This window comes from Phyllostomus hastatus, unplaced genomic scaffold (genome assembly GCF_019186645.2).
Source record: "Phyllostomus hastatus isolate PE091 unplaced genomic scaffold, TTU_PhHast_1.1 phas_contig_37, whole genome shotgun sequence".
In the NCBI taxonomy this organism is placed as follows: domain Eukaryota; kingdom Metazoa; phylum Chordata; class Mammalia; order Chiroptera; family Phyllostomidae; genus Phyllostomus; species Phyllostomus hastatus.
This window is the reverse complement of record NW_025333867.1, coordinates 8,411,828-8,483,916: the sequence shown is the minus strand read 5'-3', so window position 1 is coordinate 8,483,916 and position 72,089 is coordinate 8,411,828. Positions and strand designations below refer to the sequence as shown.

General features: G+C 40.9%; 1 protein-coding gene across 4 annotated transcripts; it reads right to left on the bottom strand.

The window, feature by feature from the left end:
* Positions 1-20,271: 20,271 nt before the first annotated feature.
* LOC123820809 (serpin B6-like) lies at positions 20,272-52,973 on the bottom strand. 4 transcript variants are annotated; one of them, XM_045841767.1, is made up of 8 exons: positions 52,670-52,973; positions 51,717-51,785; positions 40,021-40,195; positions 36,823-36,972; positions 27,053-27,170; positions 25,980-26,122; positions 21,031-21,186; positions 20,272-20,812 (listed from the first exon to the last, which is right to left on the bottom strand). In XM_045841767.1, the coding sequence occupies exons 3-8, from the start codon at positions 40,183-40,185 to the stop codon at positions 20,408-20,410; spliced, it is 1,137 nt and encodes a 378-aa protein (XP_045697723.1). In that variant the 5' UTR covers positions 40,186-40,195; positions 51,717-51,785; positions 52,670-52,973; the 3' UTR covers positions 20,272-20,407. The 4 variants fall into 4 exon arrangements, with proteins under 4 accessions (XP_045697723.1, XP_045697722.1, XP_045697724.1 ...); XM_045841766.1 differs by lacking the exon at positions 51,717-51,785 and having other exon boundaries at positions 52,670-52,971; XM_045841768.1 differs by lacking the exons at positions 51,717-51,785; positions 52,670-52,973 and adding an exon at positions 52,490-52,546.
* Positions 52,974-72,089: the final 19,116 nt, after the last annotated feature.

Sequence of the window (72,089 nt, the reverse complement as noted above, 5' to 3'; positions counted from 1 at the left end):
GAGTTCTGAAGTCTCTGCCCCTACCTTAGAGGGAGTGACCTCTCCACCACCTTATGCTATGGGTAACCTAAAGCCACCAGCTGAGGAAAAACCCAGCCCTGCAGGACATACTAGAAGTGGCGCTTCTTATCTCCCTACCACTCCTGCACTCCTACCCTTGAGGGAGGTAGCAGGCCCTGAAGGTGCTATAAGGGTACAAGTGCCATTCTCTATAACTGATTTACAACAATGTAAAGACAGGCTAGGGAGTTTTTCAGAGGACCCTTCACGTTTCACTAGTAATTTCCAGACTCTTACTCTAGCATTTAGTATGTCGTGGAGGGATTTGTACATAATTCTGACCACCTGCTGCTGTTCCCCAGACGAGAAACAGCGGATCTGGGAGGAGGCCCGTAAGTATGCAGATCAGCTGCATACCCAGAACCCTGGCACTAACCAGCCAGCTGCCCAAGCTGTCCGGGACCAGGAACCTAACTGGGGATACAATACTCAGGCAGGGATCCAGAGTAGGGATGCAATGATAGATTGCTTACTGGCAGGAATGAGAAACTGCATCAAGAAACCTGTGAATTATGAAAAGGTTAGGGAAATCTTTCAGGGCAAGGAAGAGAACCCAGCTCTCTTCAGAAACAGACTAGTAGAAGCCTTCCAAAAAATATACAAACTTGGACCCTTCATCCCCGGAGGGTCGAATCTTGATAGGACAGCATTTTATAATTCAATCTGCCCCTGATATTCGCAGGAAGCTTCAGAAATTACAAATGGGCCCGCAGACCCCCTTAGATCAGCTCATGGATACAGCCTTTTCAGTCTTTAACAATAGGGATTTGGAGGAAAGAAAACAGGGAAAGAAGGGAAGGGAGAAGCAAGCAGAGCTCCTTGCACTAGCCTTTAGTAGTGCCATTGGCGGAAACCAGCCCCATCAGGGGAGCTTGGGGAGGCCTCAAAAGAATCAGGGGCAAAAGGATCTGACCTATTATAAGTGCAAGCTCCCTGGACACTGGTCAAAGAACTGCACTCAGCCACCTCCGAGGCCCTGTCCTCTATGCAAGAACTTCAGTTCTGATCCCTGGCACTGGAAGGTAGACTGCCCCCGTTCCCATAGTGGAAAGGGGTCATCTCCCAAGGCCATGGCTACTCTTGAGGACTGAAGGTGCCCGGGGAACAGGTCGGCCCCAGGGAATACTCATATTCCCATCTCTACCGAGGAGCCCCGGGTAACTCTAGATGTGGCAGGTAAGAAAATTGACTTTCTTGTTGATACAGGGGCCACTTACTCTGTCCTTAACTCTTACTCTGGACCTCTTTCCTCCAAATCAGCTAAGGTAATGGGGGTCGAAGGAAATCCTAAGGCATATTTTTATACATTCCCTATCACTTGCCAATTTGAGAGTCGAATATTCAAACACTCCTTTTTAATTGTTCCTCAGTGCCCTATTCCTCTGTTAGGCCGGGACCTTTTAGCTCAGATGGGAACCATCTTGTTGTTCCCTGAAGTGCCATTTGAGTTAAGTAAGGTGATGATAATCAGTAGTGTTCGAAATCAGGAAGAAATCCCAAGTTCAGTTCTGGATGCAGTAAACCCACTAGTTTGGGAGTCAGGGATTCCTGGAAGAGCAAAGACTGCATTACCGGTTAAAAACCCAGTTAAAACCCAGGTCAGATTACCCTCACAGGAAGCAGTATCCTATTAAACAAGAAGCTTTGGAGGGGTTACAGCCCATCATAACTAAATTTATACAACATGGGCTCATAGTCCCTTGTCAGTCTCCTTGCAACACTCCCATCTTACCAGTGATGAAACCTACAGGAGAATACAGGCTAGTCCAGGACCTAAGGTTAGTCAATGAAGCAGTAGTCCCTTTACATCCAATAGTAGCTAACCCTTACACCTTGCTCTCACAGATACCAGATGATGCTCAGTGGTATTCAGTATTAGATCTAAAAGATGCCTTCTTCTGCATCCCTTTGCATCCTGACTCTCAGTATTTATTTGCTTTTGAGTGGACTAATCCAAAGACGATGATACATCAGCAATATACTTGGACTGTATTGCCACAAGGGTTTAGGGACAGTCCCCATCTCTTTGCTAGGGTATTGGAAAAGGATCTTAGAGATTTACAGCTACAAGGAGGGGCCATTTTACAATATGTAGATGACATACTAATCTGCAGCCCCTCCAAGGAGGCTTCTGATCAAAATACCATCCAGACTCTGAATTTCCTAGCTGAAAGAGGATATCGGGTATCAAAGAAAAAAGGCTCAGATTACCAAACAAAAAGTAAATTACTTAGGTTATATTTTGACTCCTGGATGTAGGCAATTATCACAGGAGAGAATTAAAGCGATTACTGAATTAACTCCACCTGCTACTAAACAGCAGCTTCGCTCCTTTTTAGGAATGGCAGGATTCTGTAGGATTTGGATCCCCAACTTTGGGCTAATCGCCAAACCTCTGTATGAAGCTACTAAGGGGCCAGACACTGAACCCATTATATGGGAAAAAGAATGTGATCAGGCTTTTAATAAAATCAAGCAGGCTCTAGTCGAAGCCCCAGCCTTAGGCATCCCCAACTTAAACAAGCCTTTCTCTCTATACATAGCAGAGAAGCAAGGGATAGCTTTAGGGGTCTTAGTCCAATGACTAGGGAATGAGCCTCAACCAGTTGCATATTTCTCAAAAAAACTGGACACTGTAGCAGCTGGGTGGCCTCCGTGTCTAAGAGCAGTTGCGGCCATAGCCATGCTAACCGAGGAAGCTAGTAAACTAACTCTCGGGCAGAAGTTAGAAGTCTTAACTCCACATCAGGTACAAGGGGTGTTAGAAATGAAAGGGCACCTCTGGCTAACAGGAAATAGACTGACCAAATATCAGGCCCTTCTTCTAGACAATCCTGAAGTAACTATAAAGACCTGTAACACCCTAAATCCAGCCTCCTTAATGCCTACAGAATCATCCCCAGATTTGATCCATTCCTGCTCAGACATTATTAGTATTAGTCTTACTCAATCGAGCAGGACTGACTGATTAGACCAGCCCTTAGAAAACCCTGATGATGAGTGGTTCACTGATGGGAGCAGCTTTGTACAGAATGGGCAGCGAAAAGCAGGATATGCAGTAGTTAGTTTATATAACACCATTGAGGCACAACCCCTTCCACCCTCAACCTCGGCCCAAAAGGCTGAAATTATAGCCCTTACCCAAGCTCTCATCCTAGAACAAGGAAGAAGGGTCAATATATATACAGACTCCAAATATGCCTTCCTTGTTCTGCATGCTCATGCTGCCATATGGAAAGAAAGAGGGCTCCTCACCGCTAAGAATTCCCCTATTAAACATGGACCAGAAATTTTAAATTTATTGGAAGCAGTTAGGCTCCCTAAGCAAGTGGCAGTTATGCATTGCAAAGGCCACCAAAAGGATATGTCCCATATCTCTCAGGGAAATAGGAGAGCAGACCAAGAAGCAAAGAAAGCAGCACTAGGGACTGATAGACAAATGGCTTTATTCCCCCCTGTAAATGTCTCAGATATCAAGCCCAACTATACATCTGAGGAAATATCTTGGGCTTTGGAGCAAGGAGGTGTCCATGAAGGACCCTGGATATATATTGGCCAGAGGCTCTTCCTTCCTCAAGCCTCCCAGTGGAAGTTCTTAAAGGCTTTGCATGACTCCTTCCACATTGGGAGGGATGCTACAATGACAATGGTTAACAAATTATTCATAGGTAGGGGAATAGCTACTACCATAAAGAATATTTGCCAGGCTTGTACTCTTTGTGCCTATAACAACCCTGGGCAAAAGCCATCCCTGCCCCCGCTGATAGAACCTATTCAGCGAAGAGGGACTTATCCTGGAGAGGACTGGCAGATTGATTTTACCAAAATGCCTCCTTGTAAAGGATACAAATACTTACTAGTCCTGGTAGATACCTTTACTGGATGGATTGAGGCCTTTCCGACAAGGACAGAGAAGGCCACAGAAGTAGTAAAGGCTCTCTTAAAGGAAATAATACCCAGGTTTGGTCTTCCACGATCCCTACAAAGTGATAATGGGCCATCCTTCACTTCTAAAATCACTCAAGCAGTTTCTGAAGCTTTAGGCATAAAATATTATCTTCATTCTGCTTGGAGACCACAGTCCTCTGGAAAGGTAGAACGAGCAAATCAAACTTTAAAAAGGACATTAGCAAAACTTTGTCAAGAGACTTCTGAAAACTGGGCTAAGTTACTGCCTATAGCCCTCATGAGAATTAGGGGGATCCCCTAAGGCCAATACTAAACTCAGTCCATTTGAAATGTTGTATGCCCGACCCTTTTTGACTCTAGATCTAATATTTGATACAGAAACCCATCAAGCAATTAAGTATATAATAAACTTAGGACAAGTGCAGAAAGCTTTACAGGAATATGGAAATAAAGTTTTACCAGCCCCAAAAGGGAATTTTCAAACTGCCATATCTCCGGGACACTGGGTACTCCTTAAAACCTGGAAGGAGGGATCACCAGCAGACCAACTCAACCCTAAATGGAAAGGGCCTTATCAGGTAGCCCTGAGTACCCCTATGGCTGTGAAACTCTTAGGGGTCAATAGTTGGGTTCATATTTCCAGGGTAAAACTAGCCCCCAGGAATCCCAATCTGATTCAGGACCAGCTGGAGACCCAAAGCCCAGACTATACCTGTGAGCCACTGGAGGACCTCAGGTTCCTGTTCAAAAGGAGGAAGCCCTAAAAAGATAATAACCAATAACATTGCACTAAGATCACCATTGTTCTGGATAGTTGCACTTTTTGAAAACTTCCTATTTGTACTGGTCCTCTGCTTCATATAAAGGCTTGCTTACTTCCTTCTGGGTGGAATCATATCTGGGTGGATTGTCTAAAATGAAAATGTCTTTGTTGTTTCTATTAACCATTCTCTACTCGCCTGCACCCTGTATAAGGGAATGGGATGAAAATTTTCTAGTGAATGCTTCTCGAACCTTAGCAGCAGGAGAAAACCTGGCCCTATGTTGGATATGTCATCCTAACCCGGAAACTACTTCCAGATATAATACTCATATAAGCCTACCCAATAGCTAATGAATCCTTAATCAGTATTTTGAATTCCTCTGCCAATTACACGCGTTCCTCTTTTTCTTTGAGTCAGATTGGAGCGAAATTCTCCTTTGTGTTTCCGTATGACCCCACTAGAATTAAAGCCATTTAATTACTCCAGCACCTCTCTTAAGTGCGACAGTACAATGGGATGTACCCCATGTTATAATAATACTCATACAAGGGCCATTGACCCATTTAAAGCCCTGGCTTCTCTTTCAAGTTCCAGCTTTCTAGAGAATCTTTCTGAGGAAGAAATTTTCAAACCTTTAAATTGGTCACATATAATATGCTACCTGAATTATGATTCTAACTGTATTCCTAATAGTACCCATTGTTGCTTTGACAAAACTCACAATGCAGATACAAATGATACCTCTAAATGTGTTACTTGGAAATTAAACCAATCTCTTCAAGGAGTATTAGCAAAATTTCTACCACCTCCTGCAGTGGGGAAAGATCAGGGAAATAACTTAGGCCCTTTTAAGGACTGCCTTTCCCCCTTGCCATATGTCCTCCTTAACAAATATAACTCCACTAATGCCACAGTTATTGCAGCACCCCCGGGGCTTGTCTGGCTATGTGGGACTCCCAATAACTGGCTAACGGATCATTCAGAACTTCAAGAAGCTATTGCTTATACTCATCTCAGCAACTCTAAACATGGGGGTGACTGTACCTTAGGGACCTTGGCACCCCAAGACCTTACCATTATAAATATAACCATGGGTCCTGGGAGTCCATCTCTCAGCAGAAAAAAACGAGCTTTTGGTCTAGTAGTGGCTGGAGCTGCTGCCACTATAGCCGCTGCTGCCCCCTGGGGAGGCTTTGCCTATCATGAGGCCACTCTAAGGGAACTCACTAAGATTATAGAAGAAATCTCCAAAGATACTGCTGGTACTCTAGCTGGACTCTCAAGATCAGTAGACTCATTGGCAAATGTAGTCATGGATAACCCGCCTTGCCCTTGACTATCTTCTAGCAGAACAAGGAAGGGTATGTGCTGTTATCAATAAAACCTGCTGCACCTATGTAAATAATCCTGAAATGATTGAAACTAACATAAGGAAAATTTATAAACAGGCAGAATGGCTACATAAGTATAATCAACAGGGCCAAGGGATTAAGGAAGCCCTAACCTCCTGGTTCCCTGACTTAACATAGTTATTACCCTTCTTAGGGCCCTTAATAACACTGCTGGTTTTACTACTTTTAGGACCTTGCTTATTTAATTTACTTGTTAAATTTGTTTCTTCTAGACTTAAGCAGTTCCAGGTCAAACTGATGACGCTCCAAGGTTTCCAACCAATCCCTGAGAATGATGTCGAAGCTGACCAACATACAGGATCTGCGGTGGCCTCAGGAATTCCTCTTCAACCTCTAGATAGAATAGGGCAAGAGTTCCATGGTTCTCAATAGGCAGGGTCTGCTGTCCAATCTAAGCCTGAAGCAGCTATGGAAGATGGATCTTCATCCTTCAACAACCCCAAAAAGATTTTTGAGAACCATGTCTCTCAGGGGGAAGTTGAGGCAGGAGATAGTCAGGAAGGAAGCTCCAGAGGCCCCGCAGGGCTGAGGTAGAAAACATCTATACATGACAAAGACCCCCTAAGACGGGTTGTTCCTGTTTTCTGGGATAACTCTGAATCATAGAATGCGCCTGCACGCTACCCCTGATTCATTATAATATCATTATAATGAAATAACATTGTGGGACTCCCTTCTCCAGTAGCCAATCAAGAAAGTCATGGGAAACCACACATGCGCAGTAGCTTTGAAATCCAACTCCTTGTACCTGCGCAGGAAAAGCCCGCCAAAGACTAGCAGGAGGGCTTCTGCCCCTATAAGAATAGAATCCCCCAGCCCACGTGCCCTTTTTTTTTCCTCTGCTCAGAGCTGGCCCACTCCCGTGTCCTGTGGCATGTACTATCACTTAATAAACCTCCCCTCTTTCTTTATGCTATAAACTTTGTGTGTTTGGTTCAATTCTTTGTCCTCGATCACTAAGAACCTGGTTACCTGTGCACACCTGTGCACACCTGTGACATAAGTTTAAAAGACCATCAAGTAATATTCAGGTCTTTGGAGGGAAGGTTCCATTTAGAAAAATATTTTAGGACAAAAGGACGTGTACTTTTATCCTGTTGCCCAGTTATATCATTGATTTTACATCTTTGGTTTTGGGGGGAAAGGAACTTGTACAAGATGTGTAGGATAAGTTATTTTGAAAGCTTGCATCAAATATAACATAGTTTTATGGACACTTAAATATTAACCATATACAGAAATGTGCTATTTGAGCAGTGTGCTATTGTAACAGGGTGCAGCCAAGAGAGGGCCCCCAAATAGGGATTTGGAATGGGGCCCAGAACTCAGGGTGTCCAGGAAATATTAAGATGTCTTCACCCCTTCCCCTTCAGGTGTGAGCTGGGGGAAGGGACAAATGGAGCAGGGCCATTGAGAGCTGTTTTGCATAGCAACAGCTTTGCAGCTAACCTCTGGTGTGGTCATTTAACATATCTATAACCTTTAGGTGGTTACACAGATATGTTAAATAGCTGTGGCCATGCTCTGAACCAGGGGAATGGAAGTAACTTCCCCCCAAGTCGTAACTGGGAGGCAGTTCCCCCAAGTTCCAGCACCCGCGTAGGAGCTTGGAAAAGATTGGCTCCATGATATGGGGCCATGCCTGCCCAGACTCACAATGGCAGCCCAGTAAAGCTGGAAGGATATGAGAGGGCTAGCAAGTGTAGCCGACTGTGGGAGGAGTTGGAAATGGGGCTGCAGAGGAAGAGTGGTGTGGAGATTTAAACCCAGACTCGGCAGCTGTTGTGAAGGGAGAGAACTACTCGGTCTTTAGCAGAGTGGGGACTCCCGCAACCCTGCAAGAGAGAATCACCATGCGGCTTTAGCGGAGAACCGCCACTCAGCTTTGGCAGAGTGGAGACCCCACTCCTAGAAGCCATTGTGCAGGTAGATCCATGCAGTCTTGGCTGAGTGGGGACTCCTGTGGCCCTGGGAGAGAGAACCTCACAGCTTTGCCAGGGTGGGGACCCCTGCAGCTTTAGAAGGGGGAACCACCACCCGGCTTTAGCAGAAATCCCCGCAACACAACTGATGGTGCCGGGAACCAAGGGAGGCCTACCATTCAAGACAGATTACTGGGAAGAACTGGGGGCTACCTGAGCCACGGACTTCTATTTCTTTTCCTGAGATACAGTACCCCAGACTGGGCAAAGGGGGGAAGGAAGAACTGTGTGTGTTTGTGGGTGTTTTAAGGGACTTTCGGATTTTGATGAACACATTAGGTCACTACTTTAAGTTTGTATAGCATTAAATAAACATTTTCTTTCCTTTTCACAAATCTCTGGCATTGAGAGGCATCTTTCCTCTGGCGGTGGACATAACGAACCTGGGGGGTTCCTTTCAGGTAAGAGTATTTCAGCCTCTCTTGGCCCCCTTATTGTTGGGTAACACTATTATTAGGTTGTGGGTGCCCAAATCCATGCTATTGATCGCTACCATAATCACATTCAAAAAGGAGTAGGAAAGGTGTTTACAGTTAGCCTTCACAGCTGGTAACACTTTTTTCTTCTATTCTGAGTGGTAGAGCCATACATTTTAAAGCAACAAATAGGCCTAGTTAACATTGACATCGCAAGAAGGTGTTTTAGTAAATGAAAGTTATGCATGATGGAATAACACAAATGTGCAGACTGCCTCTTTACTCCAAGGTTTAGTGGAAACCTCCTTCCAAACCAGATAATTTCACCAGGAGTGAAAGATGTACTTGACCAAGAATGAAAAAAACAGAGCTCCCATTAAGAAAATGGCTGTAGTGCTTTTCCCCCCACGCTTAACGAAAGATACACATGGCCAAGAGGAGAGATTCTAAAATAAGTTATCTTTCCCATGTTATTTTATTTCTTAAAGATTTTTATTTATTTATTTTTAAAGAGAAAGGAAGGGAGAAAGAAAGGAAGAGAAACATTGATGTGCCAAAGAGACATTAATCAGTTGCCTCTTGTGCACTCCCAACTGGGGAGCTGGCCTGCAGCCCAGGCATGTGCCCTGTCTGGGAGCTGAACCTGTGACCTTTTGGTTCACAGGCTGGCACTTAGTCAACTGAGCCATACCAGCCAGGGTTGATTCCCAAATTATTTTATTAAGTGGCATATACCTGAAAAAAATATTTCTGTATATGGTTGATATTTAAGGGTCCTTTCTGATAAAAGATAAAAAGGCCTCCAAAGAGGAAGTATTTTTTCCAGCAAGGTCCAGAGAAAGGAGGTTGAAGTATTTTTCAAAAATTACAGTTTCATGACTCAACCATAAAATGAATGAAATCTTGCCATCTGCAACAACATAGATGAACCTAGATGGTAGTGCACTGAATGAAGTAAATCAGAGAGAGAAAAACAAATGCCATATGATTTCGATTATATGTGGAAACTAAAAAACAGCATAAAGAAACAAGGAGAATAGAAACATACTTGTAGATACAGAGAACATTTTGATTGTTGCCAGAATGGGAGGCACTTATTGGGATGGTGAAAAAGATGAAGAAATTAAGAAGTACAAAACTGTAGCTACAGAATGGTATATAGTACAGAGGTGAGGTAAAGTAGGTTTACAGTTGTGAGTATGCAAAACAGTTTATTCTTGTATTATTATGTATTAATTTTTGTGTTATTTTCAATACAATCAACTGTTAACCTACTTTTACCCACCACTCTCTACAGGATGTAAACTGTACCATTGAGAATATGGTCAATATTTTTGCAATACCTACATATGGTTTCACATGGGTACTAGTTTTATCAGAGTGATCACTTCATAAGTAATGTAAAGTTGTTGGGTAGTACACCTGAGGCTAGTAGACATTATATGTCAATCATAATTTAAAAATAAAAAAGTATTCTTAAAAATCACCATTTCATGATCTGACGAGCACAAAAGAAAATCCAGAATTGTGTTTTTGGCCTGAAAACTTGGCAAGCACGCACACAAAGAGAGCTCAGATAACCAGTTCATACCACTGGCCCTGAGAAGACAACACCCCAGCCAAACTCAGCCTTTCTTTCCTTTCTAACTTGAAGTCTGCTGAAGCAAACACTCACACCATCAATCATGTCTGTGACAGAGTCACAGTCACAGACTCAATAACTAACTTGATGCTGTGCCTGACACCGAGCTGAAGATAGGATATTTGACCAGAATTTGCTCAGTCTGATGAAAAAGACCAAAATACACAAATATGCTGTCAAGTTTTTATGAGAAAAGAGATGGTGGCAGCCACACCCCTACACTCGAAGAATATTCCTGTCAGATACTTAATATCTGTTCAGACTTTCTATCGAATCTCCTGTCTCTTCAGCTAGATACATGGCCTTCAAACAGTCTAACTCTACCAATTTTCGTATTAGTGGCATCACCCACAGTATATGAAACTTACTTGTTGAATTACTGAGAGGTTTCACAGTGGGATGTGATTACCAAAAAATAGTATAGCTCTCCAATTGGACAAAGATGAAAACAGGATTTTAGACCTGGATCATGATAATAAGAGAACAGGAAGCATGGAATAGACTGGGATCAATCTGAAGAGCGGCGTGTGTTTGTGTGCACAGGACAGGAAATAAGGGTTTAGGGAGAACATAGAGGCAGAGAACAACCTTGAAACATAAGTTGAAACCAAATCATGAAGGGCCTGTACCCAATACACTAAAACCCTGTTATAACTACCCACCACCCCAATTACCTGGACTTAGGTGTAAAGTACTTGGCAACTGTTTCTCATTTTCTGCACATCTCCTGTTTCTTCAGCTTCTCTAGAAGAAAGAAGTATAGGGAATGATAAGACTAGCAGTCAAGAAGGGTAGCAGGTGGTTCTGTGTTCTCAATATTCTACAACATTGGAAGATCAGGCTAATGTTCAAAATGAACACCAGTTAACAAGTAGGTTCCTGGAATCACCAACCAGGAAGACCCAACCAGCCAAAGGCCCTGGAATTATCCCTAAATGAGATCTCAGCCCAGATAAGTCATCTCTATGGGGTGGCAATGAGAGTGGTGATGACGATGACATATTGAGCTTACTGAGTAACATTCAGTCCTGAGAATCAATCAAATGACCAGGATCACTTATCAGTCCATTCATCGCACAATAACATCACTCTGCACACTACAATGAGGTGAACCCCATCCCACAGAATTCTTCCAGTCACTGATGAAATTAGTTGGCCCGGCCACAATCCATCTGGTGGGAGAGAAGGTGGTGATTCCTTCTAGTGAAGAATGCCCCGAGCCCTTCTCCGAAACGGCTTTTACTGGGATCAGTATGTGCAGGGGTATACAGCATGCATGCATAGCTCATCAATCGATGTCCAAAGGCTATAGTTATAGAAAACAGATATTATTTATATATAACAATTGAAGAAACACAGAGATCTGCCTCAGGTCAGTGTCTGTTGGACATGCTGACACCAGATGATCCTTAAGTCATGTTTCATGAGATAAGGAGTTCACTCCTTATGCTTTGAACTTAAACATCTGGTTGATATCAAAGCAAAGCAAGCTGCAAAGGATACAATATATTCTTCAGGCCCGATTTCCCACAGGAACTCTCAGTGCTAGCATTGGGTCGTGCCTGCCTCCTGCATTCCAGTTTTCTGGTCAAGTCTTACAGGCCTCTTTCAAGGCCTAGCTTGCGCAGGACTACAATCTCTGATACCACACAAAGTGGGCCCCAACACTACATGACAGAATTTTTTTGGACTTCACTTAGTGCATTATGCAAGAGTTTTTCTGGACTAAACATTTTGTAAGAGCTATTCAAATTTAAAGCCTGAATTTCCCAAACTGATTTTTATTTAGAAATACTACTGTTTCAGTGTGGATTTCTGAGACAAAGTGGGGAACCAGACTGGACTTGGAGAGGCCAGTTAAAAAGCAATTTAAATAACAATGAAGAAAATATGGTGAGACACTGAACCCAGATGATAAGAGTTAGACTCAGAAGAGACCGAAAAGTTAAGAGACCTAAAGAGAAAACCAACCCCATGACCAGAGGTAAGACTGGAAAGAACCCAGGATGGCTGAACTTCTGCCTTCTACATCATGGTGAGAAATAGGGAGTCAATGGAAAGAAGCAGGTTAGGGTGTAGTAGGGTGTACACATTGAGACTGACACCATGAAGACATATGTTAGAAACAATAAAACACACATAATTCAGAAGTTATATTAAAATTAAAAATTAATTTCATAAGAGTATTTCTAAGCCTGTTTTTAAGGCAGTAAAGTTATACTTCCCTGTCTGCTCTTCTGTAATTTCTTTTTTTATTTCTGTTTTCATCAATAAATGAGGAATACTTCCTGAAAAGAAATTTAAATACTTTTTCCTCAAGGACTTTGTCAGCACGTCTAAGAACATGGTACATGCTGTGTTTGTTAACTTCTTTGAGAAGTGACTGGAAACCTTGGTGAGCATTCCCGTCTGTGATTACAGAAAGTGCCTGTTCACAGAAAACACCACCACTAGTTTCCAATGACACCTTCTACTGCCCAAAGAATAACCTCCAAACAAATGTCTGTATGAAATGTTATATGGGTTCTATATGGAAAAAGGACTTTAATTCTAACACAGGGTTTCTCAACTGCAGCACTGCTGACATTTGGGACCAGATGACCCCTCATTGAGGGGGCAGTCCTGTGCATCGAAGGATGATTAGCAGCATCCCTGGCTTTTACCCACCAGATGCCAGTAGCACTTCCTCAGTTATGGCAACCACAAATGTCTGCTGATGCTGACAAAGGTCTTTGGAGGTGTGCAACTGCCCCAGCTGAAAACCAGTGTAGCAGACGTATTTATGTCAGGAAAACATGATGATAGGAGGCCAACAAAAAAAATTATTCTTTGGGATTTTATCCAACATAATCCCCCAAAAATATAAGAAAGAGCAGAAATAACAGTGAAAGTGTTGTGTCTGTAGTTTTACAGTTCTCCAAAACAGAAAGTGACCTAAATGTCAAGTCAGAATGACAATTAGATTGTTCGTGTATCTCCCTCCCACCCCAGCCCACTGCCGCCCACTTCCTGTGAGCTGGAAGAAAGAACCAGGGGAACCCCAACTGGGGTCCATGGATACACTTCAGTGTAACATACCTGCACTTAACTGATATTACTTGCAAAATGTTGTGCATATGGAAATTTTAGGAAACTTTTGCCAGATTGTCAAAGAAATCTAAAACACAATACTTCCCTAAAGTATTACCTACTACCTTATTCATACATAAGGTCACACATGACCCATTTGAGAGCATACATTATATATTCCCACTAAATAACTTCAGAAGATAGTTCTCATTGGTGTTCTATTTTTCTTTCACTATGCAGAATCACAGACTAAGAATGACCCATTTTATAGGAAGTTTATTTCAATAGCTGCATTTCAGTTCTAAATGTACTTTTAGTAAAAGTTTAAAATAAAAAAATTTGAAATCCTTTGACATTTTGTGAAATAGTATTGTAGTTTTACCTTGCTTATCAAAGATACTATTTTACCATAAATATATTATGCTTTTGTATAGAGAAAATAACCATATTATTGATTTCTTCTGCGAACACTATGCATAATTCCCTGGTCTGTAAAGGCACCTCTCTACCCATGTCTGCCCTTTGTCTATCAGCACAGTGCCCCATGTGCCACCTAGGGGCCACATTGACTTTCATCAGCTGGTGTGAAGGTTTGAAAATATCAGCTCTGTGAAATAAGAAAACATGCTACTGTTCTTCCTCTGTAAGAGCCATGCATACCTGGGCCATCTGGGCAGTGGTGTTTCCTTTTGTTCCCACGAAGACCATGGCCGGGGCAGAGGAGAGGCTCAGGGCAGACGAGAAAAACATATTTCCTGCTATACAGTCAAGACTGTCATCAGGGAGAGTCATCAGGGAGAGTCTGGACCTAAAGCTTAACCCAGAAGCACATCAACCAAGGCCTTTTTAGCCACCTAGTTGTTGATGCCCCTGTCAGTAGACATTGGGTGTGGTCAATAGGGTAACAGCCCTGCAAAGATGTCCACATCCTAATCCCTAGATCCTGAGACTGTGACATGGCAAAAATGACTTTATAAATGAGATCAAGTTTAGGATTTTGAGTTGGGGAGATTATCCTAGGTTATCTGGGTGGCCTCAATGTAATCCTAAGGTTTTTATAGGATAGAAGCACAAGGGTCAGAATCAGAGAAAAAGATGGGATGACAGCAGAAAAGTCAGAGTGATGGAGGGCCACAAGCCAAGGAATTCAGGTGGCCTCTAAGTTGATAAAGGAAAGGAAATGAATTTTGCCCCAGAGCCTCCAGAAAGAACCAGCTCTCCTACTTGTTCCTGCACTTCTGACCTCCAGAATTGTAAAATAATAAACTTCAATTGTTTTTAGCCACTGACTTTGTGGTAATTTGTTACAGCTGCAGTGAAAAACTAATACACTGATTTGCTCACAGAGAAGCCAATCCTGGCTGCCTGGGCACATGACTGGTGGCCCTGAGGAACACTACCACAGCAGGCACACAGACACACTCCAGGACCTGCCTCCTGTACCCAGCTTTGTGCCACAAGGCCAGCCCTTCTCTGTGCCAGGAACTGCTTACAGCAATTCACACACATTATCTCATGTAATCCTCACAACAACACACTGGGGTCAGTGCAGTTACCTTGCCTTAGAGGTGAGTAGGCTGAGTTTATTCTAAATCCAACGGGCACTCACCATTGATTAAGTCAGGACTGGAACCAGCAGTTTGATTACAGAGCCTGAATCATTACATAAAACCCCCCTATTGCTGCTGGTTCCCTCTAAGTGTTTGTTGTGTGTCTAACATAATTTATCAACAATGTTCTACAAATAAGCTGGAGTCTACAGCCTTCAGGTGGGCATCAGGGGCTGGCCTCTGAATGTCTCATGGCAGCTCTGAGACACATGCTCCCAGGAAAGGAGCAGCAGGATTCATTCATATGCACCCTGGAGAGCAGGAAGAAAGAAGAAAAGATATTCCTGAAAAAAGCTTTATGACTAAGTCAAAAATTATTAGTATTTGCCATTGATGATTATAATTTTAGCAAGTTACTGTAAGTCTAGCGTTAAGTATTTATTTTTTTAAACCTTACTTAATAAAGCTGGAGTTATTATATTGGCTGGGCTACTATGCAATAAAATATTGAAGTTCAGCGGGTGCTTGCAAGATGGTGGCAAAGTAGGAGGATCTTTCTTGTACCTCCTTTGAGAACCTAACTGGAAATAAAACTAAAAAGGGGAACACCCACCAAAAATAACCAACCAAAGACTACCTGAAGAGGAGACTTTTAACCAAGGACAAGCAGAAACCACCTTGAGACCCCTCCTACGGGCAACAGGCCAAGGTTACAGCCCAGATGTGGGATCTTCCCCCTGGGAGGAGTGAAGACTGAAATCCAAACTGGGTTCCCAAACACAGGGCGCAAGTGCTGCAATCAGCCACCCGCGTAGCATCCAGTGGTAAAAGGCAGCAGCATTTCTGTCTGCTGGTAGGGACAGATCCCACTGGAGGCAAAGCCACTAATTTTTTTTAAGGAGCCAAAGCACAGATTTTTTTGTTCACAGACATGCATCTTGGGCTTCAGCAAAGGAAAGGTGGAGCTGACTGGAGTTGCCTGAACAGAGTCTGGAGTGGGAGGCAGTTGGGGAGATACAGGAGAGCAGCTGCCGGGATCCCAGTGCCAGGACATCACCTGACACTGCAGCAGCCATTTTTCTTGAGAAGAGCAAGCTCTTCCCAGGGGAAAATCCCCACCCTGTGAAATACCGCCTGCTCTACCCTCTAGAATCCTGCTCACCCCACCCTGAATCTTTTTTTTTTCTTTTTCTTTCTTTTTTTCTCCACCGTGTATCTTAAGCCCTGCTGAGGAGACAGCAATATAAGCAGACTCAGGGGGTGTCAGAGACTGGCTTTAGGACATGACCATTCCATGCACTTTCCCGGGGAACCAGACTGGTGCCTTCACCTCAACAGAGAGCCATAGTAACACACTGCTGGTTTCCAACAGACCCAAACTCTGGGCCCTGGAGACCCCACCCACTTTCCTACTAGGGGCTCCACCCTGTGGAGTTAAGGGAAATAATCTGGGACAGACTCAAACTATGGCTCAGAGGCAAAGGAACACATGCACCATCTTCCCTGACATTTGAAAGGTACCTGCCATGAGAGATCCAGAAGTCCCATATCCCCCACCCCCCAATTCTGCCAAAAACTCTCTCAGAAACTGTTGGGTCAGCAACTAAGACTGACAGCAGGACTGCAGGCAGAGGTAGGCAGAGGCAGAGCCTGCAGTGCCTTAGGATGTTTGCAGACTCACCCTGGGCCCTGTGCTCATAAAAGCCAGGCTGGCAGTGCAGCTTGGCCTGTCCTGTGCACAGTGAAGACTGCAGGAGACAGCCACAAACTCTGATTTGCTGGTAGCATTGAACAGGCTGCCAATGGCTAAACATGGGCAGCATCTCACATTGGCTCACAGCAGCTTCAGACAAGATTAGAGATGTATCCAAAGGACGAATAAAGCTAGCAAGCACTAAACTCTGCTGAGATTAATTCTGCTTTGGTTTTTATTTATTTGTGTTATTTTTTTCTTTTTCATAGCCTTTTTATTGTTGTTTTATTATTTTATTTGTTTCCTCTATTTTTCCCTTATTTTCTTTCATATCTCATATTTTCCTCTTTCCTTTTCATACTCTATTCTTTTCCTTCTTTTTGCTTTTTTAATTTTTCATTCTTTCTCTTCCTTTATTCTTTTTTGCCACATTCCTCTTTCTATTCCTTACTCTTATTGTTTCTCTTCCTTGTGTCCTCTCATAATCAATTTTCTTGTTTCTTCTGGTATTCTTGTATACATTTTTCCTTTCACTGTTCTCTTTCATTTTTCTCTTCTTTTTAAATTATATTTTATTGATTATGCTGTTACAGTTGTTCCATTTCCCCCTTCATTCCCCTTTACCCTGTACACCCTCTCCCACCCACATTCACCCCTTTAGTTCATGTCCATGTGTCATAAGTTCTTCAGCTTCTACATTGCCCATACTATTCTTGCCTTCCCCCTGTCTATTCTCTACCTACCATCTATGCTACTTATTCTCTGTACCCTTTCCCCCTCTCTCCCCCTCCCACTCCCCTGTTGATAAACCTCCATGTGATCTCCATTTCTGTGGTTCTGTTCCTGCTCTACTTCTTTGCTTAGTTTGGTTTTGGTTTTGTTTTAGGTGTAGTTGTTAATAACTGTGAGTTTGTTGTCAGTTTACCGTTTGTATTTTTTATCTTCTTTTTCTTAGATAAGTCCCTTTAACATTTCATATAATAAGGGCTTGGTGATGATGAACTCCTTTAACTTGACCTTATCTGAGAAGCACTTTATTGGCCCTTCCATTCTAAATGAAAGCTTTGCTGGATAGAGCAATCTGGGATATAGGTCCTTGCCTTTCATGACTTGGAATACTTCTTTCCAGCCCCTTCTTGCCTGCAAGGTCTCTTTTGAGAAATCAGCTGACAGTCTGATGGGAAGTCCTTTGTAGGTAACTGCCTCCTTATCTCTTGCTGCTTCTAGGATTCTCTCCTTCATTTTAATCTTGGCTAATGTAATTATAATGTGCCTTGGTGTGTTCCTCCTTGGGTCCATCTTGTTTGGGACTCTCTGAACTTCCTGGACTTCCTGGGAGTCTATTTTCTTTGCCAGATTGGGGAAGTTCTCCTTCATTATTTGTTCAAATAACTTTTCCACTTGTTGCTTTTCCTCTTCCCCTTCTGGTACCCTTATAATTCGGATGTTGGAACATTTAAGGTGTCCTGAAGGTTCCTAAGCCTGTCCTCATTTTTTTGAATCCTTGTTTCTTCATTCTTTTCTGACTGGATGTTTCTTTCTTTCTTCTGGTCCACTCCATTGATTTGAGTCCCAGTTTCCTTCCCATCACTATCAGTTCCCTGTACATTTTCCTTCATTTCACTTATCATAGCCTTCATTTATTCATCTAATTTGCAACCAAATTCAACCAATTCTGTGAGCATCCTGGTCACCAGTGCTTTGAACCGTGCATCTGATAGGTTGGCTATCTCTTCATCGCTTAGCTGTATTTCCTGTGTAGCTTTGATCTGTTCTTTGGTTTGGGCCTTTTTTTTTTTTGTCTTGACATCCCTGTTATGTACAAGGGGCAGAGCCTTAGGTGTTCACCAGGGTGGGGCAACCTAGTCACTGGGTTGTGATGCCTATGTGAGAGCAGGGTCCCAGAGGTAACAATGGTGCTTGCTCCACTCTCTGTCAGATTTCAGTCCCTTCGCCACTTCCCCCAAGCAAACTGGGCCATTCTGGTGCTACTTCCCATGTGGGTGGGCTTGTGTACATTCTAGGACCCTGTGGGTCTCTCCAACACTCTCTCCTGTGAGGCTGGGAATCTCTCCAAGCACCTCAACCACCGCAGGTGTTTTCAATTGGTGTTTTATTTACTGGTGCTGGGACCCTGGGTTGTGTGGTCTGTCTCACTCCCCAGTTTCACCTGGTTTATCTGTACTCAAATGTGTGACTACCCGGTCAGCTAGCTGCCTTGTGCACCATGCCTTGCTTCACAATCGCCGCCTCACTGAGTCTGCCAGCTGTCACCCCAAACTCAGGGTCTGTCAGCCGCTGCCTGCATGCCCAGGGTCCGCCCACTGCTATCTTGTGCACCCGGGGTTTGTCAGCTGCTGCCTTGTGCACCCAGTGCCACCGCTCTTTGTGTTGCAAACCCTCTCAGCCCGGCTGCACCACTCCACCCTGCCTACTGGTCTGGATGAATGTGTCTATTTTAACTCCTTGGTTCTCGAACTTCCATACAGTTCAATTTTCTGTCAGTTCTGGTTTTTATTTTGTTTCTAAATTCTCGTTGTCCTTATTTTGGTTGTGCTAGGATGCACTGTGTGTCTGCCTATGCCTCCATCTTGGCCAGAAGTCTGCATGTTCTTACCATATTATATAGGTCTATAACAAAACCACAGGCATTCATTTTCATAGCTTACTCCTGATGTGCCTGAAGGTTCTCATCCAAGAAAAGGGAAAACACCTTGAGACCTGAAAGGTTAGGGACTATTGTACAACACCTAGCAAATCCACTTAGTGCTGAGCAGAGGGTGGTGACAAAACCAGCCACCCCTCATAACTCTTTCCTCTTTTCATCACACTCACAATATCAACGTTTCCTCAGTCCCAGTCATTCCCCACAGCCAAGTTGCTCACTTGACTATACCTGGGAAAGGGCACCAGTGACAAAACAAAAATATCCATCACATCAGTTAATTTAGATGGAATCCGGGCTCTGGATGACTGCAAATAGGTCAGTGGGGCAGTCCTTGCTGCTGTCCCCAAGAACACAGCACAGCTCTGCCACTTAAACTTCACACCTCATTTGGTTCCTATATCACTGTGTGCATCGATCACATTTCTAGCAAGTAACCCAAGTGGCTGCAGAAACCCTAGCCACCTCTTTTATTTGAATACTTGCAGTAAAATAGAACATCATCTGGTGTGTACTCATGAAGCCATCTTAAATTACTGTGAACAGACCTACCCCTGGCCCCTGCTAACAATTTAACTTTTTCAGGGGAAGGGATGGTTGTGCATTTGCATCTGGTGACAACAGATCACAAAAGCAAGGTACAATAAAAGCAGAAACACGTGTGGGAAATGGGACTGATTGTGAGCCTAAGGTAACTGCTCTCCCTGCTCCTGTGCTGCCTTCTGGAAAGCTCACCACAAGTTTTGCAATAGAGCTCCCTGCTGAGGGTCTCTGAGACCTGCTTCCTACCATTGCTCATAGTCCCTGTTCCACACTATTGTCTCACTAATAGTGCCAATGTGTAGAGAAGAGAGAGAAGGACCACCAATCCCCTTGAGCCTGGAGAAAAGCTTCACAGCCCCGTGAGCACAGCACTCTGCCCGCAAGTGAAGCCCCGAGGCCTTGCACAGGTGTGAGGATGGGGGGACCCTTCTCATAGCAGGGGTAGAGTACTTGCTAAGCAGCCAGTGCTGCTCTGCCAGTATGACCTCAGACCATCCTGAATGGTAATTTCAAATCCTAGAAAGCACTGACATGTGAACACACAAATACACAGAGTTCTAAACATGGAACTTCAAAATTGGGCCCTTTATTTTTGGATTGTTATCAAAGGTCACTTTCGGTTCAGGCACATTGTAAAGTGTCAGAGGAAAAGTGGGTCAGTAAGAGACAGAAGAAGGGCTACAGGCAGTGCTAACCATTTCCTTAAGGGGAGGAGAATCGGCCACAGAACAGAATACTGTTGGTTTTGCTGTGCTGAATAAAGAAAAGGAAGGGGTGGTCAGCACAGAACCTGGGGGTGATTCTTGCACATCGAAGCATCATGATGGCGGCAGTGGCAGCTGCGGCCTCCGTGCCTTCCTCATTGACCTCCACAAAGGACTTGTGCATGACCTTGGACAGAAACAGATCTCTTGCAGATGACATTCCAGAAAAGTCTGCCTTGGCTTCCTCAAAGGCATCAGTCATGCCCAGAGAGCGAAGTACATCCTCCATGTCATAATTCTCCTCCAGTTTAAATCTAGGCAGGAACACATCCACTTCTTCTTCATCCATCATATCTGGCCTGGTCCATTCTATGAATTTCTCATAAGTAAGGCTTTTTTCCACCTAGAAGAGGAGGGTTGAAGATTTTATGATCTACAACGGTGCTGCCCAATAGAACCTATGCTATGAAGTGAGTGCTCTATACTGTGCAGTACAAGATGGCAGTAATGGGAAGTTATACTACTTTAGAAATATTACTGGGAAATGTGGAAAACTGGCAAGCAGAAATCCAAGTGTAATTCCTTGTCATCACAGCACAATTGTTCCTTAGCACTCATTACCGTTTGCAGATCGACATTTTCATCAGGAAGCATAATGATCATATTCAGCTCTTTGCCGACATAAGGCAGCACCAGAATTTTGGTGAATATTTCTCCTATGTAAGTCATATTAAAGGTAGATTTCTTAAACATCATTTGCACAGGCTTCTCCTCATTCTATTAAAAAAATAAAAAGGATAAACATTAAGTTGAAACAAGACCCCGTTTTACATATTGAATGAATCAGCAAAGCCAGCTACTCTAGGCCCCTAGAAATACTTTCTTGGCTTCCACAACCCATCAGCCCCCTCTTTTGGTGGTGTGAATTCATTGCCTCAACCTCTGGTCACTGGGGTAACCAGGGCTCACTCCTTACACTGCTTCTCCCTTGGTGACATCATTCAGTCTTGTGACGTTAAGTAGCATTCCCAAATTCATACTTCTAGTTGGGACCTGTCCCCTGTACTCAATATTCACATATTATACTGCTTACTTGATACCTGCATTTGGACATAAAAGAAACCTCCAATGCCATATGTCACACTGGGCTCCTCATATTCCCTTCCAAGTCTGCTCATTCTACAATTTCCCCATCTACAATTTTCCCATCTCAATTGATGCCTATGCCACTCATCCTATTGTCAAAATCCCTGACGTATCTCTGACTCCTGTCATTCACAACCCACATCAGAATCATTCGCAAATCATCTTGGCTCCACATTTAAAATTTAACAACAATCTGACTTGCTCTTTCTATGTCCACTGCTATGAGCCTAGGCCTGGTCATTGGGATGACCTCTGAAGAGACCCTATAAGTGTCCTTCCCCCTTCTGATTTGCTCACCCAGTGGCCAGAGGGATCTGATAAATCCCATATTAAATCAGACCACATCACTCTTTGACTAAACACCTTTCCATGGCTCCCCCTCCACTCCAAGGGAGTGAACAATCAAGTCCTAAAAGAAACTTGTAATTGTTTTTTTTTTGTTTTTTGTTTTTTTAATGTATTTTATTGATTATGCTATTACAGTTGTCCTATTTCCCCCCTTCTCTCCCCTCCACCCTGTACCCCCTCTCCCACCCACGTTCCCCCCCTTTAGTTCATGTCCATGTGTCATTCTTATGAGTTCTTTAGCTTCTACATTTCCCGTACTATTCTTGCCCTCCCCCTATCTATTTTCAACCTACATTCTATGCTACTTATTCTCTATACCTTTTCCCCCTCTCTCCTCTTCCCACCCCCCTGCTGCTAGCCCTCCATGTGCCCTCCATTTCTGTGGTTCTGTTCCTGTTCTAGTTGTTTACTTAGTTTCTTTTGGTTTTGCTTTAGGTGTGGTTGTTAATAATTGTGAGTTTGCTGTCCTTTTACTATACATGTCTTTTCTTTATCTTCTTTTCTTAGGTAAGTCCCTTTAGCATTTCATAAAATAAGGGCTTGGTGATGATGAACTCCTTTAACTTGACCTTATCTGAAAAGCACTTTATCTTCCCTTCCATTCTAAATGAGAGCTTTGCTGGATAGAGCAATCTGGGATGTAGGTGCTTGTCTTTCATGACTTGGAATATTTCTTTCCAGCCCCTTCTTGCCTGAAAGGTCTCTTTTGAGAAATCAGCTGACAGTCTGATGGGAACTCCTTTGTAGGTAACTGTCCCCTTATCTCTTGCTGCTTCTAGGATTCTTTCCTTCATTTTTACCATGGCTAATGTAATTATGATGTGCCTTGGTGTGTTTCTTCTTGAGTCCAACTTCTTTGGGACTCTCTGAGCTTCCTGGATTTCTTGGAAGACTGTTGTTCCCTTTGCCAGACTGGGGAAGTTCTCCTTTATTATTTGTTCAAATACGTGCTCCATCTGTTGCTTTTCCCCTTCCTGTTCTGGTACCCCTATAATTTGGATATTGGAACATTTAAAGGTGTCCTGGATGCTCTTAAGCTTTTCCTCGATTTTTTGAATTCTTATTTCATCATGCTTTCCTGCTTGGTTGATTCTATCTTCCTTCTGGTCCACTGTATTGTTTTGAGACTCAGATTCCTTCCTTTCACTATTGGCTCTCCTCTGCGTATCTTCCTGCATCTCTTTTATGGTAACCTGCATCCTTTCATCTAAATTGTGCCCAAAATCAACCAATTCTGTGAGCTTTCTGATCACCAGTGTTTTGAACTGTGCATCTGATAGATTGGCTATTTCTTGGTCGCTCAAAAGGATGAGTCCTGGGGGACTGATCTGTTCTGTTGGAAACATGTCTTATGTCTTTACCTGTCTGTGGTCACTCTTGTTAAGGTGGAGGGTGGAGCCTTAGGTGTTCACCGGGGCTGGGCACCCTGGTCGCTAGATTGTGACGTTATATGTGGGGGCGGGAGCGGGTGGGGACAATGGCAGTAGTTCCTTTCTCCTGGGCTCAGGCCCTTCCTTGGGATCCTGGGCTGCGAGCTCTTCCCTGGTCCACAATCGCTGCCCCACAGGGTCCGCCAGCCACAGCTTGCGTACTCAGGGATCACCGGTGCATTCTTGTGCCCCCAATGGCTATCGCGCCAATTTCGCGCCAAATTTTCCCTGACCTCCGCAGACCCGCGCCAGCCCCGCACCCGCCCGGCTCGTCGTCTCCTACCGGTCTGGATGTACAGGTCTACTTCAACTTCTTGGCTGCCCAACTTCCATTCAAATAAATCCTGTCAGTTCTGAGTGATATTCAATCTGTAAATTATTGTTGTTCTATTCTTGGTTGTGCAAGGAAGCACGGTGCGTCCACCTATTCCTCCATCTTGCCAGAAGTCAGCAACTTGTAATTGTGACAAAAGCTCGGTCCCCTATGTCCTCTGTTCCCATTGCCCTTCATCTGCTAGAGCCACAGGAGCCCCCAAGACTGAGAGCACACACCCTTGAATGCAGGGATGGTTTTCAAGAATCTCCGTTGTTATTGCAAAAATTTCCACCTTCTTAATTTTATTTTATTTTTTATTTTTTTATTTTATTGATTATGCTATTACAGTTGTCCCATTTTACTCGCCTCCACCCTGCACACCCTCTCCCACCCACATTCCCCCCCTTTAGTTCATGTCCATGTGTCATAAGTTCTTCAGCTTCTACATTGCCCATACTATTCTTGCCCTCCCCCTGTCTATTCTCTACCTACCATCTATGCTACTTATTCTCTGTACCTTTTCCCCCTCTCTCCCCCTCCCACTCTCCTGTTGATAAACCTCCATGTGATCTCCATTTCTGTGGTTCTGTTCCTGCTCTACTTCTTTGCTTAGTTTGGTTTTGGTTTTGTTTTAGGTGTAGTTGTTAATAACTGTGAGTTTGTTGTCAGTTTACCGTTTGTATTTTTTATCTTCTTTTTCTTAGATAAGTCCCTTTAACATTTCATATAATAAGGGCTTGGTGATGATGAACTCCTTTAACTTGACCTTATCTGAGAAGCACTTTATTGGCCCTTTCATTCTAAATGAAAGCTTTGCTGGATAGAGCAATCTGGGATATAGGTCCTTGCCTTTCATGACTTGGAATACTTCTTTCCAGCCCCTTCTTGCCTGCAAGGTCTCTTTTGAGAAATCAGCTGACAGTCTGATGGGAAGTCCTTTGTAGGTAACTGCCTCCTTATCTCTTGCTGCTTCTAGGATTCTCTCCTTCATTTTAATCTTGGCTAATGTAATTATGATGTGCCTTGGTGTGTTCCTCCTTGGGTCCATCTTGTTTGGGACTCTCTGAACTTCCTGGACTTCCTGGGAGTCTATTTTCTTTGCCAGATTGGGGAAGTTCTCCTTCATTATTTGTTCAAATAACTTTTCCACTTGTTGCTTTTCCTCTTCCCCTTCTGGTACCCTTATAATTCAGATGTTGGAACATTTAAGGTGTCCTGAAGGTTCCTAAGCCTCTCCTCATTTTTTTGAATCCTTGTTTCTTCATTCTTTTCTGACTGGATGTTTCTTTCTTTCTTCTGGTCCACTCCATTGATTTGAGTCCCAGTTTCCTTCCCATCACTATCGGTCCCTGTACATTTTCCTTCATTTCACTTATCATAGCCTTCATTTATTCATCTAATTTGCAACCAAATTCAACCAATTCTGTGAGCATCCTGGTCACCAGTGCTTTGAACCGTGCATCTGATAGGTTGGCTATCTCTTCATCGCTTAGCTGTATTTCCTGTGTAGCTTTGATCTGTTCTTTGGTTTGGGCCTGTCTTGACATCCCTGTTATGTACAAGGGGCAGAGCCTTAGGTGTTCACCAGGGTGGGGGCAACCTAGTCACTGGGTTGTGATGCCTATGTGAGAGCAGGGTCCCAGAGGTAACAATGGTGCTTGCTCCACTCTCTGTCAGATTTCAGTCCCTTCGCCACTTCCCCCAAGCAAACTGGGCCATTCTGGTGCTACTTCCCATGTGGGTGGGCTTGTGTACATTCTAGGACCCCATGGATCTCTCCAACACACTCTCCTGTGAGGCTGGGAGTCTCTCCCTGAGTCTCAACCCCCACAAGTGTTTTCAATCAGTGTCCCGAGGCTCTATTTCTGGGCACTAGGACCGGAAATGGGCTGCGAGTTCTGTCTCACTGCCTGATTTCTCCTGGCCTATCTGCATGCGAATGTGGGACCTCCTGGACAGCCAGGCACTTTGCTCAACAGTGTCTTGCTTCACAGCTGCCACCTTGCTGGGTCTACCAGCTGTCTGCCTACCCAGGGTCTGCCCACTGTTGTCTTGCACTCAGGATGCCTTACGCATCCAGTGCCACCATTTTTTGTGCCGCAACCCCTTTCCACCAACCCCTCTCAGCCCGGCTGCCTGACTCTGCTCCTACCTACCAGTCTGCATGAATGTGTATATTTTAACTCCTTGGTTGTCTGACTTCCATACAGTTCAATTTTCTGTCAGATCTGGTTGTTATCTTGTTTCTAAATTGTTGCTGACCTTATTTTGGTTGTGCGAGGAGGCACAGTGTGTCTACCTATGCCTCCATCCTGGCCAGAAGTCCTCACCTTGCTGATTTTAAATGATCTTTCCTTGGTGTGCTCTTTGTTAAACTGAATATTCCAGTTTCCTTTGAAGTAGATGGCATTCACAAGAACCAGACGAGTATCTGGATTAACTGAATTTGGAGACAGCAACTCTGTAATTTTACCTGAAAAGAAGAATTACAGAACCAGTTAGCTAAGAGTGTCCTCATGTATGCTTCAGGAATAATATTCATATTAGGCCATCTCCTTGCACAGACAAGTACTCAGATAAAGGAGATCATAACCCCCCAAATATCACCACATAAAGGGATACTTTAAAAATACCACCATGTGAATAACACATGGAAAATTAACAAAGTAATATATGCAGGATGAATTCATCACAAGTGAGATAGGAATGCCTAGTACCTAAAGAAAGGTGCAAGTTCCTAGCAGGCATAAAGAACAGTTTAAAGGAAGAATCACAATAAAGTGAGGGTGCACTGAGCATTCTGCATAGGAATCTGCAGGGAATGAGCCATACTGTATAGGAACACAGCCTGAGACTTGCATCCAAGTGCTTCTTTGCACTATTTGTGAAAAGAAAAACTAGGTTAACATTAACAACAAAAGTCAAAGTGTGGATTGTTCTGGAAGAGGTGTACTGGATATTTAGACACATCACATTTATTTTGATAAGAACAGGAAAATGCTAGAAAAAATAATCATACATTGTCAGTGGATTTTAAAAGTTTATAGTTTTTTATAATTTTTTAATTTATGGATCATAAAAAGAGAGAAGGAGAGAGTGAGGGTGAGAAGGAGGGGAATGGGGAGGGGAGAGGGGAGGGGAAGGGAGACAGATAAACAAACACTGATTTGTTTTCCACTTACACATTCATTGGTTGATTCTTGTATGTGCCCTGACTGGGATCAAACCCAAAACTTTGGCATCTCAGGATGATGCTCTTATCAACTGACCTACCTACCTGGCCCGGGAAGTTTACAGTTATTTTGAGAAAAAAATTATTCATTTACATTTGATGTTCTTATGAAGAAACTGTCAGTAAAATTGATTAAAATACTATTAAAATAGAATAACAATATATTTTCACCTTCTGTCTTCTTTGCTACCCAGGAGTTTATGTGTGTCCTGGCCTCCTCTATAGCTTTGAAGAAGTCAAGCTCTTCCATCTCTGCTTGGTAGAATTTGTGGCAGGACTCTTTGAAAGACTGGGATAGACAGCAATGGTCACAAAAACAAGCAACATCACCTGCTTAAACCTTCTTTAAAAAAAATTTATTTATTTATTTTTAGAGAGGAGAAGGGAGAGTGAAAGAGGAAGAAAAACAGCAATGTGTGGTTGCGTCTCGCATGCCCCCTACTGGGGACCTGGCCCAGAATTCATGCATGTGCCCTGACTGGGAATGGAACTGGTGACACTTTGGTTTGCAGGCCCGCACTCAATCCACCGAGCCACACCAGCCAGAACCTAAGTCCTCATTGTGACAAATAGAACATGGATAATTTTATGATTTACATGTAATATGAGGAATGAATATGAGGAATAAAAATATTGGGGAATAAATAAATAAAATAAATAAATAAATAGAAAGATAGATAAATAAGGACTTAACCTGAAATCCATTTTATCAATTTTCAGCTGCATTTGATCTTAGTTTATAAACTAAGTACAATAGTGATCTGATTATCAAATAAACATCATAAGCTGCTATATCCTTAAGGGAGTAGCTGTGTATCAATGAGGTAAATATGAAGACACTAGAATGAGCAACTACAGACTGTCACTCCCAACAAGCCATTGCATTTGTGAAGTGACATCCTACCCACAGCAAGAGCCACGGCTCCCTCTACATTTCAGAACCAGGGCTTATTGGTTTTTGTTTTTTCTACTGGTTCATATAATGTAGAGGAAATGTGTAATTTTTCACCACCACTTCCACCACAATTTTCTGTGAGGATAGAAGTGTTCTAAATCTAAGCCACACATGACAACTGGGCACTAGAAATATGGCTACTCCTGCTAAGTAACTAAACATTTAACTTTGTTTTACTTTAATTAACTATACTGAAATTTAAATAGCTACATGTGTCGAGTGGCAACCATTTTGGGTAGATCATTCTAGAGTGTGAGAGACTCCCTCCAAAAGCTTAAACAATATTTTGTTAAAATAATCTATGAAATGACAATATTAATGAACACCTACATTATGCCATGTAAAAGCAGACAATCTTATGGAAAACAAATGGAATGAAACAACAAATTTGATGACAGGGCAATGTGAAATGGCTTTCTAATCTTTCTTTTGACCAGTTTGCAGCTAAGTACTTAATTCCACTTTTCAGGATGGTTTTTGTATTAAAGAATTTCACATTTCTCTTTCAGTGTAGCAGAAGAAAAGCAACATAGTACAATAGTTACGAACATAAGTCCGGTGACTTAATAGCTGTGTGGCCTTAAAAAAGTTGCTTTGACTCGCAAATTTCCCTGTCCTCCCCTGTCAATGATGACTCAGCAGTGCCTGCATCTCAGAGAGTTATGTTGAGGACCAGGTGAGTTATCATTAGTACTGTTTTATGTAACATTTGAATTCTTGGTATGCTTGACCCACTGTACCAAATGATCTAGTTATATCATCTATTTAACATTCATATAATTCATGCTTTGCCAATTTTTCTGCTGTTCTGTTGTTGTTATTTTTCACTTTTCAGGTATAGTTGACATTCAATATTACATTAGTTTCAGATATCCAACATAGTGATTAGACATTTATACAACTTACAAATTAATTGCCCCCATAAGTCTATGACGTATTTGACACCATACATAGTTATACAATATAACTGACTACATTCCCTATGCTGTCCCTTACATCCTTGTCATTATTTCTAAATTACAATCTGTGTTTTTTAATCTCTTCAACTGTTTCTCCAACCCTCACCCATCTGGCAATCATCACTTTGTTCTCTGTATCTATATGTTTGTTTTTGTTTCATTCATTCATTTATTTTTCTTTAGATTCTACATATAAGTGAAATCATAGTACCTTATTTTGCCGTGTATAATGCACATGTTTTTGCCCAAATTTTTTAGGGAAAAAGAAGGATGAGTGTTATACATGGGTAATACTAATTCATATCTAGATACATGTTTTTAATTCTTTTATTTGTGCTTATGTCTTAAATGTGTAACTCTAGTTGTGTAGCTACTTTTTACATAAAATTTCTCGTACCATAGTATGTTCAAAAATAAAGGAATTATAAAATTCCTTTATAATACAAAAAACAAGGATCTAAATACAAATACATAAAAAATTGAATTAAAACAAAATATGTTTTTCCCTTAAACTTTGGGCCAAAAATGTGGGTATGCATTATACATGGCAAAATACAGTATTTGTCTTTCTCTGTCTGACTTATTTCACTTAGTATCATACCCTTTAAGGTTCACTCATGTTGTCACAAATGGCAAGTTTTGATTTTTGATGGCTGAGTAATATTCTATAGTATATATGTATTACTTCTTCTTTACCCATTCCTCTCTTGACGGACACTTAGGTTGCTCCCATATCTTGGCTATTGTAAATAATGCTGCAATGAACATAAGGGTGCATGTATCCTTTCAAATTAAAGTTCTAAATTTCCTCAGATAAATACATAGAAGTAAAATTTCTGGGTCATATGGCAGTTCTATTTTTAATTTTTTGAGTAACCTCCATACTCTTTTCCATAGTGACTGCACCAATTTGCAATCCCACCAATAGTGGATGAAGGATCCTTTCTTTCCACATCTTCACCAACACTGGTTGTTTGTGGATTTATTGATGATAGCCATTCTGAAAAGTGTGAGGTAATATCTCAGTGGTGTTAATTTGCATTTCACTGATGATTACTGATGTCGACACCTTTTCCTACGTCTATTGGCCATCTGTATGTCCTCTTCGGAGATAATGTCTATTCAGGCCCTCTGCCCATTTTAATTAGATTCTTTTTTGTTTTGTTTTGGGTTTCCTTATTTTTGGTGTTAAGTTGTATGAGGTCCTTACATATTATAGATATTAACTCCTAATCAGATGTATCACTGGAAAATATCTTTTTCTATTCAGTACATTGTCTTTTCATTTTGTTAACTGTTTCCTTCACTGTGCAGAAGCTTTTTACTTTGATGTAGTACCATTTGTTTATTTTTTCTTTTGCTTCCCCTGCTGTAGAAGACATGTCCAAAAATATATTGTTCAGAGTGATTTCAAAAAGTTCATTGCCTGTGTTTTCTTCTAGGATTGTTTGGGCTTCAGGGCTTACATCTAAGTCATTAACCAATTTTGAGTTTATTCTTACATGTCTTATAAGAAAATGATCTGGTTTCACTTTTTGCATGTATCCCAACATCATTTATTGAAGAGACTGTCTTTACCCCATTGAATATTCTCTTCTCCTTTGTCATAGATTAATTGGCCATATTGGTGAGTTTATTTCTGAGCTATTCTGTTCCTTTGATCTATGCATTCATTTTTATACCATTATCATATTGTTTTGATAACTATAGCCTTGTAGCATGGTCTGATATCAGGTAGTCAGCATGACTCCCCAACTTTGTTCTTCAAGACTGCTTTGGCTATTCAGGATTTATTACAGTCTCATAAATATTTTAGGATAGTTAAAACCACAATGAGATACCACTTCACCACTTCATGGCCATTGAGAATGGCCATGATAAATAAAGCAACAAACAACAAGTGTTGGAGAGGTTGTGGAGAAAAGGGAACCCTAGTACACTGTTGGTGGGATTGCAGACTGGTGCAACCACTATGGAAAACAGTATGGAATTTCCTCAGAAAACTAAAAATGGAACTGCCTTTTAACCCAGCAATTCCACTGCTAGGATTTTATCCTAAGAACCCTGAAACACCAATCCAAAAGAATCTATGCACCCCAATGTTCATAGCGCACAATTTACAATAGCCAAGTTCTGGAAGCAACCTAAGTGCCCATCAGTAAATGAATGGATCAAAAAACTGTGGTACATTTACACAGTGGAATTCTATGCAGCAGAAAGAAAGAAGGAGCTCCTATCCTTTGCAACAGCGTGGATGGAACTGGAGAACATTATGCTAAGTGAAATAAGCCAGGTGGTGAAAGAAAAATACCATATGATCTCAGCTTTAACAGGAACCTAAACAGCAAAGCAAACAAGCAAGCAAAACAGAACCAAAGACTGAAATTGAGAACACGCTGACAATGACCAGAGGGGAGAGAGAAGGGGATTATAGGGAGAAAGAGTGAAGGGTTTGCAGGAACAATTATAAAGGACACATGGACAATAACAACAGTGGGGGGGCAGGGTGTGGAAACAGGGGAGGGAGGTGGGGAGGACTGGGGTGGTGGGGAGGGGTGGGGGGGGAAGGCAGAAAACTGTACCTGAACAACAATTTAAAAAATGTTTTAAAAAATTTTAGGATTGTTTAATCTAGTTCTGCAAAAAATGTCCCTGGTATTTTCATTCAGATTGCATTGAATCTATACATTGCTTTGGATATTGTGGACATCTTAATAATATTAATTCTTTCTATCCATGAGAACATCATATCTTTAGATTTATTTGTGCTTTCTCCAATTTCTTTTATCAATGTTTTATAGTTATCAGATACAAGTCTTTCACCTCCTTCGTTATATTTATTCCTAGGTAACTTGTTCATTTTGATGCTTTTGTACATTAAGAAATAATTGTTTCTTAATTTCTCTTTCCAGTCATTATTAGTGTATGGAGATACAATAGAGTTTTGTATATTAATTTTATATCCTGCAACTTTATTGAATTCTTCATTAGTTCTAACAGTATTTTAGTGGAATCTAGGGTTTTCTACATATAGTATCATATTACCTCAATATAGTGACAATTTTACTTCTCCCTTTCCTGTTTGGATGTCTTTTGTTCTTTTTCTTGCCTAACTGCTCTGACTAGGACTTTGGGTCATTGCGTTTTCATTTTCATTGTCTCAAGATATACATATTTTGATTCCTTCCTTGATATTGTGATCAACCAATTGTTTAGTAACATGTTATTTGTCCTCCACCTGTGTGCATGTTTTGTAGTTTAATTTGTATACTTGATTTCTGATTTCATACCACTATGATCAGAGAAGATGTTTGACATGATTTCAATTTTCTTAATTTAATGAGATTTTTTTGTGCCCCAACATGTATTCTATCCTAAGAAATGTTCTATGAGCACTTGAAAAGAATGTATATTCTTTTGCTTTTAGCTGAAATGTTCTAAAGATATCTATTAACCTCATCTGGTCTAATGTGTCATTTATGGGTCCTGTTTCCTTATTGATTTTCTATCTGGCTGAACTATCCCTTGATGTCAATGAGGTAGGTGTTAGAGTCCCCCACTATGACTGTATTACTGTCTATCTCTCCCTTTAGGTCTGTCAGTATTTGACTTGTATATTTAGGTGTTCCTATTTGGGGTGTATAAATGTTTAAAACAGTTATAACCCCTTGTTGGATTGATCCCTTTATCACTATGAAATGTCCTTCTTTGTTTCTTTTTACAGATTTTGTTTTAAAGTCTATTTTGTCTGATACAACTATCGATGCCCTTTTACTTTCATTTTATATTTTATCATTTTTCATTTTTTTTCCAATCCATTTACTTTCAAGTCTATATGTACCTTTCAATCTGAGCCACATCTCTTATAGGCAACCTATGTACAGATCTTTTTTTCTTTTTTTTAGCCATTAAGCCACCCTATGTCTCTTAATTGGTCTGTTTAGCCCATTTACATTTAAAGTAGCTATTCATAGGTATGTAGTAATTGCCATTTTATTGTTTTCTGGTTGTTTTTATAGTTCTCTGTTCTTTTCTTTTGTCTTGATCTCTTCTCTTCAACACTGATGACTTTCTACAGTGTGTTTGTATTCCTTTCTCTTTATTGATTGTATATCTCTTATAGATTTTTGGTTTGTGGTAATGATGTGCTACATACATACCACACTATGTTGACAGCAGTCTATTTTAAGTTGATAGTGGCTTATATTCTAATACATTCTAAAATCACTACATTTTTTACTCAAGCCCTCTATATTTATGTTTTTGTCATTATTTTTACTTCTTTTGGTTGTGTGTTTGTGTGTATTCCTTAATTTGTTGTTATAATCACACGTGATCCTGGGACCCTTTGTGATTATTGAAAGTCCCTTTTTTCTTTATAAATAAGGCTTATAAAAAGATGATAATTAACTAGAAAATCTCTAAGACTGAGTAAACCAAGTTGTAAAAATAAAGTATCACCCTGTGATGTGGCTAGGGCATTTTGGACAGCAATTTCACAATATTCTCTAATATTCACTTAAAAACTTCACTCTCTTACTTTCTTTTACAAGTGCATGTTAAAATACCACACACAATGGCTCAGGTTGGGTACAAACTAAATGCACATCAATGGAAGAAATGATTACAGGACACCCATACTTAGAAAGAGCAGATAACATACCTCAACAAAATGAAGGCCATATATGACAAACCCACAGCCAACATCATACTCAATGGGCAATATCTAAAAGTGTTTCCCTTAAAACCAGGAACGAGACACAGATGTCTGCTCTCAACAATCTTACTCAACATAGTACTAGAAGTCTTAGCCACAGCAATCAGACAAGAAGAAAAAATAAATGGCATCCAAACTGGACAGGAGGAAGTACAACTGTCATTATTCACAGATGACATGATATTGTATATAGAAAACCTTAAAAACTCCACAAAAAAGCTACTAGATCTAATAAAGGAATTTGGCAAAGTAGCAAGATACAAAATTATTCAGAAACCGGTGGCATTTCTGTACACCAATAACAAACTATAAGAAAGAGAAACTAAGAAAATAATGCAATTTACTATTGCAACAACAAAAATAAGAAACCTAAGAATAAATTTAACCAAGGAGGGAAAAGACCTGTATTTGGAAAACTAAAGGACATTGAAGGAAGAAATTGAGAAAGATACAAATAAGTGGAAGCATATATCATGTTCATGGATTAGAAGAATTAACATCATTAAAATATCCATACTATCTAAAGATTCCATACTAGCTAGAGATTCAACACAATTCCTATTAAAATATCAATAGCACATTTCACAGATCTAGGAAAAAATTCCAAAAATATATTTGGAACCAAAAAAGACCCCAAGGAGCCTCAGTAATCTTGAGGAAAAAAAAAACTTGGAGGTAACACAATACCTGATATGAAACTATACAAGGCCACTGTAATCAAAACAGCCTGACACTGGCATAAAAACAAGCATATAGATCAATGGCACAGAACAGAAAGCCCCAAAATCAACCATGGCTGTGTGGTCAATTAATATCTGACACAGGAGGCAAGAGCATAACATGGATGAAAAACAGTTTCTTCAACAAATGGTTTTGGGAAAATTGCACAGGTACATGAAAAAGAATGAAACTGGACTACCAACTTACAGTATACACAAGAATAAATTCAAAACAAATAAAAGACTTAAATATAAGTCAAGAAACCATACAAATCCTAAAAGAAAACATAGGCAGTAAAATCTCAGTCAATTCTCGTAACAATATTTTGCCAATGTTTCCTAGGGTAAGGGAAACAAAGGAAAAAAATAAACAAATGCAACTATTTAATACTTCAAACTAAAAAGCTTCTGCACAGCAAAAGAAACCAACAGCAAAATAAAAAGGGAATCCACTGTAGAACATATTTACAGAACATATTTACCAATGATACATTTGAAAAGGGGTTAATTTCCAAAGTATATAAAGAACTTAACACAGGTCAACACCAGGAAGACAAACAATACAATTTAAAAATAGACAAAGGACCTGAGTAGACACTTCTCCAAAGAGGACATAAAGATGACCAATAAACATATTAAAAATGATTAGTGTCATTAATCATCAGAAAGATGCAAATTAAAACCACAATGAGATATCATCTCGTACCTGCCAGAATGGCTGCCAACAATAAATCGACAAACAAGTGCTGGCAAGAATGTAGAGAAAAGGGAACCCCAGTGCACTGCCGGGGGGAATGCATACTGGCACAGCCACTGTGGAAAACAGTATGGAGTTTTCCACAGTGTCTGTGGAAAAATGGAAGAATGGAACTGCCTTTTGACCCAGAGATCCTACTCCTGGGAATATATCTTAAGAATCCTGAAATACCAATTCAAAAGAAAATAGGTACCCTTAATTCATAGCAGCATTATTTACAATAGCCGCGATCTGGAAACAGCTCAAGTGCCCATCAGATGAGTAGATTAAAAAGTGTGGTACATTTATACAATGGAATACTATGCAGACATAAAAAGAAAGAATTCTTATCTTTTTTACAGAATGGAGAATGGATGACCTGGAGATTATTAGGCTAAGTGAAATAAGCCAGTCAGAGAAAGACAAATACTGCATGATCTCACTTACACGTGGAATGTAATTAACAAAATTAAACTGATGAATAAAATAGAAACAGAGACATGGACATGAACAGACTGACAGCTGTCAGCAGGGAGGACTGACTAGATGAAAGAAGGTGAAGGGATTAGCCAAAGAACATGTATGTATTGCCCAAATACAGACAACAGTGTGGTGATGGCCAGAGGGAAGGAGTTTTAGAGGTTGGGTGGATATGGGCAAAGTGGGGGAAAATGGGGACATCTGTATTAGTGTCAACAACAAAAATAAAGTAAAAAAAAGAGAAAAATAAAAGAATACCAGACAACGAAAAAGAGAAAACAAAAATAAATTTAAACAAACAAACAAACAAACAAAACCCCCAAAACTAAGGCCCTGGCTAGGTGACTCATTCAGTGGGAGCACTTTCCCATACACCAAAAGGTTGCCAGTTCAATTCCTGTTACAGCACATTCTTTGGTTGCTAGTTCGATCCCCAGTCAGAGTACCTAAGGGAGGCAACTGTTGGATGATTCTTTTTTACATTGATGTTTCTATTCCTCTTTCCTTCTCATTCTGTCTCTCTCTCTCCTCTCCTCCACTTTAAAAACAGTGAAAGTATTCTCCTGTGAGGGGAAAAAAGCTAAGAAAAAATAGCGAAAAAAAAAAAGAATACCAAATAATAGTTAAAGTGTAAGGCAAATCCACATATACTAAGATGCAAAGAATTTAAGTCATAGTGTTAGTTGGAAAGAAATAAACTACAAAAGAATATGTATGGTATAATGGCATTATACAGGGAAAACCCCCACAAAACAAATTCCTATATTTATGGGGATATACACTTCAAATCTATAAATGCTCTTATATGGGGGAGGGGAGCAATAGGGTATGGAAAAGAAGATTTGAGGGCTCTTACTTTGTCTGCTTTTTTGTGTTTTTAAATAAGAAGTCTATATTTACATACCACCTAAGTGTTTTTTGAAAAATGGAAAGCAGTATTAAAAAAACCAATATACTTACACAAATAAGAACTTAAAAGATTTCTGAGTTGGAATAAACAAAATATTTACATGTGCAAAAAGTTTAACATCTCACACTGTACAAAAAATTACCAATAAATAAAAAATAATCATTAGAAATACCATTTTGATCATTTCTTTGTTTTGGCCAAATCATCTTGAATTGTACTGTGCTGTATGTTAGTTTTTAAAAAATAATAATTCACTTAAGCTGAATTAGTATTTAGACAGTATTTGTGATAAGGGTCATTTTACAGAGGGTAAAACTGGGAGTTAAAGGAAGTGTGTGAGTCCTGAGTTCATGTAAATCTATGCAAATTTATAGCCCACCAGCTTTCTAGTGCACCACATGGCCCCCTCTCCCCACCACATTGTGGTCTTTCATTACTTGGTGAAAAATGGCAAGTATAACTTACTGAGTTGAAAGCATAAGACTTTTCTCCAAAGAGCCTGTTGGCAGTTCTAAGCAAGTACTGTGTGTCCGTCCTGTTAACTTCAGTGAGAAGTGATTGGAAACCTTGGTGGACATCTTCACCTCCGCCTCCGCTCTTACTTAAAGAAAGTGCCTAAAATAAAAAACAGAATAAAAATGTTCAACTCCAGTAACGCTTGGACTTCAGGAAATTGGATACAACACTAAACTCTGTCTAAGAATTGTACAGATCCTCACTACAGCTTAAAAGAAGATTCATTCAATTAAAGGCAGAAAGTAATTTGAAAGCCACTCTATCCCTATAATACTTCCTGCATGGAGTCAGAGCCCTGTCTGCACTGGCAGGAGAAGAAAATGCCCCTCGCAAACCCGGGTGCTGGGTGCTCAATTCTTGTAGTCTATCTAAAAATAAGGCTGTCAACGTGGCTTTTCATTCTAGTAAAGACAGGCCACTCCTGATACCAAAAGGTGCAGCCTCTCCCATGGTCCTGGGTCCAGACTGGCCCTGTGATTGCTCTAACCACAGAATGAAAGAGAAGTGACACTGGGTCTTGAAAGGCCTGGCAGCTTCACAGTCGTTCTCCTGTACCCCAGCCACCATGCTATAAGGAAGTTCGAGCTGTTCTGCGGAAGTCATGTAGAAAGCCCTGGAGAGCAGCACACAGGCAGAGAGCCACTTGTAGAATGGCGGCCTCAGCCAACAGCCAGCACCGAGGCCCCAGACATGTGATAGAGGCCTTTCTTGGACCATGAGTGATCCCAGCTGGCACCCTGGGGTCAGGCCACAAAATCTGAAAAATAATCAACCATTGTCATTTTGTTTCACAGCCACAGAAGATCCATGCAACAATCTAGACATGGCGTTGTGCCATAACAAAAACCTACAGCGTGTCAAGCACTTGCTTCAAACCTGGGCAGCTGACAGAGGCTGAATGAAAGGGGTCAGGAGACTGTGAGTCCTCCTAGAGGCTAGGAGGACAGTGAAGACATTCCTACTGAAGGCTGGAGAAAAGAAGATCATGCATGTACTGGCAGAAGGACTGGACAGACTATTACCTGCAATGAAGGGAAAGGTTGGACGTTTTGCCAATGAATCATGTACCTGGTTAAGGAGATGTCCACAAAATGTGTGGGGTTTTTTTAGCTCCCTGGGATGAAGTATGGGAATGTAAGCATGAGCTAAAAAAAAAAATTGTTTCATTTTCAAGCAGAATTTAAAAGAAATATTTCCAATGTAGGACTTGCTGGGTAAAAAATAAAAATGTTTCTAATGTTTCTTATTCCCAGCCTCTCCAGCAGGCAAATGATTTAAAACTAAGAAGTGATCTCAGGGCAATGGTCAAATCCAAGCCACAGACCCCAAGGGCCAGATAAAGATGTTTGGTTTTTTTTTTTAATTAATTAATTTATTTATTTTTAGAGAGGGAAGGGAGGGAGAAAGAGAGAGAGAGAGAAACATCAATGTGCGGTTGCTGGGGGCCATGGCCTGCAACCCAGGCATGTGCCCTGACTGGGAATCGAACTTGCGATGCTTTGGTTCGCAGCCCGCGCTCAATCCACTTAGCTATGCCAGCCAGGCAAGATGCTTTGTTAAAACCTTAGAAATATTAAGAAAATGCCTCACAGATCCTCTTGCTAGGCAAACAGGCCTTCTAAGCATCTTAAGGACATTGTCCCCCAGCCCAGAGTCCTGCCTCAAACAGGTATTAGACATGTGCTTTTGTCCAATGAAGCAGATTTAAGTTATATAGAAATCCCACAACTGTTTAGAATACCTGCTAACACCTTTTCTTAGACTTCCAGCCTCCAGAACTGGGAGGAAATAAATTTCTGGGGGTTTTTTTAATGCGTTTTTTCTGAAACATTTTATTTATTTATTTATTTTTAGGGAAAGGGAGGGAGAGAAACATCGATGGGTAGTTGGTTGCCTCTTGTGCACCCCCTACTGGGGACCAGGCCCCCAACCCTAGCATGTGCCCTGACTGAGAATTGAACCAGCGATCTGTTTGTTCACAGGCTGGTGTTCAATCCACTGAGAAACACCAGCCAGGGCAAATTTCTCTTGTTTAGACCACTTAGTGTGTGGTACTTGGTTATGGCAGCTCTAGCAGTGTGAGACACCTCCCTTTATAATATGTAAAGGGCATGTCCACTGCATATTGTCACCACTACATATTGGGAGGTGAGGGGGCAATAATTTTTCTGTAGTTCACAAAGCTCTGCACCCAGGAACCACATTGAGTAGCCCAACAGTCCTCTTCTAAATTTCAAGCCTGAGTATGGCCCCATGATGATATTAGACTCTGTGGTCTTGGAAGGGTTAAGTGTATCTTACCTTGCAAGGGCTGTGAACCACTAGGAGCCAGAAGGCAGACCATGGCTCTCAGGGAGGGTCCCCAATGAGCTGTGTCTTCAGTGTTCATGCCCTGTACAGCCCCTCTGGGGGCTGACTCTGGCCATGTGACTGGCTTCAGTGAGTAGGGCATGAGAAAGTGGGACAGAACAGAGGCTTGATGAGTACTTGCACACTTAAGCTTGTCCTCTTATAAGCTAGACACTGTCCTATGAAGAAGCCCAAGTACCCTACCAAAGAGACACCATGTGGTGGGAGGCCTAGGGGCCGAGGCAGTCCACAGAGGAGGCCACCTGGATGGAAGAGGCCCGAGGCCCCACGCCAGTGACTCAGCAGAGCCAAGTGGAACAGAAGCACTACCCAGTCCATCCAGAGTAAATCTTCATCTTAAGTGCTAAGTTTTGGGGTGGTAGTTACTCAACACAAATAACTGAAACACCACTGAAAGGTTTTACAGTTAAATAAGAAAATTAAAATAAATTTTTTAACAAGTGAAAAGCATTTAACAATACCCAAAGACTACCAGAGGACTCAACCTGGACCTTGTGACTTTGTATCTACTCACAAACTCCTAGACAAACAATTACCAGGTGGTGGTGAAATCACTCATTCTCCTGACGAGAGGGTGCCACTCCACCCCTAACGGATCAGGGGTGCTCACCCCAAGGCACTTGCACAGGGCTAACATGTCCCTCCCTGGCAACATTTTACCCACACCCCTGCAACACTACCAGAGAGTAAGTCCTTTGGGATTGGAAAGGTGGAAGAACAGTTAACTGACAAATTAATAGTGTTTACTGTTGTCCAGAAATGGCGTCAGACACATACCTGGACCATCTGGGCAGCGGTGTTTCCCTTTGCCCCCAGGAGGACCATGGCCAGGGCAGAGGAGATGCTCATGGGAGAGAAAAACATATTTTTGGAGTTGTCTTCACCCAGCTTTCTCAACAGGTTTAAGGCAAAAGTACCATTTGCCTCCGACAGAGCATCCATGATGGCGAGTCTGAAACAATGGACTTAAAATCAGCATCGCATAAATACAGGTTTACACGTTGACTGCAACTCACTATGTTCATAGTTACCACTGACACTTCGGGTCTATCAGCAAATACATGCACATACAAAACTCTATTTCTTTGGGGCAAACCTCAAAATTATTTTGTGTGTTTCTAATATTAAGTAAAAAGAAAATTACAGTTCAGTTTATAATGTGATCCTGGTTTGTGGGGGGAAGGAGGAGAACTTATACCTCCACACTTGTCTGTGAGCCCAGAGAAAATGGAGAAAGATAGACACTCAGCCACTTACCCTAGTTAGCTTCCCCGGGGGAGAGATCCATAAAGGAGTTATGCACTTTTAGTTCTGTTTCTGTACTGTTTGGTGTGTTGTATGGGCTTATAAGCATTACTTTATAATTTAAAAATCACTCCTAATGATAAATTCAATCACAAAGTAACATAAGAAAAGATGGTTAAATGTTTTTATAATATAGAAGAGAAGACTCCATTTTAGGGTACCCTGAAGTCTTAAGACAAAAGAGATGTAAGCCACTGTAAAAAAAATGACATTAGCTATAGATTAAGGGGGTGGGAGAAGCTAAAGCAGGGCCAGCTCTGGGGTAAGCACAGAGTCAGCAAGGAAGTGTCTGCACCTGTGGATTAGCTGTGGACTGGCAAGTTCATGTGTGAAGAACAAGTCAGGCTCCTGAGGTCAAGATAGTGGAGGCTCCTGGGGTTTGATGGCTCCTGGCTATTATCTCTTTTGGATAATTTTGGAAATAGCCACTTAGAAATTAATCCTAAATCCCAACACTGGATACACAGGAGAATGAGCAGTCTTTTTTTTTGTCAGAGCTGGTCCACAGCTATTAACAGGCTAAGTGTTGTGTCTCTCTCACTCGATGACTGCTGTCATTTTAATTTAAAACATCTCAAATTTTTTCTTGTCACAAGCTAAGGAGCAAGACACACTGAACTCGGGGCCAATGCCCTATCTTTGGACTGCTACCCTAAAAGTCGTTACTCAAGAGAGAGCCTGAAGGGTGCATCTAGGAGGAACCAGTAGCGAGGACAAAGGCAGTGAAGGGCCTGTCAGTCAGGAGTTGCAGATACAGCATAGCAGGCCCCGGAGGAGGGGTCTCTGAGGGAACAGCATCTTTTAAAACATTGACCAAACTAGTATTTCCCAGTTAGGAGAGTGGGGAAATGACTCATCTGAGCAGTGAGTGGGAACCTACAGAACAAGAAAAGGGGAAAGCAAGAGCAGCAGTTTTGGGGTATGAAGGGAGGTATCTAACTGAAAGACCTGTGAAGACTGCAGAGCTAACCCATTCTTCCCCAGCACACCTTTCCATTTGTAACTGTGATCACCAAATAACATAATGGCCCCAAAACTATGAAGAGGACCAAGGTTTTGCCACCTGGAAGCTAGCTGCCTTTTGGGATACTGATTTTAAGGTGGTTATTAAGAAACAAAGACTCAAAAAGAACCTTTGACTTTCTCCCTTTTCTGCCTAAGAGATGCAGAGGGAAACTGCACCTTCAGGAAGGAAACCGAGGATGTTCACTTCAGCCTAATTTGAATTAAGAATGACATACAGGAAGGCATCAAGCAGGGGCCTGGTAGCCAGATTACCCCATGTCCCCTTGAGGCAAAAATCTGCCTGCCATGTGTGTTTGGCTGTTCCTCAATTACCTGTAAGTGGCCCATTCCCACTTCTGAAATCTAAAAACCCACTCCCCACCCTTTCTCCTTTGTCCAAAATGAAAATATATACCAAATTTTGCCTCATTCTCTTTGGAATTTTCACGCTTATGTGAATTCCCCATGGACTTGTATTAAAATTTGATTTTATACTGTTGATCTATCTCAGTTGATTTGATTAAAGCCCAGCTAGAAGAACTTAGAAGGTGAAATAAAAAGTATTTTTTCACTCCTCATAGCTGAATAAGGTGTCCCCATTTAAATCCATATAACCTGTTATTCTTCATTTATATAGCAAAAGAGAATGCAGATGTGATTAAATTAAGGACTTTGAGATGAGATTATCACTGAGATAGGGAAGATCATTCAAGTGGTCCCTAAATGTAGTCACTTGAATCCTTACAAGAGGGAGGCAGAGGGGAATTTCACTGAAGAAGAAGGCACTATGAGGACTGAAGCAAGATGCTGCCCTACTGACTTGGAAACTCAGGGGAGGGGAGACAACCAGTGAGTGCAAGGAACGCAGCTCTAGAAGCTATAAGTTCGAAAAGATAGATTCTCCTCTTCAGCTTCCAGGGGGAGTGAGACCCTCCGTGCCAACACCTCAGTTCCACTCAGTGAAACCTATTTCAAACTTCTCTGGCCTTAAGAACTATGAGAGAATAAACAAACTGAGTTTGTGGAAATTTCTCACAGGAGCCACTGGACACTAATTAATTAATATAACTGATACATTTGTTTACTGTCCTTGTTTAAACATTTTGTTTTCAAACTCTTCTTTACTCATTATACAGAATATTGGGGCACTGACTATCCCTGGTTTGCTGAGACTTTCATACACATCTTAGATCACTATCGCATCTTGTCATGTAGGGTGAGCTCCCACGTATAATGCGCACTCACATTTTTGGCCCAAACTTTCAGGAAAAACTCTTTCATTTCAATTTTTTCATTTAATTCTTTATTTACTTATATTTAGAAAAAAAACGAGGATCATATTCTAGGGTATAATTTTGCATATGGGTATTGTTATTGCTTTTTAGAGTTATACTTTTAACACATAAGCACAAATAAAGGAATTACAAACATTTATATGGGTACGGTATTAGTATTATCCATGCAAAATGCACATCTTCATTTTTCCCTCAAAAATTTGGGCAAAAGCTCTGGCTGGTATGGTTCAATGGATTGAGTGAAGGCCTGCCAACCAAAGGGTTGCTGGTTTGATTCCCAGAGCACACACCTAGGTTGCTGGCCAGGTCGCCAGCAGAGGGCATGTGAGAGGCAGCCACACACTGATGTTTCTCTCCCTCTCTCCCTCCCTTCCCTCTCTCTAAAAATAAGTAAATAGAATTTTTAAAAATTAAAAACGTGCCTGGCTGGCATAGCTCAGTGGATTGAGTGCGGGCTGTGAACCAAAGTGTCACAGGTTCGATTCCCAGTCAGGGCACATGCCTGGGTTGCAGGCCTTGGCCCCCAGCAACGGCACATTGATGTTTCTCTCTCTCTCTCTTTCTCCTTCCCTTCCCTCTCTAAAAACAAATAAATAAAATCTTTAAAAAAAATTAAAAATGCAAAAATTTGGGCAAAAATTTTGCACACTATACACAACAAAATACATGTAATTTTTAATGAGAATACAATGGACCATATACATTATTAAAATGATTCTGCATAGAATTGATGCTTTGATGATACAGAAATAACTTGAAGATTTTGCAGTGCCCTGGAAAAAGTGATATAAATAAAAGTAGGCATTATACAAAACTGATGCAAAATTACATGTATTTTTGGTTATCTGGATTTTATATCAGGAAAAGCTGCCTGCTTATCAATTTTCAGAAAAACAGCTGCTGATAAAACTGTTACCATTAGTACTTAGCTAGAAATGGGGAGCAAAGGGACTTAGACATTGAACTCAATAAAATAGGGAGCATGAGCCTGTTTGCCTCACCAGGAAGCTACAGCTTTTCACACTCCAGGGTACTACAGAACTACTCATCCAAGGGGATTAACAGCCCCCCTTCCACCCTCTAGTATGGGATTGTTGGGGAATGTCGGGGGAAGCTGCTGGGCTATAGAGGTCTGTCAGTCTAACTAGGGGTGTAAACCCATCCAAAGCCCAAGAAAATTTAGGAAGTTGATTAGTCATTTTGAAAAGACACCTGGTCCATCCCAAACCCAAGCTAATAGAATCCCAGGGGAACAAAAATCTCTCTCTCCCCCCCCCCCCCAACCAGGTAATGCACTTGCACTAGCCTGCTCTCTCCATAACCACGTGGCCTTAACAGCCACATGGCCCATGGCAGTGGAACTCCAATGCAGGCTCCCAGAAGGAGCCTAAACACCGCAGCACAGCAATGGACTACAGCGGAAACACACGCTAAACTGGCCAGATGCTGGACTGGACTGAACTTTAATATGGAGTCCAGAAACTCTACACAGTGACCTTCGTCCTAGCCCTATTGAAGACATGATTGGACCTTTTCCATGGCAAGACAGATGGAGATGGGGACATTGGGAAGTCAGGAAGGGAACCCCCTTAATTTTACATCATCAGTAAAGCTCACCATGGAGCCCACCCTCCCATGCAGGTCTCAGGAAATTCTTTTCCTCCAGGCACTGGAAGAACTTATTTTCCACCAATAAAAAAATGGTGAAACTTCTGAATTAGTAATTAGAAAAGAAGGAGATATCCCAAAGCAAGACACACAATCTTGAACATTCCTAATACAATCAAATGTCAAGACTCAGACAAGTGTCTGTGGACCCATTCCACCACACTGGTCATCTCTTGCCTGGGACAGGGACACCTCTGGCTTTGGCCCTAAAATGGCTCAGCCCACATAGAGAGGTTGCTGGGTCATGTAGCCCCTAGTCACTCAGCCTCTTCCAGATGAACTGAGAAAGCACAGAGTGTTAGGACCCTGGCATATTAGGTTTGTTCCAAGTTCAACTGGCCAAGGAAAGATCCCCCTCATTACGCCACACAAAACTGTTACCATCCACACACATTTTCCCCTTAAATGTTGAAGGAGTATTAATGCAAATGGAAATGCCAACCTAAGAAAGACCATTAATAAAACACTATGTATCTGATAATGTCCCTAACAAATCTGTTTTAGACTCTGACCTTTCTGTTACTGATATCAAAAAGGCCCACCTGCCTTCCCTCTCCTACAGGGTAGGCACTAGCCTGACCAGCCCTCAGCGCTCTACTGCTGCTAAGAGAAATCAGTGCATTTTTGTTTCTTTTTGTCATGGAAATTTGAAACTAAAAGATCAACAGTTCCTCAACATAAAGCAGGTTCAGTCTCCTGAAAAATACTGAACTAAAAAAAAAAAAACAAGGACATTCAGAGGAAAAGGGAAGAGTCAGGAAGGAGGCAGGGTGTACATTCCCAGCTCTGGAACCCTGCCTGAATAAAGTACTTGACTTCTGTTCCCTGTATGAGAAAGGGGCTTCTGTTTTCCCTTCTGTCTTTAATATCCAACAGTTATTAACATTAATGCAGAAGAGGAACAAAAACAGCTCAAACTCCAGAGCTCATGAAAGTCCGTAACAGCATTACATTTGAAGGGAATCAAAGTTTTGCCACCCTTAAGATGCCTTTCAGGACAATTGATTTTAACCTGTTAAGAAACGAAACTCAGAAAAAACCTCTGACCCTCCCTCCTTTCCTGCCCAAGAGATTCAGACAGAGAAACTGGCTTCTGGAAGGAGATCTGAGGATGTCACTTTAGCCTGATTCTTATTAAGTATGATAAACAGGAAAGCTTCAGGCAGGGGCAAATAGCTAGATACCCGCCTTGTCCCACTGTTTCTGATTTGCTTGGCAAAATTCTCCTGCCATGTGTGTTCCACTCTTCCTCATCTACCTGTAAACCACCCCCCCTCTCGCTTCTCATATCTAAGACCCCTATCCCCCCATTTTCTCCTTTGTCCAAAAGTACCTTACATACCCAAGGTTGCCTCATGATCTTTGGAATTTTCAAACCTATGTGAGTTCCTCATGCACATGTATTAAAACTTTGATTTTCTCCTGTTAATTTGTTAAGTTAAGTATTAGCCCAGCTAGAAGAACTTAGAAGGTGAGAAGCATTCATTCTTTTAGCTCCCACACATTTCTCAGTTGAAGATGACTGCTGATAGCCTTTAAAGGTAAAATTATTTTCATGTCCTATAAAAATTGCTAAATAAATAAGAAACAATAAATCAACAATGCCCTGGAGGTTTATCCAAGGTACGCAGGATAATTGGTTAGCAGAAAATACGTTCACTATAAAATAACTGGATATTCCTGTTATGATAAAGGTCCTTAAACAGAAAATACTTTCCATACTTCCTTAACATGACAAAGATTACCTCCTTTAGCAGCCACCATCATCACTGATAAAATATTAGAGGTGGTTCTCTTGTTTCCCAAACAGATACATGATATAGACATCTGTTATCTGATACTCGTGTAACTTTGTTCTAATAGTTCTGGCCAAGACAAAAAGAACTCATGAAACATAATTAGAAGGAAATCAGCAATAAAACAAAATAAGCATAATTAGCAAACTATGTAATGGCCTATTTAAAAGGCAACTAAAACCAATGAAATACTTTTTATTTCTTTTTTAAAGATTTTATTTACTCATTTTTTAGAGAGAGGGGGGAAGGAGGCAGAAAGGAAAAGTAACATTGACAGGTTGTCTCTTGCATGTCCCCAACTGGGGATGTGGCCTGCAACCCACACATGTGCCCTGACTGGGAATCAAATCAGTGACCTTTTGGTTCTTAGGAGGAAGCTCAATCCATAGAGCCACACCAGCCAGAGCATGGAATACTCTTAAATTTAATAAGAGAATGCAGTAAAATGGGCTTCAAAAAGTTGATTAAGAAAACCAACTAAAAAAGACTGCAGTAGAAATAGGTACCAAGGATAGTAGCAAAACATTTACCAAATAAAGAAATAATGAAAAAAAAAAGTTTAAGAAAAACAGCCCTGACCCAGTGTGGCTCAGTTCAGTTGGGCATCATCCCACAAAGCAAAGGGTCACCAGTTCAATTCCCCATCAGGGAACATGCCTGGGTTGCAGGTTTGGTCCCTAGTCAGGGCTTGTGCAAGAGGCAACTGATTGATGTTTCTCTCTCACATCAATGTTTCTCTCCCTCTCTTTTTTCTTCTCTTCCCCTCTCTAAAAAGAAATATTTTTTAAAAAAGAAAAAGAAAATAATAGCTATTATATTACAAAGTTTTAACTTCAGAAAATAAACATTTTTGAGTATATATTATGCACTAGGTCCTATGTTAGCACTTTTCCTAAAAGATCCTTACAACCCTGTGAGTCATGTTGAGAATATCATCATTGGACAAGCAAAGAAATCAAGTCTTAGTTCTTTGAGTGCCTTATCCCTGCAGTCACAGGACTGCAAGTCACAGAGAGAGGGTTGGAAACCAGGTGTGTGGGACTCTGGAGTTCACTCTCTTAATCACTATGTTAATATTGCCTCTCCCCACCCTATTTCTCTAGTTTTCTGTGTATGTGTGGCAACCTTTCCCCAAATGTTCTACTGTTCTACATGTCAGTCAAACCTTTTTGGTAATTCCTTCACGTGCTCAGATATATTGAATAGTCTACTGGCTCCCTTCTCCTCTCCCAATCTCTCACCCTGCTAGTGAACAAAGGGGTTTTCATTTTCAAAGAGGAATTTTCATAGACAGAGAATGGCATTTCCTATTAAAATACTTTAGTTAATGGTCAATTGTCAGTCTGGTGAAAATACTGTTTTCTCAAACAAAGCATACTGCTTACACAACAAAGAAATTATTTTTTCTTAAAAATTTAAGCATTGGTTACCTATATTAATAGATCAGACTTTTTAATTCAGTAAACACCTTTTAAACCAAACTTAAAAATTTCAACCAATCTTAGCAAACATTTAAACTTCTATAAACCTAATAAATCAAAACTCACAAATCTAGTAAGCGAGAATCATCTAACACCTTCAAACATGTTTAAAAACACACAAAAAGGTACAATTATCACAAAACATATTTCTATACCTGTATTTATTAAGTCCAGAACAAAGGTATTAAAACCATGGGTTTAATTTACCCTGTCTTTGTTATATATTTTTATACTTTTCCCAAGGCATTAGTAATGCTTATTCTGGGGTCTTTATGCTACCCCAGGTGCTTCTCAAGCCCAGCACTCGTTGGGAGCTAAGGACATTTGAGTACTTGGGACAGTTTTATGATTCCAGTTTCCCCTTCACAGAGATTTTACAAGGCCTCAGCCAAACACCAAATGTCAGTGTCTTGTAGCATGGTGTCTTTCCTTAAAACGAAGTATCGTTTGAGTTTTCCTCTGTCTGGGTTGTAAAACTTGGTTATATAATTTGGCTTAAACACTTTTAGTTTAATTTTTAGGCCTTTCAGATCATTTGTGTAACTACTGTGCTTCTTGGCGGAGGAAACTGAAATAATCAAACTGCTTACATAGCAATCATGGATGGATCATCACACAGCATTTCCTGAAACATTAGTGAAGCGTATCTTGTGTCTTTTAACACATACCTTGTTTGCCCCATCTGAACTTACTAATGGACTCATGGCTTTTTACAAGTAATATATTTCAGTTAGCTGATGTTTGTTTTCTCCTTGGTTCTCAGAGTGTCATAACTGGGATGGTGGGTTCTCTTTAATTGGTTACTTTTTCTTGGGATGTAGTGATCTCAAACATCCCTGCATTGCAGCAACAATGAAGTCTTACATGAACATTTGAATTTCTTACTAGTCTAAACACACAGGTATCAGACCTTCTCCAGGTTTGGGGTTTTTTTTTTTTTAAACACACAATACTTAAGAAACTGTTTTTTGTGAGAGTGCAACTTAATGCAGGCACAGAGTCAACACAAAGGACAAACAACAAAATACAACAAACAACAACATCTTGCTGCATTTTGTTGCAGCCTGTGAGTCCATGTGGCCCCCAGTGTCCACCTGTCCATCCCATACTGAGCTGTCAATTCATCTAGCAGCTATCATCCCATAGCTCCTCCTGAGCTTGAACCAGACAAAGCAAATCATTCCAGAGGAGTTGTAAAGTACAATATCTGAATTCTCAAGGAACTTACAAGTTTTGGTGTTTTTTGTGGGCCACACCAGTCCGAAGGCTGGATAGAGGTTTTTCTTCAAGTACCTAAAATATCACGCCATGGAGAAGGACCAAATTTTTGCCTCACAAAATATGCCTTTTGGGATATTGATTTATAAGATGGTTATTAAGAAACAAATGACTGAGAAAGACCGGTTCAATTCCCTCCCTTCACCTGCCTGTAGGAATTCAGACATAAAAACCTGCTAAAGGAAAGTAGTATCATCTTAGCATCAAAATATAAACTAACAGTGGTGGGGAATAAACCCAGCAAAGCCTGTTTGTTGTGCTCCCTTTGTGCCCCATTGTCTCTGGGCAGACCTGCAAGAATATGTTTGTTTACCACTTATTTGCTCTTTCTCACCTACATTTGAATTGCCTGCTTTCCCTTTAAAATCCCAGACCCCTTCCTCCCTTATCTCACATAAAAAAAAAAACCTTTAAGAAATATTTATTCACTAGCAGAAAAACTAGGTATTAAGGCCTTTTCTTAGTATACAAGTTTGTATGTGTATGAATGCAGGTGTGTGTATATACACAAGTCTCGAAAATCTTAGCTCCATTTTTCCTTACAGTATCACAAGTGACTTGGAATAGTTAATGTTCATAATTCATTTTATCCAATGGATCAAATCTTAATGATTTTTAAAAGGTGTTACTAAACCCTGGCTGCTGTGGCTCAGTGTATTGTGTGCCAGTCAGAGAACTGAAAAACTGCAGGTTCCATTCCCAGTCAGGGCACATGCCTGAACTGTAGGCCAGGTCCCCAGTAGGTGGTGCATGAGAGGCAACCACACATTGATGTTTCCCTCTCCTTCTCCCTTCCCCTCTATCTAAAAATAAATAAAATATTTTTTTAAAATGTTACTAATTGTACCTCTTGCCTTCCTTCATTAAGGATGTCTTAATCTCCCACAAAATTCAACTATTTAAAGATTGGTTTAATGGAGACTTGGGCTTCTGCTTTGTCCCTACCTTTGTTTTCTGGGTGTGTGTGTGTGTGTGTGTGTGTGTGTGTTTAACTTCTCTGACCAGCAGTTAAGTAATATGTTAGCAGACAACTATTCCTTCTACTTTACAAGTTTACTATAAACATTAAATAAACTAAGGTCTTGCACACAATGGGTAGTCAATAAATGGTGGGGAAATTATACATTATTTTCTTTCTTCGGATATCTAGGCCTAATCTCAGGTCCAGCAAATGGAAATGTAAGGTGTGTGACCTTCCCCAGATCATGCAATATATACTTGGTGATATAGGGTGTTCTTAGTATCAACCAGCGATTTTCAACTTTTCTTATCTCATGGCACACATAAACTACTAAAAATATATACATTTTTTCCAATCTGACAAGAAATAGGTATAATTTTGATTAATGTAGGGAAAAAACCATAATTGCCTACCCTTTCTGCTCCAAAGTGACTTTTTAAAAAATCATGTGCCTATATTTGTATATAAGGATTTCTGGTACCAAGAATCAACCAATCAGACACAACCTTATTATGAGATGTCACCAGTAAGATGCAACTCTATTATATGACCTATATACTTGTGGTTCAAGACAGGACATTCACACTGGAGGGGTATTGTTGTCTGTTGTCTTTTTTTAGTTGACAATCCAAGGGAAAAGAGGTCAGTTTCCCTGACTAAATATGAGAGGGGACCCCACAAAAAAGGAATTTATTTATAAAAAATTGTGTATTTATTCTTACATGTGTAAACTTCAGTCACCTTCAAAGGACTCTACATTTGATGCAATACGCATTATGGGGACTTTTTTCCACTGCTAAAAATAGTTTTTGAACTCATAAATTTTGATGCCTTTTAGTGCTGCTGTTTTTTGTATCATCTCTTCCACATTGGCACACACAAAAAAGTCACTAGGGGCCAAATTGGGTGAACAGGGAGAGTGAGGCCCAGGGGTCCTACTATTTTGGTCAAAAACTGCTGAATACTATGCATGGCATGGGAAGGTGCACTCATAAATCATCACTGAGTCTTCAAAAAAAAATTCACTGAGGCCAAACACAGCCTCTCACAACAACGCCTGCTAGTACATTGATACACATGGGTTCCTAAAACACTCACTTAGTGGGGGAAGCCTGGACTAAAGGCTCCAGAAGATAATTCTGGCTTTGGGGGATCCCCCTAAGAGTCAGATACTGCATGTTTTAAAATTTTTTGCTGCACATCCAGTTGAAAATCACTAATATAAGTAGACAAAAATGGTGATTCCATTCATTCTAATTGCACTCTACTGTTACTGGCTGTAGTTAACTCTAACGTACTAAACTGTAATAAAATGACTTGGATTGGAATCGGTCTCATATAATTTTAAACACTTAGTCCACTGGCCGCAAGTACAAGAAAAAATTGTACCCTTTCTATCTGTGTTGGCATAAAATGAAAGATGTAATTACTCGTTAGTCATGAAACACTACAACACACCCTATATTAGCAATAACAGCAGTCATTCATTCATGCTATCACTGTGCACATTACTTAGCCCCAGCAATACAACACTGCAGTACTTTAATCCAAAGATTACCTTTGACATCCTCATCTGGCCCTATCAGCTCTAAACCACACAGAGGAGGAAGCAAGCAGGCTTGACTCATATCCCTGTCATCGGTTACAAGTGGGCCCAGGAAGTCCCAGCACTGACCCAGCTTACCTTTAGCATCTGAGTATTCCTGGTGGCATTTGAATTTAATTTGTTAGACCTCTCATTTCCAAAGCCGAGCTTGGTGTGGAGAGGGAAGAGGGGAAAGAAAGTGGCTTAAGCACCAATTACTCCTAGCACCACAAACCCCAAGTATAACTCTAAGTTTCCCCAGGTCTTGCTAGCCCAGAAGACACCAAATCAAGTAATATTTTGCCTGCAGTAAGTTTAATAAAAAGCGGAGAAGTAACAAGATCTGGAACGGTCCTCACTTTTATCTACGCAGGACGGAGTGACCTCAACAGTGCAGAATTTGCCAACCTCCCGAACACAGGCCACACCCAATGCACCCGGCAAAGGCCTAGCAGCCGGAAGCCGGGAGCCCCCGCGTTACGACTGGAGCCCTCTGCTTCTCGGTGGCCACCCCAGCCGCGCCCACTCCTCAACATTTTCCCTATCCCCACCGGTTCCCAACGACAGGCGCGTGATGCGCGCCCCGCCCCCCCCTCCCCCCCTCCCCCCCCCCCCCCCCCCCCCCCCGGTCTCCTTCCGCAGGGCGGGAGCCTCTCCTTCGACTACTTCACTGTAGTCGAAGGAGAGGCTGGGTAATTTGAGTCCCGGGGATGGGCGGGCGTCACCTGTGGCCCCGGGGCCCCACACAGCAACCTGGGAGGCTCGGAGCCGCCCCCATGCCCCCGGCCGCCTCCCCACCGGGCGTGAGGCTGAGCGTAGCGTTCCGTTCGAGGCTCGGCGTCCAGGGGTCAGCACCGCCAAGCACAACTCACCTAGCGGCGTCACGGTACGCTGCTGCCCCTGGGCTCCTAAAGCGAACCCGAGCCGGAAGCACCCCCCCCCCCCGCCCCCGCCTGCTCCAACCCCACGGTCCGAGGACTGCCCAGCGAGGCCCAGCCTCCCCTCCCTGACTCAGGTACTTGCTTTGTCTCCCAGTGGGTCCCACCACAGACCTGTACGTCGGAGTGTCTGCAAACGAGCGAGCGGCAGTGAGCGAAGGAGCAGCTGGAGGGACTTGAACAGCTCCGGGCCTCTAATAACCTGTGGTGCTGGGAGGCGGGAGGAGTCCTGACAGTGAGCCAGAGCCCCACCCAAGCCGGAGTCCACGACCGCCCTCCGCTGTCTCTGCAGGTGGGAGGGCGCCAAGTGGCCTTCTACGGCTTGCAACCCAGGAGCTGGGCAGATCCGCAGCCTCCGGACAGGCTCCCACTGCCAGAGGGACCGCGCCTACTTTCACACCGTAGTTGTAGTCACCTCGCCCCCACTGACCAGAGAGTTGAATCAAAGGCCTGCCTCTCCCGAGGTTTTTCACCGGGACGCAACCGTGCGCGGACCCACCAGCGTGTTATGCAGGCTTTGTAGAAACTGTAAATTATGTCCTCAGTAAACAGGAAAGTGTGGGTTCCTGGTACATTGATTTAAGTTTTGACAGTGCGGAAGATAAATTTCACTTCACCAAAGGCTACTCGATCCTCCTGTGTATCCAAAGACTCCAGTAATCCTCTGGATCCTGTGAATTAGGCTCCAGGAAACTGACAAATCATGCAAATACTATGAAAGCCTGACTTGCCCTAAATCATATCTTTGGAGCTCCTATAGGTTGAAATTAAATTTCATTTTCTCCTGTTAAGATGTCAATGTCATTATTATATCTGCCAAAGAATCTAACCAAAAGCTGGCAGGCAATTGAGGCTTATTGCCATCCTGAGCTAATGAATGGGACAGAGGCCTGGGCCTTCAAATGGGAGGAGGGCAATTCAAAGGCAGAGATAAGGAGAGCAGATATTTGATAATTAGATATTGGCTCTGTTGCAGAGCTGGTAAGTCTTTTGAATAAAAAAGCTACCTCTGGTAAATGCTCTCTTTTGGGACAGGCACTCTTTAAATGCTTTTAGGCAGGTAAGGGAGAAGGAAGAGTTTTCCCTAAATCTTCTGGGTCTCCACTTCCTTTAGCAAAAATAATCCACGTGCCAAAGTGGCACAATTTTGGGAGGCATGCTCTGCTTCCCTTCAGATCATACTGCATTTTACTTCGTGGTGAATCCACATCTGCATGTTTATTTAGTTGTCCTATCCAAGAACATGCTGAATATTTGCTCAATTTTTTTGGGGGGGGGGGAGTGTTTTATTTTATTATTTTTAATTTAATCTTTATTGTATTTTTTTCCATTACCATTTAGTCCCCTTATACCTCCCTAACCCCCAGCAATCACCACATCCTTGTCCATGTCCATGAGTCCTTTTTGCTCAATCCCTCCACCCCCTAACCTCCCCACCCAACCTGCTGTCATCTGCTCTCCATCTATGAGTCTGTCTTTGTTTTGCTTGTTACTTCAGTTTGTTCATTAGATTCCACATATGAGTGAAATCATATGGTATTTGTCTTTTTCTGACTGGCTTATTTCACTTAGCATGATGCTCTCCAGTTGCATCCATACTGTTGTAAAGAATAAAATTTCCTTTTGTTTTTAATTTTATGGCCAAGTAGAATTCTATTGTGTAAATGCCCCATAGTTGTTTTATCCACTCATTTATTGGTGAACACTTGGGCTGCTTCCATATCTTGACAATTATAAATAACACTGTAATCAACATAAGGGTGTTTATGTTCTTTCAAATTTGTCTCTTGGGCTCCTGATATATTCCCAGAAGTGGGATTTCTGGGTGAAAAAGCATATCCATTTTTAATTTTTTGAGGTAACTCCATACTGCTTTCCACAGTGGCTACACCAGTCTGCATTCCCACCAACATTGCAAAAGTGTTCCCCTTTCTCCACATCCTCACCAGCACTTATTGTTTGTTAATTTATTGATGGTAGCCATTCTCACAGGTGTGAGATGGTATCTCATCCTGGTTTTCATTTGCATCTCTCTGATGATTACTGACCTTCAACATCCTTTCATATGTCTATTGGCCATCTGTATGTCCTCTTTGGAGACCTGTCTATTCAGGTCTTTTGACAATTGTTTTAAAGTTTTCTATGTAGCCCTGGCCTGTATGGTTCAGTTGGTTGGGTATCCTGGCAAAACAAAAGGTCGTGGGTCCAATTCCCAGTCAGGGCACATGTTTGGGTTGCCATCTCTGGTTGGGGCATGTAGGAGAGGCAAATTAGTTGCCTCCTGTACACACCCTGACCAAGGGAATTGAACATCAACCCAGGTATGTGCCCTGACCAGGAATCAAACCCACAACCTTTTGGTGTATGGGACAATGCAACGACAAACTGAGCTACACCAACCAGGGCTCTCCTTCTCTTTCTCCCTCTCTTCCCCTCTCTCTGTAAATTAGTAATTAAAATATTTTTTAAAATCAATTTATAAAGTTTTCTTTAATAAGATTTGCACATTTTATGTTTAGTTTATTCCTATTTATTTTCTTTCTATTGATATTATAGGTAGAAACATTTTTCCATTATACTTTCTTTTGTTTGTATATAAAAATATTAACTGTTTTTATGCATTACTTTATAGGTTGGTGCCTTGCTGAATTTTCTATTTGTTTTATGTTTTTGTTCCTTGATTCTTTTGAGTCCTGCAGCAATATAATATCACTGCACATTCAAATAACTGAACTTCTTCCTCTAATTTTCATGCCTTTGTTTTCTCTTGTTTGATTGCATTGGCTAACACCTCTAAGGGAGTAAATTACGTAACCAGTTGTGATGTTAATGCTTATAAAATAAAAAAAGTGAGCACAAGAATCCAGCATGGCTTCTCCAAAAAACAAGCCATTCTTAACCTCATTTGCTTTTTCTAAATAAAAATAGGTTTACTTGGCAGGGAAGCATAGACAAGATTCTGTAGACCAGTATTCTTTACTATCCTGCTTGGTTTTAAATTAAGTTGAACTAGTTCCAAATTACGTAGGTTAGTAATTCTAGGCTCAGCATTCTCCAAAATACAGTTATCTTAGCATGAGGTTGTTGAATGCATGTTTTTCACATTTTCATATCTCAGTAATATCCTAAAAGGCTTACAATTAAAAATATAATCAAAACTGAAAGGATCAGGTATTTTAAAATAAGTAATGAGTACACACTAAAAAAACGAACTACTCTGATCACAGTTTACGTGACAAAGCCCTGGGTTTTAGTTGTCTATAACCAAACACAAAACACCAGTTTGATGTGGCATCACTGGAAATGCTTCCAGAACTGTTCTCCTCTCCTTTGAGCCACTAATTTACAGAGGGGAGGAAGTTGCTAGAAATCTTTTTTTTAATTGAATTTAATGTGGTGACATTGATAATAAAATTATATAGGTTTCAGGTAAGCAAGTCTACAACACATCATCTGTATATTGCTTCGTGTGTTTACCACCCCAAGTCAAGTGTCTATCACCATTGATCCCCCCATTGCACTTACACCTCCCTCCATCCCCCTTTTCCCTCTGGCAACCAACATACTGTTCTCTGTGTCCATGAGTCTTTTTTTTTCTTTAATTCCTTTACCCTTTTCACCCTTTCCAACACCCTCCCCTCTGACAGCTGTTTGTCTGTTTTCTGTATCCATGAGTCTGCCTCCACTTTGTTTGTTAGTTTATTTTGTTCACTACACTCCAGATATAAGTGAAAACATATGTTGCTTGTCTTTCTCTGACTGGTTTATCTCTCTTAGCATCACACCTTCCAGGTCCATCAATGCTGTCACAAAAAGTAAGGTTTCCTTCCTTTTTATGGCTGAGTAGTATTTCATTGTATAATTTTATTGTAGCTTTTATCGGCAATCATCTATTGATGGACCCCTGGGCTGCTTCCAAATCATGGCTAGAGTAAATAACTCTACAATGAACATAAGGGTGCATACATGCTTCAAGTTTTTGGTTTCTTTTTTTCTTTAATATATTTTATTGATTATACTATTACAGTTGTCCCATTTCCCCCCTTCACTCCCCTCCACCCTGCACACCCCCTCTTTAGTTCATGTCCATGTGTCATACTTATAAGTTCTTTGGCTTCTACATTTCCCATACCATTCTTACCCTCCCCCGTCTGTTTTCTACCTAACATCTATGCTACTTATTCTCTGTACCTTTCCCCCCTCTCTCCTCCTCCCATTCCCCTGTTGATAACCCTCCATGAAATCTCCATTTCTGTAGTACTGTCCCTGTTCTAGTTGTCTGTATAGTTTGTTTTTGTTTTTGCTTTAGGTGTGGTTGTTAATAATTGTGAGTTTGCTGGCATTTTACTGTTCATAGTTTTGATCTTCTTTTTCTTAGATAGGTCCCTTTAACATTTCATATAATAAGGGCTTGGTGATGATGAACTCCTTTAACTTGACCTTATCTGAGAAGCACTTTATCTGCCTTTCCATTCTAAATGGAAGCTTTGCTGGATAGAACAATCTTGGGTGTAGGTCCTTGCCTTTCATGACTTGGAATACTTCTTTCCAGCCCCTTCTTGCCTGCAAGGTCTCTTTTGAGAAATCAGCTGACAGTCTGATGGGAACTCCTTTGTAGGTAACTGTCCCCTTTTTACTTGCTACTTTTAAGATTCTCTCCTCATCTTTAATCTTGGGTAATGTAATTATGATGTGCCTTGGTGTGTTCCTCCTTGGGTTCAACTTCTTTGGGACTCTCTGAGCTTCCTGGACTTCCTAGAAGGCTATTTCCTTTGCCAGATTGGGGAAGTTCTCCTTTATTATTTGTTCAAATAAGTTTTCCACTTATTGCTCTTCCTCTTCTTCTTCTAGTGTCCCTATAATTCAGATGTTGGAACGTTTAAATATGTCCTCGAGGTTTGTAAGCCTCTCCTCATTTTTTTGAATTCTTGTTTCTTCATTCTTTTCTGATTGGATGTTTCTTTCTTCCTTCTGGTCCACTCCATTGATTTGAGTCCCAGTTTCCTTCCCATCACTATTGGTTCCCTGTACGTTTTCCTTTATTTCCCTTAGCGTCGCCTTCACTTTTTCATCTAATTTGTGACCAAATTCAACCAATTCTGTGAGCATCCTGATTACCAGTGTTTTGAACTATGCATCTGATAGGTTGGCTATCTCTTCACCGCTTAGTTGTATTTTTTCTGTAGCTTTGATCTGTTCTTTCATTTGGACCATTTTTTTTTTTGTCTTGACATGCTTGTTTTGTCGTGAGGGGTGGAGCCTTAGGTGTTCACCAAGGCGGGGCAACCCAGTCACTGGGCTGTGATGCTGTACGCGGGACAGGGGTCCAAGTGGGAGCAATGACACTTGCTCTGCTCTCTGCCAGATTTCAGTCACTTCCCCCATTTCTCACAAGCAAATTGGGCCCTTTTGGTGCTGATTCCTGTGTGGGTGGGTTTGTGTACATTCTAGGACCCAGTGGGTCTCTCTAATGAACTCTCCTTCGAAGCTGGGAATCTCTCCGGGCACCTCAACCCCCACAGGTGTTTTCAGTTGGTGGGTGTTTTGAGGCTTTATTTCCCTGCGCTGGGGCCCTGGGTTGCACAGTCTATCTCGTTCCCCAGTTTCGCCTGGTTCATCTACATGCGAATGTGAGACTGCCTGCCGCCTTGAGCACTGCACTGTGCTCCACAATCTGCCACCTTGCTAGGTCTTCCAGATGCCACCCTGTACACCTAGGGTCCTCCAGCCACCACTTTGCCACAAGTCCTCTCCTCCTCAATTGCCCAACTCTGCCCCTCCTACCAGTCTGGATGAATATGTCTTCTTTAACTCCTTGGTTGTCAGACTTCCACACAGTACTGGCTGTTGTTTTGTTTTTAAATTGTTGTCCTTCTTTTGGTTGTGCAAGGAGGCACAGTGTGTCTACCTACGCCTCCATCTTGGCCTGAAGTCCCCAAGTTTTTGGTTTCTTATATTCCCAAAAGTAGACTTTCTGGGTCATAAGGAATTTCCATATTTAATAATTTGAGGTAACTCTATACTACTTTCCACAGTGGCGGCACCAGTGTGCCTTCCCACCATCAGTGCATGAGGGTTCCCTTTTCTCCATGTCCTTGCCAACAGTTGTTTGTGGATTTATTGATGACAGCCATTCTGACAGGTGTGAGATGATATCTCATTATGGTTTTTATTTGCATCTCTCTGATTATTAATGGTGTTGAGCATCTTTTCATATGTCTATTTGCCATCTGTATGTCCTCTTTGTAGAAGTATCTATTCAGGTTCTTTGCTTATTTTTTTAATAGGATTGTTTGTTTTTGGTGTTGAGTTTATAACATCCTTATAAATTTTGGATATTAAGCCCTTAACAGATGTATTGCTGAATATGTTCTCTCATTGACTAGGTTTTCTTTTCATTGATGGTTTCTTTTTCATTGGAAAAAACTTTTAGTTTGATGTAGTCCCACTTGTTTAATTATTTTGTTCCCCTTGCCTGAAGAGATATGTCAGAAAAAAATATTGCTGCAGGAAATGTCGAACATTTTACTGCCTATTTTTCGTCTAGGATTTTTATGGTTTTGAATCTAACACTGAAGTCTTTAATCAATTCTGAGTTTATTCTTGGATATGGTATAAGAAAATGTTCTAGTTTTATTTTTTACCACCTATGTGTCCAATTTTCACAACAGGATTTATTCAATAGGCTATCTGTACCCCCATTATGTTTTAGATCTTTTGTGAAATACTAGTTGACTATAAAGTCATGGATTTATTTCTGGACTCTCTATTCTGTTCCATTGATCTAATTATCAGTTTTTATACCAGTTCCATGCTGTTACTATGTTAATTACATATGTTAATTACTATGTCCTTTTACTATAGTTTGATATCAGGCAGTGTGATTCCTCTAACTTTGTTCTTCTTTCTCAAAATTGTTGTGGCAATTTGAGGTCTTGTGTGGTTCCATAAAATTTTTGGAATAATTGTTCTAGTGCTGTGAAATATGCCATGGGTATCTACATAGGAATTGCACTCAATCTATAGATTGCTTTGGGTAGTATGGACCTTGTAATGATGTTAATTCTTCCCATCCATGAACACAGTATATGCTTCCACTTATTTGTATCTTTTCATTTTACTACTTCAGTGTCTCCTACTTTTTCAAGTGCAGTTCCTTTACATTCTTAGTTAAATTTATTCCTATTTATTATACATATTTTTGAAGAAATTGTGAGATTTTCCCAGTTTCTTATCCTGATAGTTCATTATTGGTGTATAAAAATGCACTGACTTCTGGATATTTATTTTGTATCCTGCTACACACTGAATTCATTGATCAGTTCTAGTAGTTTTTTTGCCGAATCTTTAGGTTTTTCTATTTATAATATCATGTTATCTGCAAATAATGACAGTTTTACTTATTCTTTTCCAACTTGAATACCTCTTGTTTTTTAATGTTGTCTGACTTCTGTAGCTAGGATTTCCAGTACTATGCTGAATAACAGTGCTGAAAGCAGACATCTCTATCTTGTTCCTAATATTAAGGGAAACACTTTATTTTTTACCCATTGAGTATGCTATTGGCTGTAGGTTTGTCATATATGGCCTTTATCACATTGAGGTATGTTCAAACTATTCACACTTTGCTGAGCATTTTTATCATAAATGGATTCATGAAAATCCATGGCTGGATTTTATCAAATGCTTTTCCTGCATCTATTGTTATGACCATGTGGTTTTACACTTCATTTTGATTATGTGATATATCACATTCATCAATTTGCAGATATTGTACCAAACTTGCACCCTTGGAATAAATCCCACTTGTTCATGGTGTATGACCTTTTTAATGTATTACTGGATCTGGTTTACTAATATTTGTTGAGGATTTTAGCATTTTTGTTCACCAAGAATATCGGCCTACAATTTTTTAAGTATATTTTATTGATTATGCTATTACTGTTGTCCCATTTTCTCCTCATTTTTATGTTCCTCCACCTTGCACACCCCCTTCAGCATTCCCCCCATCCTTTAGTACATGTCCATGTGTCATACATATAAGCTCTTGGGCTTCTCCATTTCATATACTATTCTTAACCTCTCCCTGTCTATTTTCTACCTACCATTTATGTTTCTTTTTTTTAAGATTTTATTTATTTATTTTTTAGAGAGGGAAGGGAGGAAGAGAGACAGACAGACAGACAGACATCAATGTACGGTTGCTGGGGTCATGGCCTGCAACCGAGGCATCTGCCCTGACTGGGAATCGAACCTGCAACACTTTGGTTCGAAGCCCGAGCTCAATCCACTGAGCTACGCCAGCCAGGGCTCATTTATGTTTCTTAATACCTCTTCCTTTTACCCAATTCTCCCCCTTCCAACTGATAACCCTCCATGTGATCTCCATATCTATGATTCTGTTCCAGTTCTAGTTGTTTGCTTAGTTGGTTCTTGTTTTTGTTTTTTAGGTTCAGTTGCTGATAGTTGTGAGTTTGTTGTCATTTTACTGTTCATAGTTTTGATCTTCTTTTTCTTAGATAAGTCCCTTTCACATTTCACATAATAAGGGCTTGGTGATGATGAACTCTTTAACTTGACCTTATCTGAGAAGCACTTTATCTGCTCTTCCATTCTAAATGATAGCTGGATGGAGTAACCTTGGATGTAGGTCCTTGTCTTTCCTGCCTTCCAATACTTCTTTCCAGCCCCTTCTTGTCTGCAAGGTTTCTTTTGAGATATCAGCTGATAGTCTTATGGGAACTCCTTTGTAGGTAAATCTCTCTTTTTCTCTTGCTGCTTTTAAGATTCTCTCCATATCTCTAATCATGAGTAATTTAACTATGATGTGCCTTGGCGTGTTTCTCCTTGGATCCAACTTCTTTGGGATTCTCTGAGCTTCCTGAACTTGTATGTCTGTTTCCTTCACCAGATTGGGGAAGTTTTCCTTCATTATTTTTTCAAATAAGTTTTCAATTTCTTGCTCCTCTTCTTCTTTTTATGGCACTCCTATGATTTGGATGTTGGAACATTTAAAATTGTCCAAGAGATTCCTAAGCCTCTTTTCATATTGTTTTAATTCTTGTTTCATCATTGTGTTCAGGTTGAATGCTTATTTCTTCCTTCTGTTCCAAATTGTTGATTTGAGTTTCAGTTTCCCTCCCTTCACTGTTGGTCCCCTGTGTATTTCTTTATACCACTTTATGTAGCCTTCATTTCTTCCTTTGTTTTACAGCTATACTCAGTTATTTCTCTGTGCATCCTGATTACCAATGTTTTCAACTCTGTATCCGATAGGTTAGCTATCTCCTTATTGCTTAGTTCTTTTTCTGGAGTTTTGATCTGTTCTTTCACGTGGGTCATATTTTTTGGTCTCAGTGCACCTGTTTATGTTGTAAGTGGTGGACACTTTGGTATTCATCAGGATGGGGCAACCCACACACTGCATTGTGGCACTATATGTGGGGAAGGGGTCAAAGAGGGAACAATGCTGCTTGCTCAGTTGTTGCCCCACTTTCAGACTGTTCTCCCACTACCCACAAGCGGATTCAGCCTTTCTGGTGCTTATTCCCAGGTGGGTGGGTTTGTGTATATTCCGGGACCCGTGGGTCCCTCCAACGGAATCTCCTGTGAGACTGGGAGTTTTTCCCAAAGCTACAACTCCCAGAGAGTTTTACAGCCAGAGGTTTTGAAGCTTTTCTTTCCTGTGCTGGAACCCTGGTTGCACAGTTTGTCTCACTCCCCAGTTGTTCCTGTTGGTATATTCTCATGTGAATGTGAGACTGTCTGGTCCTCCAGCCAGCACCTTGCCATGTATTCTCTCAGCCTTGGCCGCCCATACCCACGCCTCCTACCAGCATGGATGAATGTTTTTTCTTTAACTCCTTGGTTGTCGAACTTCCATACAGTTCAATTTTCTGGCAGTTCTGGTTGTATTTTTGTTTTGGTTGTTGTCCATCTTTTGGTTGTGTGAGGAAACAAAGCATTATCTACCTACACCTACATCTTTGGCCTATAATTTTTTTTCTATGTAGTGTCTTTATCTGGTTTTGGAAATAGGATGATGCTGGCCTCATAAAGTGATCTTGAGAGTCTTCCTTACTCTTGAATTTTTTGGAATAGTTTGAAAAAGGATAGGTGTTCATTCTTTTTTGAATGTTTGGGTGAAATTCACTTATGAAGCCATCTGGTTTAGGACTTTTGTTCCTTGGGAGTTCTTTTTATTACTGCTTCTATTTATCTAGTTTTAATCTGTCTATTTGGATTCTCTGATTCTTCCTGATTCAGTTGTGGAAGACTGTATGTTTCTATTAATTTATCCTTTTTTTCCAGATGGTCCCATTTTTTAATTAAATATTTTATTGTTGTTCTATTACAGTTGTCTGAGATTGTCCTATTTGTTGACATATAGCTGTGTGTAATATTTTCTTACAATCCTTTGTATTTCTTTGGTGTCAGTTGTTACTTCTCCTCTTTCATTTCTAAATATATTTATTTATTTAGGTCTTCTCTTTTGTTCTTTATGAGTCTGGATAAAGATTTGTCAATCTTGTTTATCTTTCCAAAGAACCAGCTCTTAGTTTCATCAATTTTTTATTATCTTTTAGACTCTATTTTGTTTAATTCTGCTATGACCTGTATCATTTCCTTCCTTCTCCTCACTTTGAGCTTTGTTTGTTGTTCTTTTTCAAGTTCCTTCAACTGTGAAGTTAGATTGTTTATTGGAGATTTTTCCTCTTTTTTTGATATAGGCCTGTGATGTTATGAATTTCCCTCTTAGGAATGATTTTGCTGTGTCCCATAGATTTGGGGTTGTTGTGTTCTCATTTTCCTTTGTTTCACAGTATCTTTTGATTACTTCCTCGGTCTTATTGTTAACTCATTAATTGTTTAGTGACCTGTCATTTAGTCTCCAAGTGTTTAGGTGTTTTCACTTTTTTAACTTGCAATTGATTTCTAGTTTCATACTATTATGGTCATAGAAGATCCTTGATATGATTTCAGTCTTCTTAAATTTATTGAGACTTGTTTTGTGTCCTAACATATGGTAATATTCTAGAAAAATGCCCACATGTACTTGAACATATATTTGGCTGCTTTGGGGTAAAATGCTCTGAAGAGATCAATTAGATGCATCTGATCTACTTTGTCATTTTAGGCCAAAGTTTCTCTGTTAACTTTCTGTCTGAAAGATCTATCCATTGATGTCAATGTGGTGTTAAAATCCCCTATTATGACAGTATTACTGTCAATCTCTCATCAAGATTTGCTTTACATATTCAGGTGCTCCTATGTTCGGTGCATAAATGTTTACTAGGGTCATATTCTCTAAATCCTTGCTTATAAGATTCCTCTTCAGCTAGTCCTCAGTTATTCAGAATGATTGTTCTTTCATTTAGTTGTTACAGTTTGGTCCTGTAGAACATGAGCATAGCTTCCACCTACTCTGCCACCATCTTGAAAATCCTAAAATTCTTTAATCAGCACCCCCAGAAAACCAGACTTTAGAGCTGAAAACCTAAAAAAAGTCTAAAGGTGATCATTTTATCATGACTCAGAATTCTTCTGTGTTTATTTCCCTTTTTTTCTTGCATTTATTGGGATGATGTTGGTTAATACGATCAAATCAATTTCAAGTGTACATTTCTATGACACATGATCTATATATTGCACTATGTACCCACCACCCAAAATCAAATCATGTTTTGTCACCATATATTGGCTCCTTTTACCCATTTACTACCCCTACATTCCCTACCCTTTGGTAGCTAACATGCTATATTGTCTGTGGCTACAAGTTTCAGTTTGATTTCCCACATATGAGTGAAATCATATGGTTCTTAGCCTTTTTGGACTTATTTTGCTTAGCATAATATTCTCAAGGTCCATCCATATTGTCACAAATAGCAGTATTTCATTTTTTTTCTTATGACTGAGTATTATTTCATAGTACATGTGTACCACACTTTATTTAATCCTCTATTGAAGGACACTTTGGTTTTTTCCATGTGTTGGCCACCATCAATATTGCTGCAATGAACGTTGGGGTGTATATGTCATTGCAAATACATGTTTTCAATTTTTTTGAGTAGATACCTAAAAGAGGAATTGCTGGGTCACATTGTAACTGTATTTTTTTTTTAATCTTCACCTGAGGATATGTTCACTGATTTCAAAGAGAGAGGAAAGGAGAGAGAGAAATATCAGTGTGAGAAAGAGACATGGGTTGTTTGCCTCCCTTACGTACTCTGACCAGGTATTGAACCTGCAACCTATGTATGTGCCCTGACTAGAGATCGAACTTGCAACATTTTGGTATATGGGACAGTTCTCCAACAAAGATACCTGGCCAGGGAGATAACTCTATTCTCAATTTAAGTAGCCTCCACATTGTTTTCCATAGTGGTTGTCCCAGTTTATGTTCCCACCAGCAGTGAATGAAGGTTACTTTTTCTGCAAAATTTCTCTAACACTTATTACCTGTCTTGTTGATAATAGCCATTCTAACAAGTGTGAGGTAGTATCTAATTGTAGTTTTGATTTGCTTTTCCCTAATAGCTGGTGAAGGTTAATATCTTTTTATATATCTGTTGGCCATTTGTATGTCTTCTTGGGAGAAGTATCTGTTCAGGTTCTCTGCCCATTTTTCAATAGGATTGTTTGTTTCCTTGGTGTTGAGTTGTATGAGTTCTTTATGTATTTTGGATACTAACCCCTTGTCAAAGCTCTTGTTTTCAAAATCCCCCATACAGCTGGTTGACTTTTTGTTTTGGTTTGCAGTTTCCTTTGCTATACAGAAAGTTTTAGTTTGATATAATCCCGTTCATTTATTTTTGCCTTGACTTCCTTTGCCTTTCGTGTCAAATTCATAAAATGTTCTCTATTATCAAGGTCCATAAGTTTAGTACCTATGTTTTCTTTTATGTAATTTATTGTTTCAAATATTATATTTAGGTCTTTTATCCATTTTGAATTAATTTTTGTGCATGTGGACAAACTATAATGTTGCTTCATTCTTCAGCATGTGGCGTTCCAGTTTTCCCAGCACCTTATTGAAGAGGCTTTCTTTTCTCATTTGTGTGTGTTTGGCTCCCTTGACAAAAACTATTTGCCCATATACATGTGGTTTTTATTTCTGAGCTCTAAACTCTTTTCCCTTGGTCTTTGTGTCTGTTTTTCTCCCGACACTGTGCTCTTTTGATTCTTATAGCTCTGTAGTATAATTTAAAATCAGGTAGTATAATACCTCCAGCTTTGTTCTTTTTTTCTCAGGGTTGCTCTGGTTATTCAGGGACTTTTGTGGGTTCATACAAACCTGTTAATTTTGTGTTCCTTTTTTTTTATGACATTGAAACATCGATGGTGATTTCATTATCAGCATATTGCTTTGAATCATATGGTCATTTCAACTGTGTTGATTACTCCAATTTATGAACATGGAATATCTTTCCATTTTTTGTGTGTATTGTTAAATCTCTTTTAATAATGCTCTGTTGTTTTTAGTATATTCTGTATTTTTGTGTCTTTTTTTTCTCATTCCTATTTTTCAGTCATTAGATATAGTTTTGGTACCAACTCCCTAATCGAGAGTGTCATTCTCTCTAAAACCAAGAGCACAAAGAGAGTGTAGAAAGGGAAGCAAGATGAATCAAAACAATGCTTCATCTCATCTGCACTCAATTTTCCTCAAGGCTTTTCAGTGTTTTGGCTTACACTCACAGAATGTCCCAACATAGTTGTCTTGGAAGCTGAGTTTGGGGGCCTCTAAGCTATTTCAATCCCCAGGTGATGACTGGAGGAAAAGAAGGTAAGAGCCACAGTCAGAAAGCAGTAAAAAGTGGAAGGCAAGAGTACCCCAGACCATTTGAAGAAGGTCATACAAACAGTTGTTCAATAGTGCTTGGTGATTTGTTGGAGTCTAACATTTAGAAAATTTACTTCAAAAATAGCAATAATGTCACCCTAGCCATTGTGGCTCAGTTGGTTGGAACATTGTCCCATGGACTGAAAGGTTGTGGCTTTGATTCTTGTTCAGGGTACATGCCTAGGTTGCAGGTTCAATGAGGGCATATACAAGAAGAGAGCTGACTGATGTTTCTCTCTCTCTCTCTATCTCCTTCTTACTCGAAAAGCAATGAAAGAATGTCCTCAAGTGAGGGGAAAAAATAGCAATAATGCCTGCAAAATATCTGACTCCACGGAATGTCCTCCACCCCCATGTTTGAATCCCAGTTTAATTAGTTTCTGCTACTGCCCCTGAATAAAAATACTGCTCTCACTTTTTTCCCCTCAAACTTCCCTGGATGGAGGACTGGTTTCATTTTCAGATTCAAAGGACTGTGAAAAATAAAATAAAACAACAGCTTTAAAATGGAATTGGAGTTGCTGTCCCAGAGAAGCTGCCTTGCACACATCTGTCCTCAAACTTTGGAAATATTAAAATGGGGCAAAGTAACCTAGGACTGAGCTTAAAATAGTGTTGAATCCCAAACAAATGTCTGTTTTGACTAACAAACTGAAAACTAAAGGCTTTCCTTATAGCATCACTATGTTAGCTTATTAACACCTATAAAAATTTCTTCCATTTATGTTACTTTTCTCCTTCCTTTTCTCTACCCTATGTCTTCACCCCCCTCATTAAAATGGTATTGGGATTTCTTCCTGAATTAGTCCTTCTGAAAAAGCTATTCTTTTGGATTTCAAATGCTTGTTGCCTCTCACTTTGGCTTTTTATTTTTTGGATTAACAGGACTGCATTATTCATATAAACAAAAAGTAAACAGAGTCTTTTTGGTGTTTGTACAGCCATCTGAATGTACCACTAGCAAATTAGAAATAAAAATTAACTGGGGATCTCAATAATGAGTACTAAACACAGCTCATTTTACTTATAAATGTGTGATTGTTACAGGTAAATATTTTGTTTTGTGTTTTACTTTTGAAAATAAACTCTCTTTTAAATGTTTGAAATAATAAATTAACAAAAACACATTTAAAAAGCATGTTGCAACCCATATCCAGCTCAGTTAACACAAGTTGGTTTTGACATTAGAGCCAAGCACACAGTAACTCATCCATGGCCACATTAAAGAACAGCAACTGAAACATCACCTTGAATCAGTACATTCTGTTCTGCTGAGGTTTTAACTCTAATACAAAAGGAGGAGAAAGGCTGCTCTTCTCATAACCCGGAACATTTGACTGTGGTATGTATGTTATTCATGATGTTGGCTCTTGATTCTTGAGCTCAGCAAAGAATTCAGAGCCAAGAACTCTAGCGGAGAAGGAAGTTTATTGAGCACACAAAGTGAAAATACTCTCAAAGACAACATTTAAGGAGGCTGCTCAGAGATCTGCCCTAGCCTTTTAAAAAGAAAGTCATGGAGGCAGAAGTAGTAAGCCAGCTGGGCTACATGGAGTCTAGAAACAAGTAACAGAGGCAAAGCGGGGCTCCCGGAAATAGATTCAAAGGGTTAGCCTAAAAGAAGCTGCCACTGCCCACTGCTCCCCTGGTTGCAAATCTTGTGGGAACCCTTGCAAGGGCGTCCAACCTGTGGCCCACGGGCCACATACAGCCGAGGATGGTTACGAATGCAGCCAACACAAAATCATAAATTTTCTTAAAAACTTTTTTTTGCTCATTAGTTTTCAATAGTGTTTGTGTATTTAATGTGTGGCCCAAGACAAGTCTTCTACTTGCAGTGTGGCCCAGAGACACCAAAAGGTTGGACACCCCTGCCTTAGAGTTTAGGAGAAAGAAAGCAAAGATACACACTTGAAAAGAGAAGGAGTGAGGTGCTCTCTAGAGACAGAGCATGAGCACTGGGTCCTCTGTTTTAAGGGCTTTTATCTGTTTTCGAAAGCAGGAATTTGGGGGGGATGTCTGAGAGGAGGATTTCAGTAAAATATTCCCCAGCTGTCCAAGTGTGTTTTAATATGCTGATTCATTAAGATGAACATAGAAAGTCAGGGTCATGGTCTCTACTGAGTGGTTGGCACTCAGGGACTAGGGTAGTGGGTCATTGGTTACTGCATCTGGTCCTGATGCCAGCCATGGCATCACTTTGTTTTTGCTGCTTTTCTGGGTCTTTTGTTGAAAACTGAGGCCTAGATATTTTCTCTAGTTTGAGCAAAACTCTCCATTTGTGGTCAGCAAATCTGTGACTTTGTTCCAAGGATTATTTTATGCTGATCAGAACCTCATTGTCTTGAGGGCTTAATGCTTAAGGAAGTGGTCATGCAAAAGAGAAGGTTGCAGGTGAGTCAGAGAGCTCAATGAGGCCAGTTTGAATCAGCTGACTAAATTTCTTTATTTTACTTGCCAAGGAATTTTCCTTGCTTCTTACTATCCTGCCTAATATATAGTATGTAATACTATTTTCCTCCATGTATTTTTTTCAGTAGTACGTGGATTATTGACTCATAAAACTTTAAGAGCAATTCTACCTTGATGTTGTTATAGAACAGACAGTGTTCATCCACCTGGCAATAGCAGAGCCAAACAAAGAATTGCAGTGGAGAAATATAAGCTATTTTATTGATGAATGGAGAACAGGAAGCTAACATTCAAAAACCCAAACTTCCCGATGGCATGTAGTTTATAGATTATATAGGGCAAAATCATAAGACCCAGTGACTTAGAGGGTTTGGGATCATGCTAGGAGCTGATTGGTTGAACATGAGGTAATGGTAATATTTTTTCAGGTCTTAAGGACAGTTATGAAGTCTGTTCAAATGTGCCTGTGGATCCTTCAATGGGGAAGTATCAAGGCAGGAGTCATTCTACCTTAGGGCCCAGGAACTGAAACATAACTTAGGTCAAGGTGTTATCTTTAGCTTGCCAGAGGTCCAGACTTTGTGGTCATTAATCTGGTATGGTCTACTGTCTTCTTCCTCAGGAGTCTGTGACTATCTAGGGGAAAGGCTAGGTCTCTGAGGGGTAGAGGTAGAGTCAGGAGCAGAAAGACGGACAGAGAGAGAGAGCCTCTCTCTCTCATGGCTCTCCTACTCTTCTTCCAAGACACAGGGTCCAGAGCCTGTTGGTTCTAACCAGGCAGTTCTGGGGGATGGAGAGTGGTCTCCCTTTCACAAGGCTTAGGAATCAGGAAAGCAAGATGTAGTGGCCATGCAGAACTCTCTCTTAGCATTTTGAAAGAAGGCAGGAGAGACAATGCAGGATGCAGAACAATGTGAGACCATGTGGGAAGGAAAGGGGTGAAAGGACTTTTGCTAGTAGGTCATGAGAAAAGTGCCATGTGGTTTTAGATTAAGAACTGTAGATCACATCACCTTTAACAGGAACCTAAACAGCAAAACAAAGAAACAAGCAAAATGTAGTCAAAGACACTGAAATAGAGGACAGGCTGACAGTGACCAGAGGGGAGAGGGGAAGGAATTTCAGGGGAGAAATTCCCCTCCAATGGGAGGGGTTTACAGGAACAGATTTAAAGGACACATGGACAAAAACTGGGGGGGGGGGATGTGAGGGAGGTGGGGAGGGAGGGGTGGGTGGGCTGGAATGGGAGTAAAGGACAGAAAACTGTACTTGAACAATGATTAAAATAAAATAAAATAAAATAAAATAAAATAGAACTGGAGATCACAGTAGCGACACTACTGCTGGTGCTGGGAACAGTGGAGGCCTGCCCTCGGAGCACAGATTATTGGGAGGAACCGGGAGCATAGCTGAGCTACAGACTTTATTTTTCCTGAGATATGGTACTCCTGACTGGCCTGGTTGGGCAAAGGGGAAGAGGAAGGACTGTGTGTGTGTTGGTGGGTATTTTAAAGGAACTCTGGGATTTTTAATGGCAACATTCTGCCATCTGTATAACTTTTGAATAAATAGTTCCTTTCCTTTTTACCAAATTCTGGCATTGAGAACCATAATTCCTAGCACCTGGTGGCATGCAAAGAATCCACAGTGACAGAGAGACCCCGGGGGAGGGGACTTGTTTCAGTAACAGTATCTGGGTCCCCCCATGGGTCCATTTTGTAATGATGTGGCAATACCCAATTAACAGCACCACGTTGCTTAATAGCTCCTTTATATCTAATGTCCTAACAGTTCTCTCAAAGAAATGGTAGCAACCACTCCCAGAGACTCACTTGAGATACCTGTTCTTGTCATGATTCACTTCTAAAAGACAAAGACCAGGCAAGCAGCAGAGAATATGTTACAAGGTCATGACCACAGAGAGTGTTGCTGGAAGGTTGATCTCTGTTAAGGAGAAAATGGAAGTAACCTGGCCTTTTGCCAGGGATAGTTCATCAGAGAGGCCAATTTAAAATAAGACACTGCCCCAAACTGGCAAATGTAAGAAGCAGAGCTCTGATGAGACTGCAGGCATTGGGCAAATAAAGGACACACACTCCCTTCTTCAGAAAGGTGCGAACTGTTGGGAACCATCCTGCCTGGTTTCAGGAACTATAACCTCACGACAGGTGAAAAGGCCCCATGGCCAGGGGACCCTGGAACCATAAGCCACTAAGGAGACAAAACTTAACCTCCCAGCAGGGTTGCAGCCTCTGTCCCCTTTATTCACCCTGCTTGGTCCCTGGAGGATGGCTGAATAGTTAATGACAGGTAAGATCCTCAAGGACGGAACAACCTAACACAGGTACAGTCACAAAGGGGCCATCAGGGAAGGATTTAGGGGATTACGGAGGAGGGGCAAAAGACCCTCACCTTTTGGCTTTGTCATAGCCTGAGTCCTCATTCTATCTGTAAAAAGTCTCCTTATTTCTTGGCTGCCTTGCTTTCCCCACCTCATTCAGGCCTGAAACAATACCAAAGGCAGGCACAGCCCTGTGCCACAATGGGTGGTTCCTGGCAGGGGATGGGGGCTCGGTCAGGCCTAAGAAAGAATGCATAAAATCCTGTGAAATCTGCTTTGCTATTAATGCCCTCAATTTAAATGTTAAGGGTCCAAACACAAAATGAGTTTGTTTCCCAAGGTTTTACAGCTGTTGACGTCATTCTGTCTACCAGCCCCTGACTCAAAAAGACCTGCATAATCCCAGAAATGTTATCTGTAAACCTGACCTGCATGCTGTGTATATCTATGCAAACTAAACTCAGTAAAAGCCCATTGAGAAAGAGGCTCAAGGCCCTTCTCCTCAGAGAGATTGGCCACCTTTCCTCCCCAAACAGACAATGTCTTGGTAGATTTATTCTTATCGGCAGCAGTCAGGAGAACTCTACCAGATGGAGCTCCCCCACAGTGAAGAGCTGGGAGGTAGACCCAGGATTCTCACAGTTTCCTCTGTGAGACAGGATAGTGAGAGGCTAGGAAAATCCCTGGGCAAGTAGAATGGAAAAACTGAGACAAAATTAAACAAGGCCAAATAGTTTGAGCAATTTACAGCCAACTGGTGAATCACAAGACCTTACCTCCTCAAACCAAGGACACTTGAGAATCATACCTCTCCTCCCTAACCAGAGAATACAAAGCTTCTCCAGCCGTACACCTCGGGTGTCTGGGGAATAAAAGAATGCAAAAGAATGCTAATGCAAACTAAGAGATAATACTAAGGATAGCAAGATAACACTGAA

Coding starts and splice junctions, on each gene's coding strand:
- LOC123820809 (XM_045841763.1), bottom strand. CDS start 52,395: ATGGGGGCGGCTCCGAGCCTCCCAGGTTGCTGTGTGGGGCCCCGGGGC. Junction 40,196..52,342: donor GTGGGGCCCCGGGGCCACAG/GTGACGCCCGCC, acceptor CCATTGTTTCAG/ACTCGCCATCATGGATGCTC. Junction 26,123..27,052: donor GGTAGCAAAGAAGACAGAAG/GTGAAAATATAT, acceptor TCTTCTTTTCAG/GTAAAATTACAGAGTTGCTG.